The 72089-nt window shown below is 54.0% G+C and overlaps 1 long non-coding RNA gene across 2 annotated transcripts; it reads right to left on the bottom strand.

Annotated features, from left to right (window-relative positions):
• Nucleotides 1-32879: 32879 nt before the first annotated feature.
• On the bottom strand, nucleotides 32880-40434 carry LOC140458610 (uncharacterized). 2 transcript variants are annotated; one of them, XR_011953610.1, is made up of 4 exons: nucleotides 40311-40434; nucleotides 39443-39527; nucleotides 39223-39338; nucleotides 32880-33029 (listed from the first exon to the last, which is right to left on the bottom strand). It is a non-coding gene; the product is annotated as an uncharacterized lncRNA (long non-coding RNA). The 2 variants fall into 2 exon arrangements; XR_011953609.1 differs by lacking the exon at nucleotides 40311-40434 and having other exon boundaries at nucleotides 39443-39666.
• Nucleotides 40435-72089: the final 31655 nt, after the last annotated feature.

Raw genomic sequence — 72089 nt, 5'->3', positions numbered from 1 at the left:
CACACTCACTGCGCGGGGGGGACGCGCACACTCACTGCGCGCGAGGGATGCGCACACTCACTGCGCGCGAGGGACACGCACACTCACAGCAAGGGAGGGATCCACATACACACAGCGAGGGAGGGACACACACAAACACGAGAGAGGGATAAGCACATACAGCGAGGGAGGGACACACGCACACAGCGAGTGAGGGACACACACAAACACGAGGGAGGGACACGAACACACACACAGCATAAGGGACACACACACAGCGAGAGCGACGCGCATGCAATGAGAGAGGGTCACGCGCACACACACACACTCACACTCACAAAGCGAGGGAGGGACACACAGACACACAGTTAGTGAGTGAGTGATACGCATACACACACAAACAGAGCGAGGGGAGGACACCCTCACACACTGCAAGAGGGCCATAAATAATCACAGCAAGAGGAGCACACACACGCACACACAGCGAGGGACGGACACGCACACACACACAGCGAGGGAGGGACATGCACACACACACAGCGAGAGAGAGACACACACACACACATACACACACCGAGGGAGGGATACGCACACACACACAGCGAGAGAGAGAGAGACACACACACACACACCCCGAGGGAGGAAAACGCACGCACACCGAGGGAGGGACACGCACACACACAGCGAGGGAGGGACACACACACACACACAGCGAGGGAGGGACACACACAGCGAGGGAGGGACAAACACACACACACACACACACACACAGTGAGGCGTCACGCACACAGCGAGGGAGGGACATGCACGCACACAGCGAGGGAGGGACACGTACGCACAAACACACTCACTCACGAGGGAGGGGCGCGCACACTCACTGCGCGGGAGGGGCGCGCACACTCACTGCGCGGGAGGGGCGCGCACACTCACTGCGCGGGAGGGGCGCGCACACTCACTGCGCGGGAAGGGCGCGCACACTCACTGCGCGGGAGGGGCGCGCACACTCACTGCGCGGGAGGGGCGCGCACACTCACTGCGCGGGAGGGGCGCGCACACTCACTGCGCGGGAGGGGCGCGCACACTCACTGCGTGGCAGGGGCGCGCACACTCACTGCGCGGGAGGGGCGCGCACACTCACTGCGCGGGAGGGGCGCGCACACTCACTGCGCGGGAGGGGCGCGCACACTCACTGCGCGGGAGGGGCGCGCACACTCACTGCGCGGGAGGGGCGCGCACACTCACTGCGCGGGGGGCGCGCGCACACTCACTGCGCGGGGGCGCGCGCACACTCACTGCGCGGGGGCGCGCGCACACTCACTGCGCGGGGGGACGCGCGCACACTCACTGCGCGGGGGGGACGCGCGCACACTCACTGCGCGGGGGGGCGCGCGCACGCTCGCTGCGCGGGAGGGGCGCGCACGCTCGCTGCGCGGGAGGGGCGCGCACGCTCGCTGCGCGGGAGGGGCGCGCACATTCGCTGCGCGGGAGGGTCGCGCACACTCGCTGCGCGGGAGGGGCGCGCACACTCGCTGCGCGGGGGGACCCGCACACTCGCTGCGCGCGAGGGACGCGCACACTCGCTGCGCGGGAGGGGCGCGCACACTCGCTGCGCGGGAGGGGCGCGCACACTCGCTGCGCGGTGGGACCCGCACACTCGCTGCGCGCGAGGGACGCGCACACTCACTGCGCGGGAGTAACGCGCACACTCACCGCGAGGGAGGGACGCGCACACTCACCGCGAGGGGGGACGCGCACACTCACCGCGAGGGAGGGACACGCACACTCACCGCGCGGGGGGACCCGCACACTCACTGTGCGCGAGGGACGCGCACACTCACTGCGCGCGAGGGACGCGCACACTCTCTGCGCGCGAGGGACGCGCACACTCACTGCGCGCGAGGGATGCGCACACTCACTGCGCGCGAGGGACACGCACACTCACAGCAAGGGAGGGATCCACATACACACAGCGAGGGAGGGACACACACAAACACGAGAGAGGGATAAGCACATACAGCGAGGGAGGGACACACGCACACAGCGAGTGAGGGACACACACAAACACGAGGGAGGGACACGAACACACACACAGCATAAGGGACACACACACAGCGAGAGCGACGCGCATGCAATGAGAGAGGGTCACGCGCACACACACACACTCACACTCACAAAGCGAGGGAGGGACACACAGACACACAGTTAGTGAGTGAGTGATACGCATACACACACAAACAGAGCGAGGGGAGGACACCCTCACACACTGCAAGAGGGCCATAAATAATCACAGCAAGAGGAGCACACACACGCACACACAGCGAGGGACGGACACGCACACACACACAGCGAGGGAGGGACATGCACACACACAGCGAGGGAGGGACACGCACACAAACAGCGAGGGAGAGACACACACACATACACACACCGTGGGAGGGACACGCACACACACACAGCGAGAGAGAGAGACACACACACACATACACACACCGAGGGAGGGATACGCACACACACAGCGAGAGAGAGAGAGAGAGACACACACACACACACCCCGAGGGAGGGACACGCACACACACCGAGGGAGGGACACGCACACACACAGCGAGGGAGGGACACACACACACACACAGCGAGGGAGGGACACACACAGCGAGGGAGGGACAAACACACACACACACACACACACACACAGTGAGGCGTCACGCACACAGCGAGGGAGGGACATGCACGCACACAGCGAGGGAGGGACACGCACACACAAACACACTCACTCACGAGGGAGGGGCACGCACGCACACACACACACACACACACACACACGAGGGAGGGACACGCACAGACACACGAGGGAGGGACAGGCACGCGCACACACACACACGAGGGAGGGACACGCACACACACACACATGAGGGAGGGACACAAACACAGTGAGGGACACACACAGCGAGGGAGGGACACGCACACACACAGCGAGGAAGGGACACGCACACACACACATACACGAGGGAGGGAAACGCACAAACACAGCGAGGGAGGGACACGCACACACACAGCGAGGGAGGGACACGCACACACACAGCGAGGGAGGGACACGCACACACACAGCGAGGGAGGGACATGCACACACACAGCGAGAGAGGGACACGCGCACACACAGCGAGGGAGTGACACACACACACACAGCAAGGGGGACACACACAGCGAGGGAGCAATACGCTCATATAGAGCGAGGGAGGGACACACTCGCAATCATTGAGGGGGGCACGCACACAGCGAGGGAGGGCCACGCACACACAGCGAGGGAGGGCCACGCACACACAGCGAGGGAGGGCCACGCACACACAGCGAGGGAGGGACACGCACACACGAGGGAGGGACACGCACACACACAGCGAGGGAGGGACACGCACACACAACGAGGGAGGGATACACACACACAGCGAGGGAGGGACGCACGCACACTCACTGCGAGGGAGGGACGCACGCGCGCGCACACACTGTGAGGGAGGGACGCGCGCGCACGCACACTGCGAGGGAGGGACGCGCGCGCGCACACTGCGAGGGAGGGACGCGCGCGCGCACACTCTGCGAGGGAGGGACGCGCGCGCGCACACTCACTGCGAGGGAGGGACGCGCGCACACTCACTGCGCGGGGGGGACGCGCGCACACTCACTGCGTGGGGGGGGACGCGCGCACACTCACTGCGCGGGAGGGACGCGCACACTCACTGCGCGGGGGCGCGCGCACACTCACTGCGCGGGGGGGACGCGCGCACACTCACTGCGCGGGGGGGACGCGCACACTCACTGCGCGCGAGGGATGCGCACACTCACTGCGCGCGAGGGACACGCACACTCACAGCAAGGGAGGGATCCACATACACACAGCGAGGGAGGGACACACACAAACACGAGAGAGGGATAAGCACATACAGCGAGGGAGGGACACACGCACACAGCGAGTGAGGGACACACACAAACACGAGGGAGGGACACGAACACACACACAGCATAAGGGACACACACACAGCGAGAGCGACGCGCATGCAATGAGAGAGGGTCACGCGCACACACACACACTCACACTCACAAAGCGAGGGAGGGACACACAGACACACAGTTAGTGAGTGAGTGATACGCATACACACACAAACAGAGCGAGGGGAGGACACCCTCACACACTGCAAGAGGGCCATAAATAATCACAGCAAGAGGAGCACACACACGCACACACAGCGAGGGACGGACACGCACACACACACAGCGAGGGAGGGACATGCACACACACACAGCGAGAGAGAGACACACACACACACATACACACACCGAGGGAGGGATACGCACACACACACAGCGAGAGAGAGAGAGACACACACACACACACCCCGAGGGAGGAAAACGCACGCACACCGAGGGAGGGACACGCACACACACAGCGAGGGAGGGACACACACACACACACAGCGAGGGAGGGACACACACAGCGAGGGAGGGACAAACACACACACACACACACACACACAGTGAGGCGTCACGCACACAGCGAGGGAGGGACATGCACGCACACAGCGAGGGAGGGACACGTACGCACAAACACACTCACTCACGAGGGAGGGGCGCGCACACTCACTGCGCGGGAGGGGCGCGCACACTCACTGCGCGGGAGGGGCGCGCACACTCACTGCGCGGGAGGGGCGCGCACACTCACTGCGCGGGAAGGGCGCGCACACTCACTGCGCGGGAGGGGCGCGCACACTCACTGCGCGGGAGGGGCGCGCACACTCACTGCGCGGGAGGGGCGCGCACACTCACTGCGCGGGAGGGGCGCGCACACTCACTGCGTGGCAGGGGCGCGCACACTCACTGCGCGGGAGGGGCGCGCACACTCACTGCGCGGGAGGGGCGCGCACACTCACTGCGCGGGAGGGGCGCGCACACTCACTGCGCGGGAGGGGCGCGCACACTCACTGCGCGGGAGGGGCGCGCACACTCACTGCGCGGGGGGCGCGCGCACACTCACTGCGCGGGGGCGCGCGCACACTCACTGCGCGGGGGCGCGCGCACACTCACTGCGCGGGGGGACGCGCGCACACTCACTGCGCGGGGGGGACGCGCGCACACTCACTGCGCGGGGGGGCGCGCGCACGCTCGCTGCGCGGGAGGGGCGCGCACGCTCGCTGCGCGGGAGGGGCGCGCACGCTCGCTGCGCGGGAGGGGCGCGCACATTCGCTGCGCGGGAGGGTCGCGCACACTCGCTGCGCGGGAGGGGCGCGCACACTCGCTGCGCGGGGGGACCCGCACACTCGCTGGGCGCGAGGGACGCGCACACTCGCTGCGCGGGAGGGGCGCGCACACTCGCTGCGCGGGAGGGGCGCGCACACTCGCTGCGCGGTGGGACCCGCACACTCGCTGCGCGCGAGGGACGCGCACACTCACTGCGCGGGAGTAACGCGCACACTCACCGCGAGGGAGGGACGCGCACACTCACCGCGAGGGGGGACGCGCACACTCACCGCGAGGGAGGGACACGCACACTCACCGCGCGGGGGGACCCGCACACTCACTGTGCGCGAGGGACGCGCACACTCACTGCGCGCGAGGGACGCGCACACTCTCTGCGCGCGAGGGACGCGCACACTCACTGCGCGCGAGGGATGCGCACACTCACTGCGCGCGAGGGACACGCACACTCACAGCAAGGGAGGGATCCACATACACACAGCGAGGGAGGGACACACACAAACACGAGAGAGGGATAAGCACATACAGCGAGGGAGGGACACACGCACACAGCGAGTGAGGGACACACACAAACACGAGGGAGGGACACGAACACACACACAGCATAAGGGACACACACACAGCGAGAGCGACGCGCATGCAATGAGAGAGGGTCACGCGCACACACACACACTCACACTCACAAAGCGAGGGAGGGACACACAGACACACAGTTAGTGAGTGAGTGATACGCATACACACACAAACAGAGCGAGGGGAGGACACCCTCACACACTGCAAGAGGGCCATAAATAATCACAGCAAGAGGAGCACACACACGCACACACAGCGAGGGACGGACACGCACACACACACAGCGAGGGAGGGACATGCACACACACAGCGAGGGAGGGACACGCACACAAACAGCGAGGGAGAGACACACACACATACACACACCGTGGGAGGGACACGCACACACACACAGCGAGAGAGAGAGACACACACACACATACACACACCGAGGGAGGGATACGCACACACACAGCGAGAGAGAGAGAGAGAGACACACACACACACACCCCGAGGGAGGGACACGCACACACACCGAGGGAGGGACACGCACACACACAGCGAGGGAGGGACACACACACACACACAGCGAGGGAGGGACACACACAGCGAGGGAGGGACAAACACACACACACACACACACACACACAGTGAGGCGTCACGCACACAGCGAGGGAGGGACATGCACGCACACAGCGAGGGAGGGACACGCACACACAAACACACTCACTCACGAGGGAGGGGCACGCACGCACACACACACACACACACACACACACGAGGGAGGGACACGCACAGACACACGAGGGAGGGACAGGCACGCGCACACACACACACGAGGGAGGGACACGCACACACACACACATGAGGGAGGGACACAAACACAGTGAGGGACACACACAGCGAGGGAGGGACACGCACACACACAGCGAGGAAGGGACACGCACACACACACATACACGAGGGAGGGAAACGCACAAACACAGCGAGGGAGGGACACGCACACACACAGCGAGGGAGGGACACGCACACACACAGCGAGGGAGGGACACGCACACACACAGCGAGGGAGGGACATGCACACACACAGCGAGAGAGGGACACGCGCACACACAGCGAGGGAGTGACACACACACACAGCAAGGGGGACACACACAGCGAGGGAGCAATACGCTCATATAGAGCGAGGGAGGGACACACTCGCAATCATTGAGGGGGGCACGCACACAGCGAGGGAGGGCCACGCACACACAGCGAGGGAGGGCCACGCACACACAGCGAGGGAGGGCCACGCACACACAGCGAGGGAGGGACACGCACACACGAGGGAGGGACACGCACACACACAGCGAGGGAGGGACACGCACACACAACGAGGGAGGGATACACACACACAGCGAGGGAGGGACGCACGCACACTCACTGCGAGGGAGGGACGCACGCGCGCGCACACACTGTGAGGGAGGGACGCGCGCGCACGCACACTGCGAGGGAGGGACGCGCGCGCGCACACTGCGAGGGAGGGACGCGCGCGCGCACACTCTGCGAGGGAGGGACGCGCGCGCGCACACTCACTGCGAGGGAGGGACGCGCGCACACTCACTGCGCGGGGGGGACGCGCGCACACTCACTGCGTGGGGGGGGACGCGCGCACACTCACTGCGCGGGGGGACGCGCGCACACTCACTGCGCGGGGGGGACGCGCGCACACTCACTGCGCGGGGGGGACGCGCGCACACTCACTGCGCGGGGGGGACGCGCGCACACTCACTGCGCGGGGGGGACGCGCGCACACTCACTGCGCGGGGGGGACGCGCGCACACTCACTGCGCGGGGGGGACGCGCGCACACTCACTGCGCGGGGGGACGCGCGCACACTCACTGCGCGGGGGGGACGCGCGCACACTCACTGCGAGGGAGGGACGCGCGCACACTCACTGCGCGGGGGGGACGCGCGCACACTCACTGCGCGGGGGGGACGCGCGCACACACACTGCGCGGGGGGGACGCGCGCACACTCACTGCGCAGGAGGGGCGCGCGCACACTCACTGCGCGGGGGGGGCGCGCACACTCACTGCGCGGGAGGGGCGCGCACACTCACTGCGCGGGAGGGGCGCGCACACTCACTGCGCGGGAGGGGCGCGCACACTCACTGCGCGGGAGGGGCGCGCACACTCACTGCGCGGGAGGGGCGCGCACACTCACTGCGCGGGAGGGGCGCGCACACTCACTGCGCGGGAGGGGCGCGCACACTCACTGCGCGGGAGGGGCGCGCACACTCACTGCGCGGGAGGGGAGCGCACACTCACTGCGCGGGAGGGGAGCGCACACTCACTGCGCGGGAGGGGCGCGCACACTCACTGCGCGGGAGGGGCGCGCACACTCACTGCGCGGGAGGGGCGCGCACACTCACTGCGCGGGAGGGGCGCGCACACTCACTGCGCGGGAGGGGCGCGCACACTCACTGCGCGGGAGGGGCGCGCACACTCACTGCGCGGGAGGGGCGCGCACACTCACTGCGCGGGAGGGGCGCGCACACTCACTGCGCGGGGGCGCGCGCACACTCACTGCGCGGGAGGGACGCGCACACTCACTGCGCGGGGGCGCGCGCACACTCACTGCGCGGGGGGGACGCGCGCACACTCACTGCGCGGGGGGGACGCGCGCACACTCACTGCGCGGGGGGGACGCGCGCACACTCACTGCGCGCGAGGGACGCGCACACTCACTGCGCGCGAGGGATGCGCACACTCACTGCGCGCGAGGGACACGCACACTCACAGCAAGGGAGGGATCCACATACACACAGCGAGGGAGGGACACACACAAACACGAGAGAGGGATAAGCACATACAGCGAGGGAGGGACACACGCACACAGCGAGTGAGGGACACACACAAACACGAGGGAGGGACACGAACACACACACAGCATAAGGGACACACACACAGCGAGAGCGACGCGCATGCAATGAGAGAGGGTCACGCGCACACACACACACTCACACTCACAAAGCGAGGGAGGGACACACAGACACACAGTTAGTGAGTGAGTGATACGCATACACACACAAACAGAGCGAGGGGAGGACACCCTCACACACTGCAAGAGGGCCATAAATAATCACAGCAAGAGGAGCACACACACGCACACACAGCGAGGGACGGACACGCACACACACACAGCGAGGGAGGGACATGCACACACACACAGCGAGAGAGAGACACACACACACACATACACACACCGAGGGAGGGATACGCACACACACACAGCGAGAGAGAGAGAGACACACACACACACACCCCGAGGGAGGAAAACGCACACACACCGAGGGAGGGACACGCACACACACAGCGAGGGAGGGACACACACACACACACAGCGAGGGAGGGACACACACAGCGAGGGAGGGACAAACACACACACACACACACACACACAGTGAGGCGTCACGCACACAGCGAGGGAGGGACATGCACGCACACAGCGAGGGAGGGACACGTACGCACAAACACACTCACTCACGAGGGAGGGGCGCGCACACTCACTGCGCGGGTGGGGCGCGCACACTCACTGCGCGGGAGGGGCGCGCACACTCACTGCGCGGGAGGGGCGCGCACACTCACTGCGCGGGAAGGGCGCGCACACTCACTGCGCGGGAGGGGCGCGCACACTCACTGCGCGGGAGGGGCGCGCACACTCACTGCGCGGGAGGGGCGCGCACACTCACTGCGCGGGAGGGGCGCGCACACTCACTGCGTGGCAGGGGCGCGCACACTCACTGCGCGGGAGGGGCGCGCACACTCACTGCGCGGGAGGGGCGCGCACACTCACTGCGCGGGAGGGGCGCGCACACTCACTGCGCGGGAGGGGCGCGCACACTCACTGCGCGGGAGGGGCGCGCACACTCACTGCGCGGGGGGGCGCGCGCACACTCACTGCGCGGGGGCGCGCGCACACTCACTGCGCGGGGGGGACGCGCGCACACTCACTGCGCGGGGGGGACGCGCGCACACTCACTGCGCGGGGGGACGCGCGCACACTCACTGCGCGGGGGGACGCGCGCACGCTCGCTGCGCGGGGGGGACGCGCGCACGCTCGCTGCGCGGGGGGCGCGCGCACGCTCGCTGCGCGGGGGGGCGCGCACGCTCGCTGCGCGGGGGGGCGCGCACGCTCGCTGCGCGGGAGGGGCGCGCACGCTCGCTGCGCGGGAGGGGCGCGCACGCTCGCTGCGCGGGAGGGGCGCGCACATTCGCTGCGCGGGAGGGTCGCGCACACTCGCTGCGCGGGAGGGGCGCGCACACTCGCTGCGCGGGGGGACCCGCACACTCGCTGCGCGCGAGGGACGCGCACACTCGCTGCGCGGGAGGGGCGCGCACACTCGCTGCGCGGGAGGGGCGCGCACACTCGCTGCGCGGTGGGACCCGCACACTCGCTGCGCGCGAGGGACGCGCACACTCACTGCGCGGGAGTAACGCGCACACTCACCGCGAGGGAGGGACGCGCACACTCACCGCGAGGGGGGACGCGCACACTCACCGCGAGGGAGGGACACGCACACTCACCGCGCGGGGGGACCCGCACACTCACTGTGCGCGAGGGACGCGCACACTCACTGCGCGCGAGGGACGCGCACACTCTCTGCGCGCGAGGGACGCGCACACTCACTGCGCGCGAGGGATGCGCACACTCACTGCGCGCGAGGGACACGCACACTCACAGCAAGGGAGGGATCCACATACACACAGCGAGGGAGGGACACACACAAACACGAGAGAGGGATAAGCACATACAGCGAGGGAGGGACACACGCACACAGCGAGTGAGGGACACACACAAACACGAGGGAGGGACACGAACACACACACAGCATAAGGGACACACACACAGCGAGAGCGACGCGCATGCAATGAGAGAGGGTCACGCGCACACACACACACTCACACTCACAAAGCGAGGGAGGGACACACAGACACACAGTTAGTGAGTGAGTGATACGCATACACACACAAACAGAGCGAGGGGAGGACACCCTCACACACTGCAAGAGGGCCATAAATAATCACAGCAAGAGGAGCACACACACGCACACACAGCGAGGGACGGACACGCACACACACACAGCGAGGGAGGGACATGCACACACACAGCGAGGGAGGGACACGCACACAAACAGCGAGGGAGAGACACACACACATACACACACCGTGGGAGGGACACGCACACACACACAGCGAGAGAGAGAGACACACACACACATACACACACCGAGGGAGGGATACGCACACACACAGCGAGAGAGAGAGAGAGAGACACACACACACACACCCCGAGGGAGGGACACGCACACACACCGAGGGAGGGACACGCACACACACAGCGAGGGAGGGACACACACACACACACAGCGAGGGAGGGACACACACAGCGAGGGAGGGACAAACACACACACACACACACACACACACAGTGAGGCGTCACGCACACAGCGAGGGAGGGACATGCACGCACACAGCGAGGGAGGGACACGCACACACAAACACACTCACTCACGAGGGAGGGGCACGCACGCACACACACACACACACACACACACACGAGGGAGGGACACGCACAGACACACGAGGGAGGGACAGGCACGCGCACACACACACACGAGGGAGGGACACGCACACACACACACATGAGGGAGGGACACAAACACAGTGAGGGACACACACAGCGAGGGAGGGACACGCACACACACAGCGAGGAAGGGACACGCACACACACACATACACGAGGGAGGGAAACGCACAAACACAGCGAGGGAGGGACACGCACACACACAGCGAGGGAGGGACACGCACACACACAGCGAGGGAGGGACACGCACACACACAGCGAGGGAGGGACATGCACACACACAGCGAGAGAGGGACACGCGCACACACAGCGAGGGAGTGACACACACACACACAGCAAGGGGGACACACACAGCGAGGGAGCAATACGCTCATATAGAGCGAGGGAGGGACACACTCGCAATCATTGAGGGGGGCACGCACACAGCGAGGGAGGGCCACGCACACACAGCGAGGGAGGGCCACGCACACACAGCGAGGGAGGGCCACGCACACACAGCGAGGGAGGGACACGCACACACGAGGGAGGGACACGCACACACACAGCGAGGGAGGGACACGCACACACAACGAGGGAGGGATACACACACACAGCGAGGGAGGGACGCACGCACACTCACTGCGAGGGAGGGACGCACGCGCGCGCACACACTGTGAGGGAGGGACGCGCGCGCACGCACACTGCGAGGGAGGGACGCGCGCGCGCACACTGCGAGGGAGGGACGCGCGCGCGCACACTCTGCGAGGGAGGGACGCGCGCGCGCACACTCACTGCGAGGGAGGGACGCGCGCACACTCACTGCGCGGGGGGGACGCGCGCACACTCACTGCGTGGGGGGGGACGCGCGCACACTCACTGCGCGGGAGGGACGCGCACACTCACTGCGCGGGGGCGCGCGCACACTCACTGCGCGGGGGGGACGCGCGCACACTCACTGCGCGGGGGGGACGCGCACACTCACTGCGCGCGAGGGATGCGCACACTCACTGCGCGCGAGGGACACGCACACTCACAGCAAGGGAGGGATCCACATACACACAGCGAGGGAGGGACACACACAAACACGAGAGAGGGATAAGCACATACAGCGAGGGAGGGACACACGCACACAGCGAGTGAGGGACACACACAAACACGAGGGAGGGACACGAACACACACACAGCATAAGGGACACACACACAGCGAGAGCGACGCGCATGCAATGAGAGAGGGTCACGCGCACACACACACACTCACACTCACAAAGCGAGGGAGGGACACACAGACACACAGTTAGTGAGTGAGTGATACGCATACACACACAAACAGAGCGAGGGGAGGACACCCTCACACACTGCAAGAGGGCCATAAATAATCACAGCAAGAGGAGCACACACACGCACACACAGCGAGGGACGGACACGCACACACACACAGCGAGGGAGGGACATGCACACACACACAGCGAGAGAGAGACACACACACACACATACACACACCGAGGGAGGGATACGCACACACACACAGCGAGAGAGAGAGAGACACACACACACACACCCCGAGGGAGGAAAACGCACGCACACCGAGGGAGGGACACGCACACACACAGCGAGGGAGGGACACACACACACACACAGCGAGGGAGGGACACACACAGCGAGGGAGGGACAAACACACACACACACACACACACACAGTGAGGCGTCACGCACACAGCGAGGGAGGGACATGCACGCACACAGCGAGGGAGGGACACGTACGCACAAACACACTCACTCACGAGGGAGGGGCGCGCACACTCACTGCGCGGGAGGGGCGCGCACACTCACTGCGCGGGAGGGGCGCGCACACTCACTGCGCGGGAGGGGCGCGCACACTCACTGCGCGGGAAGGGCGCGCACACTCACTGCGCGGGAGGGGCGCGCACACTCACTGCGCGGGAGGGGCGCGCACACTCACTGCGCGGGAGGGGCGCGCACACTCACTGCGCGGGAGGGGCGCGCACACTCACTGCGTGGCAGGGGCGCGCACACTCACTGCGCGGGAGGGGCGCGCACACTCACTGCGCGGGAGGGGCGCGCACACTCACTGCGCGGGAGGGGCGCGCACACTCACTGCGCGGGAGGGGCGCGCACACTCACTGCGCGGGAGGGGCGCGCACACTCACTGCGCGGGGGGCGCGCGCACACTCACTGCGCGGGGGCGCGCGCACACTCACTGCGCGGGGGCGCGCGCACACTCACTGCGCGGGGGGACGCGCGCACACTCACTGCGCGGGGGGGACGCGCGCACACTCACTGCGCGGGGGGGCGCGCGCACGCTCGCTGCGCGGGAGGGGCGCGCACGCTCGCTGCGCGGGAGGGGCGCGCACGCTCGCTGCGCGGGAGGGGCGCGCACATTCGCTGCGCGGGAGGGTCGCGCACACTCGCTGCGCGGGAGGGGCGCGCACACTCGCTGCGCGGGGGGACCCGCACACTCGCTGCGCGCGAGGGACGCGCACACTCGCTGCGCGGGAGGGGCGCGCACACTCGCTGCGCGGGAGGGGCGCGCACACTCGCTGCGCGGTGGGACCCGCACACTCGCTGCGCGCGAGGGACGCGCACACTCACTGCGCGGGAGTAACGCGCACACTCACCGCGAGGGAGGGACGCGCACACTCACCGCGAGGGGGGACGCGCACACTCACCGCGAGGGAGGGACACGCACACTCACCGCGCGGGGGGACCCGCACACTCACTGTGCGCGAGGGACGCGCACACTCACTGCGCGCGAGGGACGCGCACACTCTCTGCGCGCGAGGGACGCGCACACTCACTGCGCGCGAGGGATGCGCACACTCACTGCGCGCGAGGGACACGCACACTCACAGCAAGGGAGGGATCCACATACACACAGCGAGGGAGGGACACACACAAACACGAGAGAGGGATAAGCACATACAGCGAGGGAGGGACACACGCACACAGCGAGTGAGGGACACACACAAACACGAGGGAGGGACACGAACACACACACAGCATAAGGGACACACACACAGCGAGAGCGACGCGCATGCAATGAGAGAGGGTCACGCGCACACACACACACTCACACTCACAAAGCGAGGGAGGGACACACAGACACACAGTTAGTGAGTGAGTGATACGCATACACACACAAACAGAGCGAGGGGAGGACACCCTCACACACTGCAAGAGGGCCATAAATAATCACAGCAAGAGGAGCACACACACGCACACACAGCGAGGGACGGACACGCACACACACACAGCGAGGGAGGGACATGCACACACACAGCGAGGGAGGGACACGCACACAAACAGCGAGGGAGAGACACACACACATACACACACCGTGGGAGGGACACGCACACACACACAGCGAGAGAGAGAGACACACACACACATACACACACCGAGGGAGGGATACGCACACACACAGCGAGAGAGAGAGAGAGAGACACACACACACACACCCCGAGGGAGGGACACGCACACACACCGAGGGAGGGACACGCACACACACAGCGAGGGAGGGACACACACACACACACAGCGAGGGAGGGACACACACAGCGAGGGAGGGACAAACACACACACACACACACACACACACAGTGAGGCGTCACGCACACAGCGAGGGAGGGACATGCACGCACACAGCGAGGGAGGGACACGCACACACAAACACACTCACTCACGAGGGAGGGGCACGCACGCACACACACACACACACACACACACACGAGGGAGGGACACGCACAGACACACGAGGGAGGGACAGGCACGCGCACACACACACACGAGGGAGGGACACGCACACACACACACATGAGGGAGGGACACAAACACAGTGAGGGACACACACAGCGAGGGAGGGACACGCACACACACAGCGAGGAAGGGACACGCACACACACACATACACGAGGGAGGGAAACGCACAAACACAGCGAGGGAGGGACACGCACACACACAGCGAGGGAGGGACACGCACACACACAGCGAGGGAGGGACACGCACACACACAGCGAGGGAGGGACATGCACACACACAGCGAGAGAGGGACACGCGCACACACAGCGAGGGAGTGACACACACACACACAGCAAGGGGGACACACACAGCGAGGGAGCAATACGCTCATATAGAGCGAGGGAGGGACACACTCGCAATCATTGAGGGGGGCACGCACACAGCGAGGGAGGGCCACGCACACACAGCGAGGGAGGGCCACGCACACACAGCGAGGGAGGGCCACGCACACACAGCGAGGGAGGGACACGCACACACGAGGGAGGGACACGCACACACACAGCGAGGGAGGGACACGCACACACAACGAGGGAGGGATACACACACACAGCGAGGGAGGGACGCACGCACACTCACTGCGAGGGAGGGACGCACGCGCGCGCACACACTGTGAGGGAGGGACGCGCGCGCACGCACACTGCGAGGGAGGGACGCGCGCGCGCACACTGCGAGGGAGGGACGCGCGCGCGCACACTCTGCGAGGGAGGGACGCGCGCGCGCACACTCACTGCGAGGGAGGGACGCGCGCACACTCACTGCGCGGGGGGGACGCGCGCACACTCACTGCGTGGGGGGGGACGCGCGCACACTCACTGCGCGGGGGGACGCGCGCACACTCACTGCGCGGGGGGGACGCGCGCACACTCACTGCGCGGGGGGGACGCGCGCACACTCACTGCGCGGGGGGGACGCGCGCACACTCACTGCGCGGGGGGGACGCGCGCACACTCACTGCGCGGGGGGGACGCGCGCACACTCACTGCGCGGGGGGGACGCGCGCACACTCACTGCGCGGGGGGACGCGCGCACACTCACTGCGCGGGAGGGGCGCGCACACTCACTGCGCGGGAGGGGCGCGCACACTCACTGCGCGGGAGGGGCGCGCACACTCACTGCGCGGGAGGGGCGCGCACACTCACTGCGCGGGAGGGGCGCGCACACTCACTGCGCGGGAGGGGCGCGCACACTCACTGCGCGGGAGGGGCGCGCACACTCACTGCGCGGGAGGGGAGCGCACACTCACTGCGCGGGAGGGGCGCGCACACTCACTGCGCGGGAGGGGCGCGCACACTCACTGCGCGGGAGGGGCGCGCACACTCACTGCGCGGGAGGGGCGCGCACACTCACTGCGCGGGAGGGGCGCGCACACTCACTGCGCGGGAGGGGCGCGCACACTCACTGCGCGGGAGGGGCGCGCACACTCACTGCGCGGGAGGGGCGCGCACACTCACTGCGCGGGAGGGGCGCGCACACTCACTGCGCGGGGGCGCGCGCACACTCACTGCGCGGGAGGGACGCGCACACTCACTGCGCGGGGGCGCGCGCACACTCACTGCGCGGGGGGGACGCGCGCACACTCACTGCGCGGGGGGGACGCGCGCACACTCACTGCGCGGGGGGGACGCGCGCACACTCACTGCGCGCGAGGGACGCGCACACTCACTGCGCGCGAGGGATGCGCACACTCACTGCGCGCGAGGGACACGCACACTCACAGCAAGGGAGGGATCCACATACACACAGCGAGGGAGGGACACACACAAACACGAGAGAGGGATAAGCACATACAGCGAGGGAGGGACACACGCACACAGCGAGTGAGGGACACACACAAACACGAGGGAGGGACACGAACACACACACAGCATAAGGGACACACACACAGCGAGAGCGACGCGCATGCAATGAGAGAGGGTCACGCGCACACACACACACTCACACTCACAAAGCGAGGGAGGGACACACAGACACACAGTTAGTGAGTGAGTGATACGCATACACACACAAACAGAGCGAGGGGAGGACACCCTCACACACTGCAAGAGGGCCATAAATAATCACAGCAAGAGGAGCACACACACGCACACACAGCGAGGGACGGACACGCACACACACACAGCGAGGGAGGGACATGCACACACACACAGCGAGAGAGAGACACACACACACACATACACACACCGAGGGAGGGATACGCACACACACACAGCGAGAGAGAGAGAGACACACACACACACACCCCGAGGGAGGAAAACGCACACACACCGAGGGAGGGACACGCACACACACAGCGAGGGAGGGACACACACACACACACAGCGAGGGAGGGACACACACAGCGAGGGAGGGACAAACACACACACACACACACACACACAGTGAGGCGTCACGCACACAGCGAGGGAGGGACATGCACGCACACAGCGAGGGAGGGACACGTACGCACAAACACACTCACTCACGAGGGAGGGGCGCGCACACTCACTGCGCGGGTGGGGCGCGCACACTCACTGCGCGGGAGGGGCGCGCACACTCACTGCGCGGGAGGGGCGCGCACACTCACTGCGCGGGAAGGGCGCGCACACTCACTGCGCGGGAGGGGCGCGCACACTCACTGCGCGGGAGGGGCGCGCACACTCACTGCGCGGGAGGGGCGCGCACACTCACTGCGCGGGAGGGGCGCGCACACTCACTGCGTGGCAGGGGCGCGCACACTCACTGCGCGGGAGGGGCGCGCACACTCACTGCGCGGGAGGGGCGCGCACACTCACTGCGCGGGAGGGGCGCGCACACTCACTGCGCGGGAGGGGCGCGCACACTCACTGCGCGGGAGGGGCGCGCACACTCACTGCGCGGGGGGGCGCGCGCACACTCACTGCGCGGGGGCGCGCGCACACTCACTGCGCGGGGGGGACGCGCGCACACTCACTGCGCGGGGGGGACGCGCGCACACTCACTGCGCGGGGGGACGCGCGCACACTCACTGCGCGGGGGGACGCGCGCACGCTCGCTGCGCGGGGGGGACGCGCGCACGCTCGCTGCGCGGGGGGCGCGCGCACGCTCGCTGCGCGTGGGGGCGCGCACGCTCGCTGCGCGGGGGGGCGCGCACGCTCGCTGCGCGGGAGGGGCGCGCACGCTCGCTGCGCGGGAGGGGCGCGCACGCTCGCTGCGCGGGAGGGGCGCGCACATTCGCTGCGCGGGAGGGTCGCGCACACTCGCTGCGCGGGAGGGGCGCGCACACTCGCTGCGCGGGGGGACCCGCACACTCGCTGCGCGCGAGGGACGCGCACACTCGCTGCGCGGGAGGGGCGCGCACACTCGCTGCGCGGGAGGGGCGCGCACACTCGCTGCGCGGTGGGACCCGCACACTCGCTGCGCGCGAGGGACGCGCACACTCACTGCGCGGGAGTAACGCGCACACTCACCGCGAGGGAGGGACGCGCACACTCACCGCGAGGGGGGACGCGCACACTCACCGCGAGGGAGGGACACGCACACTCACCGCGCGGGGGGACCCGCACACTCACTGTGCGCGAGGGACGCGCACACTCACTGCGCGCGAGGGACGCGCACACTCTCTGCGCGCGAGGGACGCGCACACTCACTGCGCGCGAGGGATGCGCACACTCACTGCGCGCGAGGGACACGCACACTCACAACAAGGGAGGGATCCACATACACACAGCGAGGGAGGGACACACACAAACACGAGAGAGGGATAAGCACATACAGCGAGGGAGGGACACACGCACACAGCGAGTGAGGGACACACACAAACACGAGGGAGGGACACGAACACACACACAGCATAAGGGACACACACACAGCGAGAGCGACGCGCATGCAATGAGAGAGGGTCACGCGCACACACACACACTCACACTCACAAAGCGAGGGAGGGACACACAGACACACAGTTAGTGAGTGAGTGATACGCATACACACACAAACAGAGCGAGGGGAGGACACCCTCACACACTGCAAGAGGGCCATAAATAATCACAGCAAGAGGAGCACACACACGCACACACAGCGAGGGACGGACACGCACACACACACAGCGAGGGAGGGACATGCACACACACAGCGAGGGAGGGACACGCACACAAACAGCGAGGGAGAGACACACACACATACACACACCGTGGGAGGGACACGCACACACACACAGCGAGAGAGAGAGACACACACACACATACACACACCGAGGGAGGGATACGCACACACACAGCGAGAGAGAGAGAGAGAGACACACACACACACACCCCGAGGGAGGGACACGCACACACACCGAGGGAGGGACACGCACACACACAGCGAGGGAGGGACACACACACACACACAGCGAGGGAGGGACACACACAGCGAGGGAGGGACAAACACACACACACACACACACACACACAGTGAGGCGTCACGCACACAGCGAGGGAGGGACATGCACGCACACAGCGAGGGAGGGACACGCACACACAAACACACTCACTCACGAGGGAGGGGCACGCACGCACACACACACACACACACACACGAGGGAGGGACACGCACACACACACGAGGGAGGGACAGGCACGCGCACACACACACACGAGGGAGGGACACGCACACACACACACATGAGGGAGGGACACAAACACAGTGAGGGACACACACAGCGAGGGAGGGACACGCACACACACAGCGAGGAAGGGACACGCACACACACACATACACGAGGGAGGGAAACGCACAAACACAGCGAGGGAGGGACACGCACACACACAGCGAGGGAGGGACACGCACACACACAGCGAGGGAGGGACACGCACACACACAGCGAGGGAGGGACATGCACACACACAGCGAGAGAGGGACACGCGCACACACAGCGAGGGAGTGACACACACACACACAGCAAGGGGGACACACACAGCGAGGGAGCAATACGCTCATATAGAGCGAGGGAGGGACACACTCGCAATCATTGAGGGGGGCACGCACACAGCGAGGGAGGGCCACGCACACACAGCGAGGGAGGGCCACGCACACACAGCGAGGGAGGGCCACGCACACACAGCGAGGGAGGGACACGCACACACGAGGGAGGGACACGCACACACACAGCGAGGGAGGGACACGCACACACAACGAGGGAGGGATACACACACACAGCGAGGGAGGGACGCACGCACACTCACTGCGAGGGAGGGACGCACGCGCGCGCACACACTGTGAGGGAGGGACGCGCGCGCACGCACACTGCGAGGGAGGGACGCGCGCGCGTGCACACACTGCGAGGGAGGGACGCGCGCGCGTGCACACACTGCGAGGGAGGGACGCGCGCGCGCACACTGCGAGGGAGGGACGCGCGCGCGCACACTCTGCGAGGGAGGGACGCGCGCGCGCACACTCACTGCGAGGGAGGGACGCGCGCACACTCACTGCGCGGGGTGGACGCGCGCACACTCACTGCGTGGGGGGGGACGCGCGCACACTCACTGCGCGGGGGGACGCGCGCACACTCACTGCGCGGGGGGGACGCGCGCACACTCACTGCGCGGGGGGGACGCGCGCACACTCACTGCGCGGGGGGGACGCGCGCACACTCACTGCGCGGGGGGGGACGCGCGCACACTCACTGCGCGGGGGGGACGCGCGCACACTCACTGCGCGGGGGGACGCGCGCACACTCACTGCGCGGGGGGGACGCGCGCACACTCACTGCGCAGGAGGGGCGCGCGCACACTCACTGCGCGGGGGGGCGCGCACACTCACTGCGCGGGAGGGGCGCGCACACTCACTGCGCGGGAGGGGCGCGCACACTCACTGCGCGGGAGGGGCGCGCACACTCGCTGCGCGTGGGGGCGCGCGCACGCTCGCTGCGCGTGGGGGCGCGCGCACGCTCGCTGCGCGGGAGGGGCACGCACGCTCGCTGCGCGGGAGGGGCGCGCACATTCGCTGCGCGGGAGGGGCGCGCACACTCGCTGCGCGGGAGGGGCGCGCACACTCGCTGCGCGGGGGGACCCGCACACTCGCTGCGCGCGAGGGACGCGCACACTCGCTGCGCGGGAGGGGCGCGCACACTCGCTGCGCGGGGGGACCCACACACTCGCTGCGTGCGAGGGACGCGCACACTCACTGCGCGGGAGGGACGCGCACACTCACCGCGAGGGAGGGACGCGTACACTCACCGCGAGTGGGGACGCGCACACTCACTGCGAGGGGGGACGCGCACACTCACCGCGAGGGAGGGACGCGCACACTCACCGCGCGGGGGGACCCGCACACTCACTGTGCGCGAGGGACGCGCACACTCACTGCGCGCGAGGGACGCGCACACTCACTGCGCGCGAGGGACGCGCACACTCACTGCGCGCGAGGGATGCGCACACTCACTGCGCGCGAGGGACACGCACACTCACAGCAAGGGAGGGATCCACATACACACAGCGAGGGAGGGACACACACAAACACGAGAGAGGGATAAGCACATACAGCGAGGGAGGGACACACGCACACAGCGAGTGAGGGACACACACAAACACGAGGGAGGGACACGAACACACACACAGCATAAGGGACACACACACAGCGAGAGCGACGCGCATGCAATGAGAGAGGGTCACGCGCACACACACACACTCACACTCACAAAGCGAGGGAGGGACACACAGACACACAGTTAGTGAGTGAGTGATACGCATACACACACAAACAGAGCGAGGGGAGGACACCCTCACACACTGCAAGAGGGCCATAAATAATCACAGCAAGAGGAGCACACACACGCACACACAGCGAGGGACGGACACGCACACACACACAGCGTGGGAGGGACATGCACGCACACAGCGAGGGAGGGACACGCACGCACAAACACACTCACTCACGAGGGAGGGGCGCGCACACTCACTGCGCGGGAGGGGCGCGCACACTCACTGCGCGGGAGGGGCGCGCACACTCACTGCGCGGGAGGGGCGCGGACACTCACTGCGCGGGAGGGGCGCGCACACTCACTGCGCGGGAGGGGCGCGCACACTCACTGCGCGGCAGGGGCGCGCACACTCACTGCGCGGCAGGGGCGCGCACACTCACTGCGCGGCAGGGGCGCGCACACTCACTGCGCGGGAGGGGCGCGCACACTCACTGCGCGGGAGGGGCGCGCACACTCACTGCGCGGGAGGGGCGCGCACACTCACTGCGCGGGAGGGGCGCGCACACTCACTGCGCGGGAGGGGCGCGCACACTCACTGCGCGGGGGGGGGCGCGCGCACACTCACTGCGCGGGGGGACCCGCACACTCGCTGCGCGGGAGGGGCGCGCACACTCGCTGCGCGGGAGGGGCGCGCACACTCGCTGCGCGGGGGGACCCGCACACTCGCTGCGCGCGAGGGACGCGCACACTCACTGCGCGGGAGGAACGCGCACACTCACCGCGAGGGAGGGACGCGCACACTCACCGCGAGGGGGGACGCGCACACTCACCGCGAGGGGGGACGCGCACACTCACCGCGAGGGAGGGACACGCACACTCACCGCGCGGGGGGACCCGCACACTCACTGTGCGCGAGGGACGCGCACACTCACTGCGCGCGAGGGACGCGCACACTCACTGCGCGCGAGGGACGCGCACACTCACTGCGCGCGAGGGACGCGCACACTCACTGCGCGCGAAGGATGCGCACACTCACTGCGCGCGAGGGACACGCACACTCACAGCAAGGGAGGGATCCACATACACACAGCGAGGGAGGGACACACACAAACACGAGAGAGGGATAAGCACATACAGCGAGGGAGGGACACACGCACATAGCGAGTGAGGGACACACACAAACACGAGGGAGGGACACGAACACACACACAGCATAAGGGACACACACACAGCGAGAGCGACGCGCATGCAATGAGAGAGGGTCACGCGCACACACACACACTCACACTCACAAAGCGAGGGAGGGACACACAGACACACAGTTAGTGAGTGAGTGATACGCATACACACACAAACAGAGCGAGGGGAGGACACCCTCACACACTGCAAGAGGGCCATAAATAATCACAGCAAGAGGAGCACACACACGCACACACAGCGAGGGACGGACACGCACACACACACAGCGAGGGAGGGACATGCACACACACAGCGAGGGAGGGACACGCACACAAACAGCGAGGGAGAGACACACACACATACACACACCGTGGGAGGGACACGCACACACACACAGCGAGAGAGTGAGACACACACACACATACACACACCGAGGGAGGGATACGCACACACACAGCGAGAGAGAGAGAGAGAGAGACACACACACACACCCCGAGGGAGGGACACGCACACACACCGAGGGAGGGACACGCACACACACAGCGAGGGAGGGACACACACACACACACAGCGAGGGAGGGACACACACAGCGAGGGAGGGACAAACACACACACACACACACACACACACACACAGAGTGAGGCGTCACGCACACAGCGAGGGAGGGACATGCACGCACACAGCGAGGGAGGGACACGCACACACAAACACACTCACTCACGAGGGAGGGGCACGCACACACACACACACACGAGGGAGGGACACGCACACACACACGACGGAGGGACAGGCACACGCACACACACACACGAGGGAGGGACACGCACACACACACACATGAGGGAGGGACACAAACACAGTGAGGGACACACACAGCGAGGGAGGGACACGCACACACACAGCGAGGAAGGGACACGCACACACACACATACACGAGGGAGGGAAACGCACAAACACAGCGAGGGAGGGACACGCACACACACAGCGAGGGAGGGACACGCACACACACAGCGAGGGAGGGACACGCACACACACAGCGAGGGAGGGACATGCACACACACAGCGAGAGAGGGACACGCGCACACACAGCGAGGGAGTGACACACACACACACAGCAAGGGGGACACACACAGCGAGGGAGCAATACGCTCATATAGAGCGAGGGAGGGACACACTCGCAATCATTGAGGGGGGCACGCACACAGCGAGGGAGGGCCACGCACACACAGCGAGGGAGGGCCACGCACACACAGCGAGGGAGGGACACGCACACACAGCGAGGGAGGGACACGCACACACGAGGGAGGGACACGCACACACACAGCGAGGGAGGGACATGCACACACAACGAGGGAGGGATACACACACACAGCGACGGAGGGACGCACGCACACTCACTGCGAGGGAGGGACGCACGCGCGCGCACACACTGCGAGGGAGGGACGCGCGCGCACGCACACTGCGAGGGAGGGACGCGCGCGCGTGCACACACTGCGAGGGAGGGACGCGCGCGCGCGCACACTGCGAGGGAGGGACGCGCGCGCGCACACTCTGCGAGGGAGGGACGCGCGCGCGCACACTCACTGCGAGGGAGGGACGCGCGCTCACTCACTGCGAGGGAGGGACGCGCGCACACTCACTGCGAGGGAGGGACGCGCGCACACTCACTGCGAGGGAGGGACGCGCGCACACTCACTGCGAGGGAGGGACGCGCGCACACTCACTGCGAGGGAGGGACGCGCGCACACTCACTGCGAGGGAGGGACGCGCGCACACTCACTGCGAGGGAGGGACGCGCGCACACTCACTGCGAGGGAGGGACGCGCGCACACTCACTGCGAGGCAGGGACGCGCGCACACTCACTGCGAGGCAGGGACGCGCGCACACTCAATGCGAGGGAGGGACGCGCGCACACTCACTGCGAAGGAAGGGACGCGCGCACACTCACTGCGAGGGAGGGACACACACACACACACACACAGTGAGGGAGGGAAACACACACACACACACACACACACAGTGAGGGAGAGACACACACACACACACACACACAGCGAGGGAGGGAAACACACACACACACAGACAGCGAGGGAGGGACACGCACACACACACACACATGAGGGAGGGACACGCACACAGTGAGGGACACACACAGCGAGGGAGGGACACGCACACACACAGCGAGGAAGGGACACGCACACACACAGCGAGGAAGGGACACGCACACACACATACACGAGGGAGGGACACACACACACACACACACACACACACACACATCCAAGAGGGATGGACACGAACACACACACACACACACACACACTGAAAAGGGACACGCACGCACACAGCGATGGAGGGACACGCACACACACAGGGAGGGAGGGACACGCACGCACACACACACACACATACACGAGGGAGGGACACGCACACACACACACACATGAGGGAGGGACACGCACACAGTGAGGGACACACACAGCGAGGGAGGGACACGCACACACACAGCGAGGAAGGGACACGCACACACACAGCGAGGAAGGGACACGCACACACACATACACGAGGGAGGGACACACACACACACACACACACACACACACACATCCAAGAGGGATGGACACAAACACACACACACACACACACACACTGAAAAGGGACACGCACGCACACAGCGATGGAGGGACACGCACACACACAGGGAGGGAGGGACACGCACGCACACACACACACACATACACGAGGGAGGGACACGCACGCACACACACACACATACACGAGGGAGGGACACGCACGCACACACAAACACATACACGAGGGAGGGACACGCACGAACACAGCAAGGAAGGGACACGCACGCACGCGCACACACTGCGAGGGAGGGACGCGCGCGCGCACACACTGCGAGGGAGGGACGCGCGCGCGCACACACACTGCGAGGGAGGGACGCGCGCGCGCACACTCACTGCGAGGGAGGGACGCGCGCGCGCACACTCACTGCGAGGGAGGGACGCGCACACTCACTGCGAGGGAGGGACGCGCGCGCGCACACTCACTGCGAGGGAGGGACGCGCGCGCGCACACTCACTGCGAGGGAGGGTCGCGCGCGCGCACACTCACTGCGAGGGAGGGACGCGCGCGCGCACACTCACTGCGAGGGAGGGACGCGCGCGCGCACACTCACTGCGAGGGAGGGACGCGCGCGCGCACACTCACTGCGAGGGAGGGACGCGCGCGCGCACACTCACTGCGAGGGAGGGACGCGCGCGCGCACACTCACTGCGAGGGAGGGACGCGCGCGCGCACACTCACTGCGAGGGAGGGACGCGCGCGCGCACACTCACTGCGAGGGAGGGACGCGCGCGCGCACACTCACTGCGAGGGAGGGACGCGCGCGCACACACTCACTGCGAGGGAGGGAAGTGCGCGCGCACAAAATGCGAGGGAGGGACGCGCGCGTGCGCACACACTGCGAGGGAGGGACGCGCGCGCGCGCCCACACTGCGAGGGAGGGACGCGCGCGCGCGCACACACTGCGAGGGAGGGACGCGCGCGCGCGCGCACACTGCGAGGGAGGGACGCGCACACTCACTGCGCGGGAGGGACGCGCGCACACTCACTGCGCGGGAGGGACGCGCGCACACTCACTGCGAGGGAGGGACGCGCGCACACTCACTGCGAGGGAGGGACGCGCGCGCGCACACACTGCGAGGGAGGGACGCGCGCGTGCGCACTCACTGCGAGGGAGGGACGCGCGCGTGCGCACTCACTGCGAGGGAGGGACGCGCGCGCGCACACACTGCGAGGGAGGGACGCGCGCGTGCGCACACACTGCGAGGGAGGGACGCGCGCGCACACACACACTGCGAGGGAGGGACGCGCGCGCGCGCACACTCTGCGAGGGAGGGACGCGCGCGCGCGCACTCTGCGATGGAGGGACGCGCGCGCGCGCACACACGGCGAGGGAGGAACGCGCGCGCGCACACACACTGCGCGGGAGGGACGCGCACACTCACTGCGCGGGAGGGACGCGCACACTCACCGCGCGGCAGGGACGCGCACACTCACCGCGCGGGAGGGACGCGCACACTCACCGCGCGGGAGGGACGCGCACACTCACCGCGCGGGAGGGACGCGCACACTCACCGCGCGGGAGGGACGCGCACACTCACTCCGAGGGGGGACGCGCACACTCACCGCGAGGGAGGGACGCGCACACTCACCGCGCGGGGGGACCCGCACACTCACTGCGCGCGAGGGACGCGCACACTCACTGCGCGCGAGGGACGCGCACACTCACTGCGCGTGAGGGACGCGCACACTCGCTGCGCGCGAGGGACGCGCACACTCACTGCGCGCGAGGGATGCGCACACTCTCTGCGCGCGAGGGACACGCACACTCACAGCAAGGGAGGGATCCACATACACACAGCGAGGGAGGGACACACACAAACACGAGAGAGGGATAAGCACATACAGCGAGGGAGGGACACGCGCACACAGCGAGTGAGGGACACACACAAACACGAGGGAAGGACACGAACACACACACAGCATAAGGGACACACACACAGCGAGAGCGACGCGCATGCAATGAGAGAGGGTCACGCGCACACACACACACTCACACTCACAAAGCGAGGGAGGGACACACAGACACACAGTTAGTGAGTGAGTGATACGCATACACACACAAACAGAGCGAGGGGAGGACACCCTCACACACTGCAAGAGGGCCATAAATAATCACAGCAAGAGGAGCACACACACGCACACACAGCGAGGGACGGACACGCACACACACACAGCGAGGGAGGGACATGCACACACACAGCGAGGGAGGGACACGCACACAAACAGCGAGGGAGAGACACACACACATACACACACCGTGGGAGGGACACGCACACACACACAGCGAGAGAGAGAGACACACACACACATACACACACCGAGGGAGGGATACGCACACACACACAGCGAGAGAGAGAGAGAGAGACACACACACACACACCCCGAGGGAGGGACACGCACACACACCGAGGGAGGGACACGCACACACACAGCGAGGGAGGGAGATGCATACACACTGCAAGTGGGAGACACGCACAAACTGCAAGGGAGGGACACACACGCTCACTGCAAGGGAGAGACACGCACACACACACACACACACACACAACGAAGGAGGGACACGCACTCACACAGCGAGGGAGGGACACACACACACACAGCGAGGGAGGGACACACACACACACAGCGAGGGAGGGACACACACACACACAGCGAGGGAGGGACACACACACACACACACACACAAACACACACACACACACACACACAGCGAGGGAGGGACACACACACACGCAGCGAGGGAGGGACACACACACACACAGCGAGGGAGGGACACACACACACACACACACACACAAACACACACACACACAGCGAGGGAGGGACACACACACACAGCGAGGGAGGGTCTCACACACACACACACACACACACACACACACACAGCGAGGGAGGGACACACACACACACACACACACACACACAGCGAGGGAGGGACACACACACACACAGCGAGGGAGGGACACACACACACACAGCGAGGGAGGGACATACACACACACACACAGCGAGGGAGGGACACACACACAGCGAGGGAGGGACACACACACAGCGAGGGAGGGACACACACACACACACACACACACAGTGAGGGGTCACGCACACAGTGAGGGAGGGACGCGCACACTCGCTGCGCGGGAGGGACGCGCACACTCGCTGCGCGGGAGGGACGCGCACACTCGCTGCGCGGGAGGGACGCGCACACTCGCCGCGCGGGAGGGACGCGCACACTCGCCGCGCGGGAGGGACGCGCACAGTCGCCGCGCGGGAGGGACGCGCACACTCACCGCGCGGGAGGGACGCGCACACTCACCGCGCGGGAGGGACGCGCACACTCACCGCGCGGGAGGGACGCGCACACTCACCGCGCGGGAGTGACACGCACACTCACCGCGCGGGAGGGACGCGCACACTCACCGCGCGGGAGGGACGCGCACACTCACCGCGCGGGAGGGACGCGCACACTCACCGCGCGGGAGGGACGCGCACACTCACCGCGCGGGAGGGACGCGCACACTCACCGCGCGGGAGGGACGCGCACACTCACCGCGCGGGAGGGACGCGCACACTCACCGCGCGGGAGGGACGCGCACACTCACCGCGCGGGAGGGACGCGACACTCACCGCGCGGGAGGGACGCGCACACTCACCGCGCGGGAGGGACGCGCACACTCACCGCGCGGGAGGGACGCGCACACTCACCGCGCGGGAGGGACGCGCACACTCACCGCGCGGGAGGGACGCGCACACTCACCGCGCGGGAGGGACGCGCACACTCACCGCGCGGGAGGGACGCGCACACTCACCGCGCGGGAGGGACGCGCACACTCACCGCGAGGGAGCGACGCGCACACTCACCGCGAGGGAGGGACGCGCACACTCACCGCGAGGGAGGGACGTGCACACTCACCGCGAGGGAGGGACGCGCACACTCACCGCGAGGGAGGGACGCGCACACTCACCGCGAGGGGGGACGCGCACACTCACCGCGAGGGAGGGACGCGCACACTCACTGCGAGGGAGGGACGCGCACACTCACTGCGCGGGGGGACGCGCACACTCACTGCGCGCGAGGGACGCGCACACTCACTGCGCGCGAGGGTCGCGCACACTCACTGCGCGCGAGGGACGCGCACACTCACTGCGCGCGAGGGACACGCACACTCACAGCAAGGGAGGGATCCACATACACACAGCGAGGGAGGGACACACACAAACACGAGAGAGGGATAAGCACATACAGCGAGGGAGGGACACACGCACACAGCGAGTGAGGGACACACACAAACACGAGGGAGGGACACGAACACACACACAGCATAAGGGACACACACACAGCGAGAGCAACGCGCATGCAATGAGAGAGGGTCACGCGCACACACACACACTCACACTCACAAAGCGAGGGAGGGACACACAGACACACAGTTTTTGAGTGAGTGATACGCATACACACACAAACAGAGCGAGGGGAGGACACCCTCACACACTGCAAGAGGGCCATAAATAATCACAGCAAGAGGAGCACACACACGCACACACAGCGAGGGACGGACACGCACACACACACAGCGAGGGAGGGACATGCACACACACAGCGAGGGAGGGACACGCACACACACAGCGAGGGAGAGACACACACACATACACACACACACCGAGGGAGGGATACGCACACACACACAGCGAGAGAGAGAGAGAGAGACACACACACACACACCCCGAGGGAGGGACACGCACACACACCGAGGGAGGGACACGCACACACACAGCGAGGGAGGGAGATGCATACACACTGCAAGTGGGAGACACGCACAAACTGCAAGGGAGGGACACACACGCTCACTGCAAGGGAGGGACACACACACACACACACACACACACACACACACACACAGCGAGGGAGGGACACACACACACAGCGAGGGAGGGACACACACACACACACAGCGAGGGAGGGACACACACACACACACACACACACACACACACACAGCGAGGGAGGGACGGACACACACACAGCGAGGGAGGGACACACACACACACACACACACACACACAGCGAGGGAGGGACACACACACAGCGAGGGAGGGACACACACACACACACACACACACACACACACAGTGAGGGGTCACGCACACAGTGAGGGAGGGACGCGCACGCACACACACACACACATACACGAGGGAGGGACGCACACACTCACTGCGAGGGAGGGACGCGCACACTCACTGCGAGGGAGGGACGCGCACACTCACTGCGAGGGAGGGACGCGCACACTCACTGCGAGGGAGGGACGCGCACACTCACTGCGAGGGAGGGACGCGCGCAAACACGAGAGAGGGATAAGCACATACAGCGAGGGAGGGACACACGCACACAGCAAGTGAGGGACACGGACACACGCACAGCATAAGGGACACACACACAGCGAGAGCGACGCGCACACAATGAGAGAGGGTCACGCGCACACACACACACTCACAAAGCGAGGGAGGGACACACAGACACACAGTTAGTGAGTGAGTTATACGCATACACACACAAAAAGAGCGAGGGGAGGACACCCTCACACACTGCAAGAGGGCCATTAATAATCACAGCAAGAGGAGCACACACACACACACACACACACACACACACAGCGTGGGTGGGACACGCACACACACAGCGAGGTTGAGACACGCACACACACAGCGAGGTTGAGACACGCAGACACAGCGAGGGTGGGACATGTGCTCAGAAAGCGAGAGGGGACACACACAGACAGTGAGGGAGGGAGACATGCAGACATATGCACACACAAACACACACACACACACACAGAGTGAGGGAGGGATGCGCACGCGCACACAGTGAGGGAGGGACACGCTCACACACACAGTGAGGAGAGTTACACTCACACAGCGAGGGAAGGGGATACACACGCATACACACACACACACAGAACAATGGAGGGACACGTGCACACACAGTGATGTGTCTCCTCGGACGTGTAATCGTCCAGCTCTCACTCCAGTCTGCTCCCTCACAGGGTCACCGTCTCTGTGACTCCCAGGTACAACTAGGCCTCGATCCTCAGTGCTGATTTCGATTCTCCCAGGTGTGAGTCAGCTTCAAGCCCCTGCTCCAGGTTGCTCCCTCACACGGTCCCTCCCTCTGTGACTTGGTGCTGATTTCGAGCCTCCTGCTCTGCTTTTTATCCAAATCCAAGTCCCAGTCGGCCTTGACCCTTGCTGCTGATTTATATTCTCCCGCTCTGTGCTGCTCTCTCTCAGGTTCCCTCCCCTTGTGATTCCCAGGTAATGGTAGGCCTCAAGCCTCAGCTGAGATTTATAACATCCCATTCCACACTGCTCTCTAACAGGATCGCCGTTGTACCTGGAAGACAGTGGGAAAGAGGAGCATTAGACAGAGTAGAGGGTGTTACAGTGATTGAGGGAGCTGTAGGGGATGAAACAGGTTATCTGGGGAGCTAGGCTGACCTGCAGTAACTAAAGAACGTTACTGGAAGATACAGCGAGAGTTTGAGACACTGAAGAAGGCAAAGGAAATAGAGAGATGGTGGCTTGTTCATGACGGAGCTTTGTAGAGTCGAAAGGGCTTCAAAGTTTGTGAGAAGATTTGTAGCTCAGGAGCTCGTTGTTGTGGTTCTGTTCGCCGAGTTGGGAATTTGTGTTGCAGACGTTTCGTCCCCTGTCTAGGTGACATCCTCAGTGCTTGGGAGCCTCCCGTGAAGCGCTTCTGTGATGTTTCCTCCAGCATTTATAGTGGTTTGAATCTGCTGCTTCCGGTTGTCACTTCCAGCTGTCCACTGCAGTGGCCGGTATATTGGGTCCAGGTCGATGTGCTTATTGATTGAATCTGTGGATGAGTGCCATGCCTCTAGGAATTCCCTGGCTGTTCTCTGTTTGGCTTGTCCTATAATACTAGTTTTGTACCAGTCGAATTCATGTTGCTTGTCACCTGCGTGTGTGGCTACGAAGGATAGCTGGTCGTGTCGTTTCATAGCTAGTTGGTGTTCATGGATACAGATCGTTAGCTGTCTTCCTGTTTGTCCTATGTAGTGTTTTGTGCAGTCCTTGCATGGGATTTTGTACACTACATTGGTTTTGCTCATGTTGGGTATTGGGTCCTTCGTCCTGGTGAGTTGTTGTCTGAGAGTGGCTGTTGGTTTGTGTGCTGTTATCAGTCCTAGTGGTCGCAGTAGTCTGGCTGTCAGTTCCGAAATGTTCTTGATGTATGGTAGTGTGGCTAGTCCTTTGGGTCGTGGCATGTCCTCGTTCCATTGTCTTTCCCTGAGGCATCTGTGGATGAAATTGTGTGGAGTTTGACCCCACCCCGCAGCTCACCAATAGGATAAACAACACACTGAGAAACCTACAAAAACAAAACGGACAGATAACCAGATTTGACCTACACAGAATGAGACCTGAAAGCAACAACACCCTCAGATTCTATGGACTACATAAAGTGCACAAACCAGCCATCCCACTCAGACCCATAGTATCACTCCCAGGGACACCATCACACAAACTGGTTAAAGAACTACAGCAGAAACTGAAACACCTGATCAGCGGATCCAGACAATCTGTACAATCAACACAGGAATTCTTGGACATCATCAGAAATATACACATCGACAAGGAAGAAACCATGGTCTCATTCGATGTAACGGCACTGTTCACCTCTATCGACAAAACCCTAGCCAGGGAAACAATAGCCAACCTGCTGGACATACAGAACAGACAACAGGACGTTGAACCTATCAACAAAGACGGCATACTTAAACTACTGGACTTGTGCCTCACAACACACTTCACATTCAACAACCAAATATACGAACAAATCAACGGCACACCCATGGGCTCACCGATCTCTGGACTCATAGCAGAAGCGGCAATGCAAAGATTAGAACAAACAGTCTTACCGCAAATTCAACCCAAACTCTGGGTCAGATATGTAGATGACACCTTTGTAATCATTAAAAACACAGAAATATAGAACACACACCGGATCATCAACGCCACACTCACAGGAATCCAATTCACTAGAGAGGAAGAAAAGGACAACCAACTCCCATTCCTAGACGTGACTGTACAGAGAACACCGAACGGAGAATTCACCACAAAGGTATACACGAAAGCCACAAACACACAGACCGAGTCCTGAACTATGAAAGCAATCACCCCAACAAACACAAAGGTAGTTGCATCAAGACATTGTTCAAAAGGGCCACAACACACTGCAGTACATCAGAACTGCAAAAAGAGGAAGAAGAACACCTATACAATGTATTCACCAAAAACGGATACCCCCACAATTTCATTAGGGATTGTCTGTATGGATTTGCTACACGACTGTCCTCTGATATTGATGAGGGCAGTGCAGATGATGTGGTTTATATGGAGTTCATTAAGGTCTTTGACAAGGTCCCACACGGAAGGCTGGTCCAAAAGGGAAGATCCCATGGGATCCAAGGTAAGTTGGTAAATTGGGTCCACAATTGGTGGAGGGTTGGTTTTGTGATTGAAAGCCTTTGCCCAGCGGGTGTACCACAGGGATCTGTGCAGGAACCATTGCTGTTCATTATGGACATTAATCACTCGGATGTGAAAGCAGAAGGTAACATTAGTAGGTTTGCAGATGACATGACAGGTGAGGGTGTTGTCCACAGTGAGGGGGATGGACTCAGGCTGCAGTCTGATATCGATCAGATGATAAACTGAGCAGAGTAATGGCAGACGGAGTTTACTTCTGATCACTGTGAGGTAATGCACAGTGGGAAGTCTCATAAGCGAAGGGTATACATCATGAATGGTAGGTCCTCCTGGAGAACTGAGGAATACAGGGACCTTGGTGGGCAAGTCCCTGGATGTCTGAAGGTGTCAGCACAGGTAGACAGGATGGGGAATACACCTGAACTGGGAACAGGAGGGGGACCCACATCCTGGTGGGGAACGTTGCTGGAGCTGCTCGAGAGGATTTAAACTCGTCTGGCAGGGCTGGGTGACCCCAAAGAGTCGTAAGGTCAGAAAGAAAGTTGAGGCTGGTACAAATGTTGAAGAGAGGAATATAAGGAGACAAGGGAGGGCAAGGACATAGCAGACAATGAGGGAAAACTGGGGGATTAAACTGCAGTTATTTCAATACAAAGGGCCAGACAGATAAGGCAGATGAACCCAGAACATGGATGGGAACATGGGATTGGGATCCCATAGATATTACAGAAACACAGCTGAGGGAGCAACAGGAGCAGCAGCTCAATGTTCCGGAGACAGATACTTCAGGAAGGATAGAACAGGAGGGAAAACAGGAGGAGAGCGGGTGGGTTTGATTGGGGGAAACATCCCAGCAGTACCTAGAGGGAGGATTCATGTAGGATCGCCCAGTTAAACGATATTAGTGGAACCGAGAAATAAAAATTGGTCATTAGTTTTCTACGGTCAGACTACAGCGATAGGCAACGGGAGATGGAGGAGCAAATATGTCAGGAGATTTCAGATATCTCTTAGAATAATAGGGTTGTAATGATAGGGGATCTTAACCGTTCCAAACCTGGACTGGGATTGCTACTAAGTTAAGCATTTGGATGGAAGGAATTTGTTTAGTGTGTTCCGAAAACTCCCAGTCATTATGTAAATGGCCCAACTGGAGAATGGGGATAAACCTGACCTCCCCTTGGGAAACAAGGTCGGGAACAGGACTGAGGTGTTAGTGGGGGAGCACTTTGGAAAGTTACCACAATTGTATTAGCTGGAAAATAGCGATGGAAAAGGACAGGCCTGGTCCACAAGTTAAAGTTATTCAATGGAGCAAGATAGTATTAGACAGGAATTTTTAAAGTAGATCTGGGAAGGCTATTTGCAGATAAAGGGAAGTCTGGCAAGTAGGAATATTTTAAAACCGAGATAAAAGGAGCGTTCAGCGCCAGCATGTTCCTGTTAGTGTGCAGCTCAATGCTGACTGAATTAGGAAACACTGGCTGAGTTTCGAGGCTGTGGTCAAGGAAAAAAAGGGGTCACATGTCAGATATAACTGGCTGACTCAAGGGAATCCCTTCAGGAGCATTGGGACTGTAGAAATACACTTAGGATGGAAATCAGGAATGTAAAAAGGGGACACGAGATCGCTTTGGCAGAGAAAGTTAAGGAGAATCCAAAGAGACTCTACAAGTGTATTAAGAGCAAAAGAAGAGCTCGGGACAAACCCGGTCTCCTTAATGATCAATGAAGGCAACGATGTGTGAAACGACAAGATCCAAAACAAATATTTCACTTTGGAACTTACTGTGGATAAAGACTGGGGGGCTCGGGGAACTAAACAGTGTTTGGCCTGACCACTATTGGAATACTGTGTGTAATTCTGGTCTCAATGCCACAGGAAGGATATCGTGGAACATGAAAGGGTTCAGAAGAAATGACCAAAGATGTTGCCTGGGTTGGAGGGTTTGTGCTTCAGGGAAAAGCCTGAATAGGCTGGGGCTGTTTTCAGTTGAACATGGGAGGCTGAGGAGTTAACCGATAAAGGGTGTTTAAAATCATGGTGGGCATCGACAGGGTCAATAGACAAGGTCATTTCCCCAGGCGAGGGAAACTTTCAAAGGGGTCTAAAGGACAACTGGCTCTCACAGAGTGGATGGAATAAGCTGCCAGAGCAAATAGTGGAGGCTGATAGAAATACATTTAAAAGGCATGTGGATGGGTGTATGAATAGCAAAGGTTTATGGGGATATTGGGAAAATTGTGGCAAATGTGACTAGAAATGTCATGCAGGAGTTGGTCCGAAGGGCCTGTTTCGTGCTGTACATCTCTATGACTCAATGTCTTGAAATGAGTCCACATTATAGAAAAGGAGGTGCTCAAGGTTTTAAAACACAAAGGTAGATAAATCCCCAGGACCTGATCAAATGGATCTCAGGACATTGTGGGAAGCTGGTGAAGAAATTGTAGGCCCCCTAGCAGATATATTTGTACCATAGAGAGCTATGTGTGATAGGCAGGTAGACTGGAGGGTGGCATTGTGGACAGTGAAGGTTTTCTGAGATTACAAAGGGATCCTGATGAAATGTGTGAATGGCTGAAAAACTGTAGATGGAGTTCAATCTGAATAAATGCGAGGAAATGCATTTGGTACAACAAACACATGCAGGACTTATACAATTAATGGCAAAACCTTCGGTAGTGTTGTAGAACAGAGAGAACTCAGGGTTCAGCTACATAATTCTTTGAAGTTTGCAACATGGAGAGACAGGATAGTTTAAAAAAAGGTGCTGGCCTCACTTGCTTTCATTGCTCAGTCCTTTGGATATCGGAGTTGGGAAGTCGCATTGAGATTATACAGGCCATTGGTGAGTCCTCTTCTGGAATACTGTGTCCAGTTCTGGTCGCCCAGTTATAGGAAGGATATTATTAAGTTGGAAAGGGTTGAGAGGAGGTTTACTGGGATGTGGCTGGGTACAAAAGGCTTCAGTATAAAGAAAGGCTGAATAGGTTGGTATTTTTCACTGAAACCTGAATGTTGACAGATGACCTCATAGAAGTTTATAAAATCATGAGGGGGATAGAGTTAATGGGAGTTATATTTCCCCTTGGACAGGGGAGTTTCAAGACAAGGCACTACATTTTTAAGTTTAGAGGAGAGACATTTTAAAAAAAGACATGAGGCACATTGTTACACAGAGGGTGGGTTGTGTGTGAAATGAACTTCCTAAGGAAGGGGTGAACATGGGGACAATTACAATGTTCAAAAGACATTTGGATTAGTACAGGAATAGGAAAGGTTTGAAGGGATATGACCCAGGAACAGGCAGGTGGGATGAGATCCGTTTTAGAGTATGGTTAGCGTTAACTGAACAGTGCGGTATGACTCCGACTATGAATATAATCTTTTGTCATTAATTAAGAAAGGCTACAAGAGAAAGCCAGGGAACTACAGACTGATGAGCGAGACATCAGGGTGGGTCAGTTGTTCGAGGTCATTCTGAGAGGTAGGCCTTGGAAAGACAAGGCCTAATTACAGACAGCCAGCATGGCTTTGTGCGTGGGATAACATGTCCCACAAACTTGACTGGAGTTTGCTCAAGATGTGACCAAAAAGATAGATGAAGGCAGAGCAACAGACGTTGTTTCTGGCTTCTGCAAACCCTTGTTCAGGGTGTAACATGATACATTGGTTAGTAAGGTTAGATCACAAGGGATCAGGGAGAGCTAGCCAACTGGATACAAAATGGGATGACAGTGGGAGACAGAGGGTGGGGGGAGAGGGTTGTTGTTCAGACTGGGGCCTCTGACCAGCGGTGTGCTGTAAGGACTGGTGCTGGGACCACTGTTGTGCACCACTTACATAAACAACTAGAGTGAAAATATAGGTGTCCCTGTTAGTATGTTTATGGATACCAAGATTAGTGGAAGAGTGGGCAGAGAATATAGTTATCGAAGGGGATGTTAATCAACTGGGCCAAGGAATGAAAGATGGAATTTAATTCAGGTATTGGATTTAGTTCAGACAAACCAGGGAGGACTAACACGGGTAATGGTTGGGCCCTGGGCAGTATTTTAGAAAAAAAGAGACACCAGGGGGTGCAGTTACATTGTTCCTTGGACTGGCATCACAGGGCGACAGGGTGTTGAAAGCGGCAATTGGCACACTTGTCTTCATTGGTCAGAGCATTGAGAACATGAGTTGGAGATATTGGTAACACTGTCGTCAATATTTCTCCTGGGCAGAGGAGGCCACGGGGTGACCTTATAAAGGTTTATGAAACTATGTATAGTCTAAGTAAGGTAAATTGCCAAGGGTAGGTGAGTCCAAAGCTAGAGGCATAAACGTGAGGTAAGAGAACAAGGATTTAAAGAGGGAGCTGAGGGGCAACATTATCCACAGAGGATGGTGCATGGATGGAATGGACTGCCAGAGGAAATGGTGAAAATAAGTACAATTACAACACGGAAAAGACACTCGGGCAGGTACATGGAGAGGAGAAGGTTTGAAGGGATATGGGCCAAACACAGGCAATTCCGACTCATTCCATTTAGGAAATCTCAGCCGAAAAGTCATGCAGCACAGAAACAGACCCGATGTCTCCAGTTCATGGAGGAGGAGACTATCGAGACAAGGCATGTTGTAGAGACTGAAGCAAGTTACAGCGATACGAATGGTCATCTGGACTGGAGGTTTCAAATATGTGAAATAATTGGTGAGAGGGGAGGAGATGACAGAGATAGGAACTGCTATAGAAGTTAGAATGATTAAAGGCACTGGTCATCAATACAAGCCATAGATACAGTGTTGGAGAGGGAATAGGGAACAGAAAGATCCCAGGCAGCATTACCACCCTCTCGTGGGAGGCCTGCTTTCCCCTCAGTTGTTCTGATGCTCCCTAAGAAAGCACAGGCCTGGACTGATAACTGGGAACTCTCGATGCTGTCTCATTACAACAAAACTTGCAGCAGGCGTGGTGATTGAGCCTGGGGTGTGTCTGTACTGTGCTCCCCCTGCAGCACTTTCTCTATGTCATGTCTTGTTAGCTGATGTTTGGATCCCTCTGCTCTGTGCACTGGAATGATCTTACCTGGCAGCAGGATTTATTGAAGACTCCCGACCTCCCTGACTTTGTCTTTCTGGCTGACCAACCATCGTCCCAACCAGTCGTTGGCCAGTCTATTGAGTCAAGAACACCATGGGTACCTGTAGAAGACACAGAAATAGGCAAAATGGGAAATTAGACGAATGCTTTGAAGGTTACACATACAGAATGGCACTGAGCCCACAGAGATCTGGAAAATCCTGACCTGTGTTGCCTCATCTCTCTGGAGTGGAGAATTCTGTTGGCTTATGATCTGGAGTAGCTTCAAAAGTGAGAGACGCTGACAGAGGCTGCAATTAGACACACACAGTGAGGGATACCACATGGAGAGGTACTGAGTCACATCACCAGAGTGCCGGCTCAAACAATTGTGCAGGAAGAAAGAGTTTTGATTCATGTTGCACTGTGATATACAAACTGTGAGCAGGTGAAGTGATGGCCTAGTGGCATTATTGTGTGAGAATTTATCCAGAAACTCAGCAAGTGTTCTCTGGACACAGGTTCAAATCCCACCATTGCAAATGATTGAGTGTGAAGTAAATGCTTCAAAAATGATGTAATTAAAAACCTGTAAGTGAGTATTAAACAATTGCTGATGTTAATAAAAATCCATCGGGTGCATTCCTGTCTTTAGTGAAGTAATCTGAGATGGGACTGGGATATCACAGGGATTACAGAAACAACAGCTGAGGGAGGGACAGGACAGGCAGCTCAATGTTCCAGGGGACAGATGCTGCAGGAAGGACAGAAGGGGAGCTGAGAGAGGAGGAGAGCTGCTGGTTCTGATGGGGTGAAACATCCCAGCAGGACTGAGAGAGGATATTCCTGCAGGACCGCCCAGTGACGCTGTGTTCGTGGAATTAATCAATAACAATGGGGCTTCCCTTTCCTCTGATTGTTCTACAGACCCCGAGAGCCCCGCCCTCCTGCACCTTGACCTTCTCAAGATGGCGGCCATTAGCGCTCACTCTTCCCTCAAACAAATGGCGGCCGTGACTCTGGGCCCCTTCCCTGATCAGAGACCGCCGCCTCCTGACCCAGGCCTGGAGGGTCTTTTTCGAGTTATTTTTAACCTGATTCCAGGACTTGTGAAATCTCTCCGCTCCTTTCTCCCAGCTTGGCTCCCACACAACAACTCTGAGCGCCGCTCTCTGAAGCTGATCGCAGCCGCTGCCGGAGAAAGCAGCTCCATGTCTATCTTTCTCAGTGACCTGATCAATGTGACAGTGCGCATGCTCTGTATGGAAACCAAACTGCGCGTGCGTCTGAGATTGCCAGTGAGTTTATCGACAATATTCATAACTGCACAGGATCATGGGTGAAATAATAGTCATTAACAAATGCTCTGTCGAGTTGCAATCATTGAGTGGTTTATATGCAAATAGATTGATCGATCCAATTTAACCATGCTAGCCAGATATGTAAATTACCAATTGTTCTGGGAGTTTCAAAATAAGTTTCTTACTCGACTTGTGTAAACCGACCTGTGAATTATTCTCAGCTCGTCCCCCTACACTATTTCAAAATCACCCATGTGTTTCTCTCAGGATTGTTTAAATCTCCCTAATGTACGTTATCAGATTCACATCTCAACTATTTCTTAAAAATCTCACATTGATTCATGGGAGAGGTGTCATGCTCCACTGTGTCGTGAGGATGATCAATTCTGCAAAATAGTTTGCTTTCTGACCAATCCTGAAGCGTTCAACCCCGAGAATGCTTTGGTCCCGCTCCTCACTCACTCTGGTTGGCGGACCGGCCGCTGCTCGGTCCTCCAGTCCAGCCCCTTCCTCCCAATTGCAGAGTTGATTCAGGCGTGACTCAGCAGGCTCAGGGACAAGGGAAGTTAGAGTCGATGCCTTGTGATATCTTGAAACTATCCCGAATCTTGGATCGAGAGGCCTGAGAGGTGCAGGTGTCCCGAAGATATTCCCTAAAGTGCTCTGCTCGGAGGTGTCCAGTCTCCCCAATGTAGAGGAGACCGCATCGGGAGCAACGGATACAATAAATGATATTACTGGATGTGCAGGCAAAACTTTGAGGTAATTGGAAGGCTCCTTTAGGGCCTTGGATAGAGGTGAGGGAGGTAGTGTGGGCGCAGGTTTTGCAATTCCTGCAGTGGCAGGGGAAGGTGCCAGATTGGGAGTGTGGGTAGTGGGGGGGCGTGGACCTGACCAGGTAGTCATGGAGGGAACGGTCTTTGCGGAAGTCAGAAAGGGGTGGGGAGGGAAATATATCCCTGGTGGTGGAGTCTGTTTTGAGGTGGCAGAAATGTCGGCGGATGATTTCGTTTATGCGAAGGTTGGTAGGGTGGAAGGTGAGCACCAGGGGCGTTTTGTCCTTGTTATGTTTGAAGGGGTGGGGTCTGAGTGCAGAGGTGTGGGTTGTGGACGAGATGCATTGGAGGGCATCTTTAACCATGTGGGAAGGGAAATTGTGGTCTCTAAAGAAGGAGGCCACCTGGTGTGTTGTGTGGTGAAACTGATCCTCCTGGGAGCAGATACAGCAGAGGCGGAGGAATTGGGAATACCGGATGGCATTTTTGCAAGAGGTAGGGTGGGAACAGGTGTAATCCAGGTAGCTGTGGGAGTCGGTGGGTTTGTAAAAAATATCAGTGTCAAGTCGATCATTATTAATGGAGATGGAGAGGTGTAGGAAGGGGAGGGTGGTGTCAGAGATGGTCCAGGTAAATTTAAGGTCAGGGTGGAATGTGTTGGTGAAGTTGATGAATTGCTCAACCTCCTCGCAGGAACACGAGGTGGCACCAATGCGGTCATCAATGTAGCGGAGGAAGAGGTGGGGAGTGGTGCTGGTGTAACTATGGAAGATCAACTGTTCTACATAGCCAACAAAGAGACAGGCATAGCTGGGGACCTTACGTGTTCCAATGGCTACCCTCTTGTTCTGGATGAAGTGAGAGAATTCAAAGGAGAACTTGTTAAGGGTGAGGACCAGTTCAGCCAAATGAATGAGAGTGTTGGTGTAAGGGTACTGTTGGGGAAGTCGGGAGAGGAAAAAATGGAGGGCTTGGAGGCCCTGGTCATGGCGGATCGAGGTGTAGAGGGACTGAATATCCATGGTGAAGATGAGGCATTAGGGGCCGGGGGAACTGAAGTCTTGGAGGAGGTGGAGGGCGTGGGTGGTGTCTCGAACGTATGTGGGGAGTTCCTAGACTAGGGGGGATAGGACAGTGTCGTGGTAGGTAGAGATGAGTTCAGTGGGGCAGGAGCATGTTGAGACAATGGGTCGGCCAGGGTGGTCAGGCTTGTGGATCTTGGGAAGGAGGTGGAACCGGGCAGTGCGGGGTTCCCGGACTGTGAGGTTGGAAGCTGTGGCTGGGAGATTTCCTGAGGCGATAAGGTTCTGCATGGTCTGGGAGATGATGGTTTGGTGATGGGGGTGTGGGGTCATGGTCGAGGGGGCAGGAGGAAGAGGTGTCCTCGAGTTGGCGTTTGGTTCAGCGGTGTAAAGGTTAGTGTGCCAGACTACCACTGCGCCCCCTTTATCTGCTGGCTTGATGGTGAGGTTGGGATTAGAGCAAAAGGATTGGAGGGCTGCGCGTTGTGAGAGTGAGAGGTTTTAGTGGGGGAGGGGGGATGACAGGTTGAGGCGGTTAATGTCCCGGCGGCAGTTGGAAATGAAGAGGTCGAGGGCAGGTAATAGGCCAGCGCGAGGTGTCCAGGTGGATGCAGTGTGTTGGACATGGGCAAAGGGGTCCTCGGAAGGTGGGCCGGAGTCTTGATTGTGAAAGTAAGCTCGGAGACGGAGGCGACGGAAGAATTGTTCGATGTCACGGCATGTATTAAATTCATTGATGAGTGGACGGAGGGGGATGAAGATGAGTCCTTTGCTAAGATCTGATCGTTCGTCCCCAGTGAGGGGAAGGTCTGGAGGGATGGTGAAAACTCGGCAGGTCTGGGAGCTGGGATCTGGTGTGAGTGTGGAGCTGGGAGTAGGGGCGGAGCCTGTAAATGGAGTGGGGGAAATGGAGGTGGAGTCATGAGCAGGGTTCCACCCCCATTCCCCCCATGCTGACGTCATCATCCTAGGAAAAATACCTCCATTGTCTACCTTTCTAATCCTCTGATCATCTTGTATATCTCTATCAAATCCCCTCTCGCCTTGTTCTTGCCAATGAGAAGAGTTTCAAGTCTCTCAGCCTTTCCTCACAAGACCTTCTCTCCAGACCAGGCAATGTTCTGGTAAATCTCCTCTGCACATTTTCTAATGTTTCCAGATCCTTCCCGAAATATGGGCACCAGAACTGAACACAATATTCCAAGTGTAGCTGCACCAGCATTTTGTATACTTGCAGTATGGTATTTCAATCCCTCCATGAATGAAGCCGAACACACCGTTTACCGCCTTAACAGCGCTATCAACCTGGGTGGCAACTTTCAGGGATCTATGTACATGGACTCAAAGATCCCTCTGCACACCACACTACCAAGATTTTTTCCATTGACCCAGTATTCAGCCTTCCTGATATTCTTCTCAAAGTGCATCACCTCACATTTAGTTGCATTGAACTCTATATTTGCCACCTCTCAGCCCAATTCTGCAGTTTATCCAAGTCCGCTTGCAACCTGTAACATTCTTCCACATTGTCCACTACTACACTGACTTTAGTGTCATCTGCAAATTTCCTAATCCATTCACCTATACCTGCAGTGGTCCCAAAACAGATCCTGGTGGCACATGACCAGTAACTGGACTCATCACGTTTGCCTCATACGCGAAAGGTCCCCAGTTTGAAACTGGGCAGAAACTGCTTTGTTATTCAACTGCAGAATTTTACATGGACAAGAACGGAGCTTTCTTGCTTGCTTTCCCATCTGCAAACCTGCCTTCGAATTTGCTTGAACAAATCTGCTCTCGTAGTGAGACTTGTTTCTATGCCTCTGCATTTTCTCCAACAGCCTACCATGTGGAACCTTGTCAAAGGCTTTACTTTTGTCCATGTATACCACGTCAAATGCCCTACCCTTATCTACAAGCTTGGTGACCGTCTCAAAAAACTCAGAGGTTTGTGAGACATGACCTGCCCTTGACAAAACCAAGTTGACTATCTGAAATCAAATTGATGTTTGCCAGATGATTTTAAATCTTATAATCCTTTCCTAAACCTTTCCTACAACAGAAGTAAGGCTCACTGGTCTATAATTACCTGGATCATCTCTCCTGACCTTCTTGAACAAGGACACAACATTTGCAATCTTCCACTGCTCTGGTACGAAATCTGCAGACAATGACAACTCAAATATCAAAGCCAAAGGCTATGCTACCTTCTCCCTAGCTTTTCAGAGAATCGTCGGATAAATCCCATCCAGCCCAGAGGACTTGTCTATTTTCACTCCTTCCATCATTGATAACACCTGTTCGTAACTAACCTTGATGATTTCTAGTCTAATATCTCACACCTCATTCTCCTCCTCTACAATATTCTCCTTTTCCTGAGTGAAAACTGATGAGAAATGTTCATTTAGCATCTCTCCGATCTCCACAGGGTCAACACTCACCTTCCCATTCTGTCTGTGATTGGCCCTATTCCTACCCTAATTATCTTTTTATTCCTCACATACCTATAGAAAGCTCTAGGGTTCTCCTTTATTCTATGTGTTAAAGACTGGTCGTGTCCTCTCTTTGCTCTTTTTAACTCTCTCTTTAAATCCTTCTCAGCTGATCTGTAATTCTCCATCTCCTCATCTGAACCATCTTGCCTCATCAACACTTAAAAGCTTCCTTCTTCTTCGTAACAAGAGATGCAGTTTCCACAGTAAACCAAGGTTCCCTTACCTCATCACTTCCTCCTGCCTGACAGGGACATACCTATCAAGGACATGCAATATCTGTTCCTTAAACCAACTCCACATTTCCATTGTCTGAATTCCCTGCATTTTGCTACCCCATTCTGTGCATCTAATTCTTGCCTAATAGCATTATAATTGCCCTTGCCCGATCAATAACTCTTGACCTGTGGCATGTACTAATTCCTTTCCATCACTAAACTAAACTTAACTGAATTATGGTCACTCTTTCCAAAGTGCTCACCTACAACTAAATCAAACACCTAGTCTGGTTCATTACCAAGGACCAGATCCAATGTGGCCTCCCCTCTTGTCGGCCCTTCAACATACTGTGTCAGGAAACCCTCCTGTACACATTAGATAAAAACCGATCCATCCAACGTATTAGATTAATAACATGTCCAGTCAATTTTGGGGAAGTTAAAGTCCCTCATGTTGACCACCCTGTTACTTTCACTCCTATCCAGAATAATTTTGCTAATCCTCTCTTCCACCTCCCTGGAACTCTGCAGAGGCCTATATATAAAATAAATTCCAAGCAGTGTGACCTCTCCTCTTCTGTTTCTAACCTCAGCCCACACTACCTCAGGAGACTAATCCTCATCAAAAGTTCTCTCAGCCACCGTTATACACTCCTCGACTAACGTGACATGCATGGACCCATTGCAGAGCTTCAAACTCCATGAGGCAGCCATACTCTCTGACAGACAGACTCAGTCTGGAATCTCCTCTGTCCTTAAGACATTATGCTCTGTCTGTGCTCCTCCATTTCCCCTTTGCACATTCCGTTTCCAACCCATCCCACTTGCATCACTCCACGAATGGTGCTGTCAAGGGCAGAAGTCTATGGAATACCCTCCCTCACCTTCTCTATCCTCCTTTTAAGATGTATTTTAAAATCATTCTCTTTAATCAATATTTTGATCATCCATGAAGCACCTTAGGAGATTTGCCATTGTAAAAGATTCCATTCAATGCAAATAGTTGTTGTTATTGCTGTACATTCAGAGAAACTGGAATGATGCATTCAAAATTCCAACAAGAAAGTCACTGACAGATGTTGTGTGCAGGCCACCAAATAATAACATCACATTGGGATGGGCAATAAACAAAGAAATAACTATTGCCGGTAAAATGGTACAGCTATTATCATGGGTGATTTTAATCTACATGTAGTTTGGTCGAACCAGCTCAGTCAGGGTAGCCTTGAGTTTATTAAGTGTATCCATGATAGTTTTCTTGAACAGTATGAAATAGAACTGACAAGGGAGCAATCTATCCAGTATCTGGCCCTGTGCAATGAGACAGGAATAATTAATGACCTCAGAGTTAGGGATCCTCTTGAAAGAAGTGATCACTGTATGGTTGAATTTAGAATACATATGGAGAGTGTGAAGATAAAATCTAACACCTGGGTCCTGTGCTTCAAAACAGGGAACTACAATAGAATGAGGGAGAACCTGGATAAAGTAGACTGGAAACAAAGATTTTATGGTGGGACAGTTGATGAGCAGTGGAAGATTTTCAGAGGCACTTTACAAAGTGCTTAGCAATGATATATTTCAGTGAAAAGGAAGGACTGTAAGAAAAGGCATACTCTGTGATGGGTATCTACGGAAAGCAATCAAATTGAAAGAGAAGGCATGCAAAGTGGCCAAAAACAGCCTGAAACTAGAACTGGGAAAACTATAAAGGTCAACAGAAAGCCACAGAAGAGCTATAAAGAAAAGTAAGATAGAACATGAGAAAAAAAACTAGCACAGACTATAAAGACAGAAAACAAAATTTTATATTGAATGAGAAAAGAGTGGCTAAAGTAAATGTTGGTCCTTTGGAAAATGAGAAGGAACATTTAATTATGGGATATCACAGTGGAGGACACTAATATCTTGCCAATAATTAGCAAAGAGACAAAGATAGGTGAGGATTTGGAAACTGTCATTATTACGGAACAGCTAGTGTTGGACTGTTGGAGTTAATTGAGCTAATGACAGAAAAGTCTTCTGACCCTGATGGAATGCATCCCAGGGTACTAAAGGAGATGCCAGGAGAAATAGCAAATGCACTGGCAGTAATTTTCCAAAATTGACTGGACTCTGTGGCAGTCCCAGCAGATTGGAAAGCAGCAAAAGTGACGGCACGTTTTTAAAAAGGAGGTGGACAAAAGGTGGGGAATTATACACAAGTTAGCTTATTCTCTGTAGTGGGAAAGATGCTTGGGTCTATTATCAAGGAAGAAATAACAGGGAATCTTAATAGCAATTGTCCCATTGGACAACAGAGCGTGGGTTCATGTAGGGCAGGTCATGCTTCACAAATCTTTTGGAATTCTATGAAGACATTTCGAGCAAGGTGGACAACAAGGACCCAGTGGATGCGGTGTACCCAGATTTCCAAAAGGCCTTCAACAAGGTGCTGTGCAAGAGGCAGTTGCATAATATAAAGGTGCATGGTGTTAGGAGTAGAGTATTAGCATGGATAGAAGATTGGTTGACTAACAGGAAGCAAAGTGTGGGGATAAATGAGTACTATTCTGGCTGGCAATCAGTGACTAATAGTGTGCCTCAGGGATCAGTGTTGGGACTGCGATTATTTAGAATTGATACAGATGATTTGGAGTTGGCGACCACATGTAGGGTGTCAACGTTTGCATATGACACTAAGATGAGTAGCAGGACAAAGTGTGCGGAGGACTGGGAAACTTTGCAGAGGAACAGAGATACATTGAGTGAGTGGGCAATGGTCGGGCAGTTGGAATAGAATGTTCATAAATGTAAAGTCATACTGTTTGGTTGGAGTAACATTAAAAAAGAGATTATTACTTGATGTTTAAAAAGTTGCAACATTTGCTATGCAGGGGCACCTGAGTATCCTTCTGCATGAAGGTTGGTCACCAGGTACAACAATCAATTCAGAAAGCAAATGGAATTTTGGCCTTCATTGCTGAAGGGATTGTGTTTAAAAGCAGAGGTTGTGTTCCAGCTGTATTGGGTGCTGGTGAGGCCACACCTGGAGTATTGCATGCAGTTTCTGTCTCCTTACTTGCTCAAGGATGTACCGGCACTAGAGGGGGTGCAGAGGAGGTAAACTCGGTTGATTCCAGAATTGAGGGGGTTGTCTTAACAGAGACTGAGTAGATTGGGATTATATTCTTTGGAAATCAGAAGAATGGGAAACATATAAAATAATGAATGGAATGGATAAAATAGAAGTAGAGAGAATGTTACCACTGGCAGACGAAGCCAGGACAAGAGAGCATCACCTCAAGATTAGAGGCAGCAAATTTCGGACTGAATTGAGAAGGGGCTTCTTGACCTCGATGGAATTCATTGCCCAGGGAAGTCGTTGATGCTAGTTCAGTAAACATTTTTACAGCTAAGGTAACTTATTTTAAAAGAAATAACTAATTAATTAATGGACACGGTGAGAACGTTGGTAAATGGTTCTGCGTCCACGAAATGATCAGCCATGATCTTAATGAATGGCAGAGCAAGCTCAAAGGGCAGGACGGCCTTCTCCTGTTCCTAGTTCTTTTGTTGTTATATTTTGTATTCCTCCCTCACTCTTGACTTTCAGGTGCTGGTGATGGATTAAGATGGACAAAATTAAAATTCACAGAACACCAGGTTATAGTCCAACAGGTTTATTTGGAAGCACTCGCTTTGCAGCTTCTTCATCAGATGGTTGTGTGATTTTTAACTTTGTGTCTCACTCTTGTAACTAATAAACAGCAACAAAAGCCACGAAGCAGTGCGCATGCTCCAGGCAACAATGGGCCCCTGGTGGTTGATGTCAGCGGAAGACCAATGGAAAGGCAGGGGCACCGCTGGAGGACCTGGCGGGGCCAATCAGAGTAAATGAGGGACGGGACTAGACTATACCACGTGATCATCCTTGCGGTGGGCGCGGATGTGCGGGATGTGTGGATGGAGAGCTGTTGGTAAGGAAAGAAATAAACAGCAGGATGTTGGACGGAAATGGTGTTGGTATGGGCTGAGAGGTTTTACAAACATTTGGTGCACATCAGAAAATACAAATTTGAAACTTACAGTCCCGTTTTGCAGTAAACTGGAAAATAACCTCATCGTGTGATCGCCGCCATCTTTATTCGGGGCAAAGATTCACTAGACACGTGCGCGGCCGCCAGCTTTGTTGGGGGCAAGGTTCAGAGTTATGTATGTGCAGCCCTCCCTGGTCGAGATTCAGAGGGCAGGATTTACACAGACCACATTCAAACCCAGAGAAATGGATGTTTTGTTTTCTTGGATTTGTTTCTTCATCCATTTAAATGATTTGGATGTGAATAGAGCCGGTACTGTTCGTACGTTTGCAGATGACACCAAAATTGGAGGTATTGTGGACAGTGATAAAGGTTGTCTCAGAATACAATGGGATATTGATCAGATGGGCCAATGGGCTGCGGAGTTGCAGATAGGGTTTAATTTAGGTAAATGTGAGGTGCTGCATTTTAGTAAAGCAAATCAGAGCAGGACTCCCACTGAATTGTCAGGTCTTGGAGAGTCTTGCTGAACAAAGAGACCTTGGAGTGCATGTTCGTAGTTCCTTGAAAGTAGAGTCACAGGCAGATAGGATAGTGAAGAAATTATCTGGGATTCTTCCCTTCGTTGGTCAGAGCATTGAGTAAAGGAGCTGTACAGGACATTGGTTCGGCCACTTTTGGAATATTGTGTGCAATTCTGGTCTCCCTCTTATCAGAATGAGGCACTGAAACATGGAAAGTTTGAGAATTGATTTTTTTTAAGGATGTTGCCAGGGTTGGAGGATTTGAGTTGCAGGGAGAGGCATAATAGGCTGGGGCCATTTTCCCTGGAGTGTCACAGGCTGAGGTGTGATGTTGAAGAGGTTTATAAAATCAGGAGGGGCATGGATCGCATAAATAGACAAGGTGTTTACCCTGGGGAGGTGGAGCCCAGAACTAGAGGATATAGGTTTAGGGTGAGATGGGAAAATTCAAAAGGAGCCAAAAGGGCAACCAAAATTGTAACATTTAAAAGGCATTTGAATAGGAAGGGTTCAGAGGGATGTCGGTCAAGTGCTGGCAAATGGGAATAGTTTAGGTTAGAATATCTGGTTTGCATAAATGGGTTGGACTGAAGAGTCTGTTTCGGTGCTAGACATCTCTGACTGTGGGATCATAAAAGTGAACACTGCCCTGATTCACCTCTTGGCTCCTTGATGTCCACTTGTTTGTTATCTAGCTTCCTCAGTCTCACATGAGTGTATTTTTGCCTTGTTTAGTATTTTACTACTACGTTCACAGACCTTTTTGTAAATGGATTGTCCACTGCTGCCCGACTCCTGACAGTATCCTGTTCCATTATCAGGTTATTTTTTTCCACAATATTTTTGACAGTCAAGAATTCTTTTTTCCAATAGTGAGTGGATTTTTCTTCCATTTCTGACAGTCAAATTCTGCACCATTTTCATTCCCTATAATTCATATTGTACTCCCTGAAACATCATGTGTATTTCACCTTCCACAGATACCAGTGATCATTGGCAAAGCTCTGTTGCCTGTGGAGAGGGTGATGTTTGACTTCCTTGTACAGCTGCAGTTTGAATGGTGAAGGTGCTCCCACAACGTGGTTGGGTAAGAGACATTACAGATTATTCACTCAGCGATAGTGAGAAGTAGAAGATATCTGTAAAAATCAACATGTTTTTAATTTCACAAAAATATTGGGAACTTTTGACATAAGGCCACAGCTGGAGAATATTATGTCCGGTGACCAAACCCATTGCCAAATAAGCAATTTTTCAGGAATGCCTTAAAGGAAGAAAGCAGATCTTAGAGGGTGGGAATTCCTGACCATGTTGCCTTGGAATCTATAGAAACAGTCACACAGCTGAACTCAAAGATAAACACATCATTGGGAGTCTAAACTAAAATGAGTTATTGAGATATGAAAGGGTCTGTGGTGCAGGAAGATAGGAATGATTACAGACAGGAATTAAGTCAAGGGTGTGAAAGTAAATTGTTGTTGCTTGTAAATGGGAGCCTTTTGATGGATCAGCAAGTTCTGGTACAAGTGAGCACTTGGGCGGTAGAGTTTTCAATATTCTGAAGATTATAGGGAGGGTGATTGCAGGATGCTGGCCAGGAGTGGGTTTAAATATTGAAATCTAGAGTTAACAAAAGATAGGAATGAGAGTTTCAGTAAATGAGCCTAGACTGTGGTGAGGTCAGGTGATATCACTGAAGTCGAAATAGTGGTCTTGGAGTGGGACTGCGCTGTCACCCTCCCTTCACCTCTGGAATACAGCTGTTTGTCAGTTTGTGAATCAAGTCTGTAACAAGATCAGGAACTGAGTGGTCCTGGCAGAACCCAAACTGGGTGTCACAGAAGGTTATTGCTGAGCAGCTGCTTGACAGCACTGTTGATGACACCTTCCATCACTTCACTGCTGAGCGAGTGTCGACTGATGGAGGGAAATTGGCTGGGTTGGTTCTGTCCTGCGTTTTTGTGTTGAACATCCCTGGGAAATGTTCCACAATGTCAGTCGGTGCCAGTGCTGGACTTGTCTTGGTGGGCAGCAATTTCTGGAGCACAGCCATCAGTCTTATTGACACAATGATGGTAGGGCCGACAGCCTTTACACTACTTCTCCATTTCTTGATCTGATTTGAAATAAGTTTTCAACCAAGTTGATTCATGTCTGTGATGTTAGGGACCAATGGAGAAGGCTCATCCACTTGGCACTGCTGGCTGAAGATTGCTGCAAATGCTGTTGTCTTGTCTGTTGCATGGGTGTGTGAGACCCCTCCATCAGTAAGGGTGGGGATATCTGTGATGCTTCCTGCAGTGAGTTGTTTAATTGTCCATCACCATTCCTGACTAGGTGTGGCAGAACTGCAGAGCTCAGATCTTATCCATTGGTTGTTGGATCACATAGTTCTATTTGGTGTTGTTTGTGCTGTTTGGCATGCAGGTTGGGTAGCTTCACCAGGTTGGCACTACATTTTTAGGTATGCCTGGTATTGCTCCTGGCATACCCTGTGCAACTCTCCATTGAACTAGGGTTGATCCCCTGGCTTGATGTTAATGGTTGAATGGGGAATATACCAGGCCATGAGATTTTTACGATTGGGCTGGAGTACAGTTCTGCTGCTGTTTTGGCCCACAGTGAGACAGAAGTTGCAGGATCAAGAGGACTGATTGTGTTGTGTTTTCCAATGCATTGGTAGATGTAATGTGGTCCATCCAGTTTCATTCCTTTGTTGAGACTGTGCAGTGATTAATACAATGAGTGATTTGATGGGCCACTGTCAGGAATGCAACTTTTAAAAAAAGGTTTTGTGATTGACACATGAAAGAAGTGAAACTATCATGGTATTCGAACAGATGAAAGACTCAACAGACAATCAAGATATTTTTCAATGGATAATTTCAGTTACATCACGCTAATTTTTTGCTATAAATTCCGTGCCTTAGAATCACCTGATGAAGGAGCGGTGCTCCGAAATCTAGTGTGCTTCTAATTAAACCTGTTGGACTATAACCTGGTATCGTGTGATTATTAACTGAGAATATTACAGCACTTCTAACAGGGCTGCATGTAACCAGGCTCAGTCCGGTTAATCAATACATTCAGAAGGATTTCCTCCAAGTTTGTTGATGCAATATTAGTCGAAACCGTCAACTTCAACCTGCAATCTTTCTCTTAACAAAAACTTCAGGCTGACACAAAGCTCCCCACCCCACTGCAATGTGGCAACTGGGCCCGGCCCAGGAATTGGAACTGGGACATTTGTGGACTGTGATCTCAAAGGAAGGGAGCAAACACAATTCTGACAGATTAGTCCTCAAAGATGAGTAGCAAGTTTGAGACAAGGCAGGTGATATGTCATCTTGCACTTAGCTTAATTGCATTTCTTATTTACAGTAGTATATTGCAAAGTATAAAACTCCATTCCATGGTTGGGGAGTTTTACCCTAGTTGATCACAGTTGCTGCCTCTTGCTCCCAAAGTCAAATCATCAGATCTGTAACAAAACAATAAACTGCAGATACTGGAGACATAAACCCCAGAATCAAAGTGCTGGAGAAACCTAGCAGTTCTGAGGGCATCGGTGAAGAGAAAAAAATGTTACATTTCAAGTTCACTGACTCTTCATCTGAACGGACAAAAGGTCATGAGACTTTGAACTTAGAATGTTTTTTTTCCCCTCAGAGATGCTGCTGGACCTGCGGTTCTCCAGCTCTGTGCTTTCTATATTGAACTTTATTTACAAAACAGGTCGGAAAATACTAATCTGCAAAAGTGAAAGGTTCATTGCAAACATGAGCATAGTTTCCACACTTGAGTTACACAAGCACGTCTCAGTTTAAAAACAAGATTTAACTCAGTAACATTCCATCTCAAAATTAGCCAAGTTACACCAGTAATAAAGCTCCTCCACCCAATGAGGCACTTCAGTACAACATCCTGCAGTGTTACACACAGCCATCTTTACCAAAGAATGATCACATGTCACAAAATTAAAGGCCAAGAGCATGTCTCTTTAAAGGAGCTGAAGTCAAACTCTCAATTTTTTTGCAAGGATTTTTATTAAAACTGATTGAAAATTTAAATCTCAGAGCATAATCTTTGCGTTTTTAAACAAAGTTTGTGAGAAAGATCCCACATCTTGCTAAAGGTTCAGTTCAGTCTGATAGAAAGAGCTAAAGGTCAAGCAAACATCACACTTTCCATTCACTTCTACAAAGGGCTGACGTCACATTTCTTCAGGATTTAAAGAATTTTATAAATTGTTTGTAAAATCATTTGTCAATTTAAAGAACTGGACAATAAATGTCATTGTATGCAATAAGAGTGAAGCCTGTGACAGAAGATTTAGCTTTGGGGGGCAGTGTATGTGCTTTCTAAATTCTGGGAGCATTCTGGGAGACTGCTCCCAGATGGTGATAGTGAGCATATCTGGAATGCACTGTTTAGATTTGGGAATCCATGGCAGACAATCTGTGATTTCAATAGTACTTGGCTTGTGTTGTTGGTGTACAGTAAGCAAATCATAAATTTACTTATGTATTGTTGTTGACTACCTGAATGCCAGGTTGCCTTCAATAGTGTGAATGCATCTATTGTAAATATTTGGAATATTCCAGAACTGCCCAGTGCTTGGCAAATTCATGGGGGACAAAAAAATCACATTGAGTAATTTGAAATTCATAATCCAAGAGGACTTAACCACTGAAGTATTCAATTCAAATAGTTAAATGGAGTGCTCACATTTAAAATACCTCTTATCCATAGGAATGGATGGACTGACAGAATTGGGACCAAATTCCTGGCTGGGGAGTGTGAAGTGTGCTTTGATAAAGTCACCTGCATTTACCAATAATAATTTGGCAAGCTCGGAAATTTAAATAAAACAATACGAGCTTCACTGCTGCTCCAGTCGGGACATAAGCTCTGTGTGAAAAAATAACAATGTTCAGGTTTATTGCATACACTCTGAAACACGTGTTTCTTCTACAGATCCTGCAAGTTTCCCCAATGAACATAGTCCATCCAAATGGTGTTGTTAACTTTGGCCAGCTCATTTATTTCCTAGCTTCTATTTCCTGAAGAGTGACCAGAAGCAATTACTCTACATATGTGGGAACATTACCAACAAGGAGTTTTTCCTTCAGAATTGACTTCCATATATTCAGTGTCCAGAAAAGATAAAAAGCTTGTTACCTTTTATAGAGCAATGATTCAGTGGGAGTAAAATGCTAACCTTTTAATAATCAAGCAGCCTAAATTTTAAAAATGAACACTTCTTAATAGTTCACTAGATCCTAACGAAATATTTTGAGCAAAACAAATCACATGATACATAGTTATTCAGAGAACAAAACAAGTTTGTTCATTGAAGAACCTAGAGGAAAAGGTACTGAAATAATGTGAGTTTGATACACCTCAATCATCATTTCAAATGCATTCTCTGCATAAATTCTCCTTTTACTCCTCGAAGTTTTAAACTTCTTGAATAATTGAGAGAATGAAGTCACAGTTGTACAACACAAAATCAGACCCTTCAGTCCAACTTGCCCATGCTGACCAGATATCCAAAATTAATCTACACCCATTTGCCAGCATTTGTTCCATATCCATCTTAAACCCTTTTCTACTGATTTATCAGTTCATTTTACTTTATCAGCACTTGAAATACTGACTCTTTTTTTCTCCCAACATTGGTTAAAGAAATCATAACTTCATTCATCCAAGTTAATTTTGTAATCTTTCACCAAGAAACAAGTGAGAGCAACATATAGCTGAGTGCAAAACAAAATACTGCAGCTGTGCGATATCTGGGAACTTTCTAAAGGTGAGGCACTGATACTTTGGTGTAACCTGCAGTCTGGCCAAATTGCAGCAAAAAGCTGTTCAATTTTATCTGCAAACTATTGAATGCAAAATCTTCCTTGCGCAATAATGAGGCAGCATTTGGGATGTCATTTTTAAAATATATTATTTTCAAAGTTACTCACAATTAAGAGTGATCACTTGTTGCTGTCTGCATAACACAGTACGAAAAGGAATTAACAGAAAATAAAACAGTTTTTTCTGAGTCACGAATTCATTGATATTGCATGGGTCCAGCATTTATAAGTAATATATATTTTTAAAATAAATGCAGATACATTTACTAACTATGTTGGAGTACAGTCAAGTTTCTTACTGAACAGTGACAGGATTGGACAGAGTCCACATGGATTTAAGAGAGGGGAATCATACTTAGCAAATCTACTGAAAGAATCTACAGAGTCGAATATTAAAGTAAGAAATTGCAGGATATTTAGAAAAGCTTATCATTAAACATGGTCGACTGGGTTTTGTGAAAGAGAAACTATATTTGACAAATTTGCGACGGTTCATGGAGGAGATAACAAGCAGGGCTGATAAAGGGCAATCCAGTGATGTTCTGTATTTGGATTTTAAAAATGCAAATGATAAGGTGCTACATAAAAGTTAATTGCACAATTTAGGAGCTCATGGTATCGGGGTAATGAATTAGAATGGATTGAGGATTGGTTAACCACACTGGCTGTTGCTGAGTCCTCACTTGGAGTACTGTATACAATGTTAGCTCCCATATTTGATAAAGGAGACCATTCAAAAAAGATTCACTTAGCTGCTTCGAGGACGAAAGGATTGACCAATCAAGAATAGATAAGTGGGATGATCTTATGTAAACAAGATTCTGACGAGCTTGACAGGGTGGATGTTGACTAGATCTTCTAGCACTAGTGAAGTCTCAAACCAGGGGACACTACAGAAGGGAACATTCATTTTGGAAAAAGTAAAGAATTTTTTTCTCTGTGAATGGCTAGAATTTTCTCGCCCAAACTTTTGTGAAAGTTAAATGGGGGAGTGGAATGGTTGGGTTACTCTTCAGAGGGTTGTTCCGGCTTGTTGGGCCGAATGGTCTGTTTCCACATAGTAGGGAATCTATGATTCTATCTCAAATTATTTTAAAAGAGGGTAGTAGATTTTTTAAATATTGAGCAGTTTTGGGCTATGCGAATCAAGCATAAAAGAGGTGTTGAGGTCTGGGTTGACCCAGCCATGATCTGATAGAATGGGGGAACAAGCTGAAAGGGATGAATTGTCTCCGCCTGCTCCGATTCCTTGAGGCTCCGTTTCATGTTTTTTTGACTCCAAAGAAGAGTGTGATACAATGTGCTAAAGATCTCAGATGTTGTGAAAATGGGGTGTTTATGTACTGGTTCAGATGGGATTGACTCATCAATCACAGCGATACAGTCATGAGTAGGAAGGGAATCCCCTCCATAAATACAGGAAATCTACTGCAGAGCTCACACAAAGGGAATTCTTCCCTTCAGTAAACTGTCCCATCACATTACCGCACGGTGGCACAGTGGTTAGCACTGCTGCCTCACAGCGCCAGAGACCTGGGTTCAATTCCCGCCTCACGCGACTAACTGTGTGGAGTTTGCACATTCTCCCCGTGTCTGCGTGGGTTTCCTCCGGGTGCTCCAAAGCTGTGCAGGTCAGGTGAATTGGCCATGCTAAGTTGCCCGTAGTGTTAGGTAAGGGGTAAATGTAGGGGTATGGGTGGGTTACGCTTCGGCGGGGTGGTGTGGACTTGTTTCTTCACTGTAAGTAATCTAATCTAATTGGTTGGTCCTCCAACCAATCAAAGTGAATGAAGGGCGGGGCTAAGGTAAACCATGTAATGAACACTCGGAAGTAATGGAGAGAAAGGATTCGGTAAGGAAAGAAATAAACAGGGAAACGGGAGAAAAACTGTATTGCTATGAGCGGAGAGGTTTTACAAACAAATTGTGCACGTCGGAAAACACAAATTTGAATGCCCCAGTACCGTGTTTGCAGTAAACGAGGAATTGTCTCAGCGGCTGCAGGCCTGAGTGAGCGCCGCCATCTTTATTCGGGGCAACGATTCACTGGACACGTGCGGAGCCACCATCTTTGTAGTGGGCAAGGTGCAGCCAGGCGCATGTGCAGCCTTTCTCGAGTTCAGAGTCATTGGGGTCAGAGCAGCCAATACTGCTCTGATTCACCTCTGGGCTCACTCATGACCACTTTGTCACTATCTATCTTCCTCAGTCTCGAATTTTTGGTCTGTTTACTATTGTATTATTACTTTTATAGACAAAGGGTATTTCACTGACCATGTGCTGCATTATTATCAGATTACTTTTTTCTTGAATATTTTTGACAGTCAAGAATTCTTTTTTCCAACAAGTGTATTTTCCTTCCATTTCTGACTATCAAATTCTGCACCATTTTCATTCCCTGTCATCTGTTTTGCACTCCTGAAACATCAACTGTGTTTCTCCTTCCACAGATACCAGTGATTAATGCCAAAGCCCTGTTGCCTGTGGAGAGGGTGATGTTTGACTTTCTTGTACAGCTGCAGTTTGTGTGGTGGAGGTGCTCCTACAATGTGATTGGGTAAGTGGCATTATAGATTATTCATTCAGCAACAGTGATGATTTGAAAATAATGTCCAAATCAACAACAGTTTGTATTTTTATTATCATGCTTATAGTTTCACAAAAATACTATTGAGAACTTTAGACATAAGGCCAGAGATGGAGATATTAGGTCAGGTGACCAAAAGCATTGCCAAAAAGCAGGTTTTGATGGATGTCTTAAAGGTGGGAAGCAGACTTGTGATATTTTGGCTGCGAATTTCAGACCATGCTGCTTCAGCAACTGTAGAAACAGCCAAACAGGTGAAGTAATGAATTAACAAATGGTTGGGAGTCTCGAAGAAAATGGGTTGTCGAGGTCTCAAACTGTGTATGGTGCACGGAGCTAGGGATTATCACAGCCAGGAATTAAATCAAATATGTGAATTTTAAATTGAGGGATATTGGCCAGGTGCTGGCAGGTGAGACTAGATTGGGTTGGGGTATCTGGTCGGCATGGACGGGTTGGACTGAAGGGTCTGTTTCATGGCTGTACATCTCCATGACTGTATGCTGTTGATTATAATTAGGAGCCTTTTGATGAATCAACAAGCAGAGATTTAGACTTTCTTGAGATTACAGGGAGGTTGAATGTGGGAAGCTGGCCCTGAATGTGTTTGGAAAATGAAGTCTGGAGATAACACACGATGGATGAGAATTTTAGTATATGAGCTGAGATGAGGGTGGAATCAGCTAGAATTAGTGATCTTGGAGTCCACCTCCACCACACAAACTGGGCTGTCACCCTCACCTCACCTCTGGGATTCAGCTGGTTGTTAGGTTGTGAATCAGGGCGGTAACACAATCGGGAGCTGAGTCGCCCTGGTGGAGCCTAAAATGAGTGTCACTCAGCTGACTGTTGCTGAGCAGCTGCTGCTTGGTAGCCCAGTTGATGACATCTTCCATCACTTTACTGCTGATCGAGTGTGGACTGATAGATGGAACTTGCCTGGGTTGGATTGCCCTGTGTTTTTGTATTGAACATCCCTGGGCAATGTTCCACATTGTCGGTAGATGCCAGTGCTGGAGCGGGACTTGGCTTGGTGAGTGGCAAGTTCTGGAGCACAAGATATCAGTATTATTGCCAGAATATTGGCAGGGCACGTAGCCTTTGCATTACTTAACCATTTCTTGATGTTATTCAAACTGAATCAAACTGGCTTAAAACTCACATCTGTGATGTTGGAAACCACTGGAGAAGGCTGAGATGGATCATACCACTTTGCACGTCTGACTGCAGATTGCTGCAAATGCTGTCATCTTATCTGGTGCATGGGTGTGTGAGGCCCCTCCATCAGTAATGGTGGGGATATCTGTGATGCTTCCTCCAGTGAGTTGTTTAATTGTCCATCACCGTTCACAACTGGGTGTGGCAGAACTGCAGAGCTCCAATCTGTTCCATTGGATGTATGATCACTTAGCTCTGTTGCCTGCTGCTGATGCTGTTTGATATGCAGGTAGTTCTGTTTGGTAGCTTCACCAGGTTGGCACTTCATTTTTAAGTCTGCCTGGTGCTGCTCATGGCATGCCCTCCTTTCCTGTCCATTGTGATGGGTGAGAGCGGGATTTACAAACCCATGAGATTACAGATTGTGCTGGAGTACAGTTCTGCTGCTGTTGATGTCCCACAGTCCCTCAGAGATACCCAGTTTGAGATGCTACATCTCTTCGAAGTCTATCCCAATTAGAATGGTGATAGTGTCACTCAACATGATGGAGCTTTTTCTCAACTTTAAGGCAAGACTTTGTCTCCAAAAAAAATGTGTGATGGTCGCTCGTACTGATACTGTCATGTACAGATGTATCTGCCGCTGGTCAATTCATAACAATGACATCAAGTATGTTTTACACTCTTGTTGGTTCCCTCACCACCTGCTGCAGACTCAGTTGAGCAGCTATGTCCTTTAGGACCTGACCAGCTCAGTCAGTAATTCTGTTTCAGAGTTAGTCTCGATAGTGGACATTGAAATCCTGTACCCAGAGTATGTTTGACACCATTGTACTTCCTCAGTGCTTCCTCCAAGTGTTGTTCAATATGAAGGAGAACTGATCCATCCTCCAAGGGAGGACGGCACGTGGTAATCAGCAGGAGCCATGAGACTTCCTGGTCTCTGGAGCCAATGCTGTGTACTCCCAGGGCAAATCCTCCCTGTCTGTACACCACTGTGCCACCACCTCTGCCTGGTCTGTCCTGCCGGTGGGACAGGACATATCCAGACATTTCAGGAGAAAGTGAAGACTGCAGATGCTGGAGATCAGAGTCAAGGGTCTGGTGCTGGAAAAGCACTGCAGGTCAGGCTGATGAAGGGCTTAGTCTTGAAACATCGATTCTCCTGCTCCTCGGATGCTGCCTGACCTGTTGTGCTTTTCCAGCACCACACTCTCGATATCTTGGGATGGTGATGGTGGTGTCTGGTAATTGTTTGTAAGGGATGATTCCGTGAGTATGACTATGTCAGGCTGTTCCTTGACTAGTCTGTGAGACAGCTCTGCACATTTTGGCACCAAAAACCCTATGTTAGTGAGGAGGACGTTGCACCATTGAGAGGGCTGATTCTGTGGTTGTATTTTCTGGTGCCGTGTTACTTGCCAACTGGTCCATCCAGTTTCATTCCTGTGTTGAGACTTTGCAGTGATTAGTACAGTGAGTAGCTGGCTGGGCCGCTATCAGGTTGGCAGGATTTTTTTCACCATTGACCATGGTTTCATGGAGATCAGGAGATTCCTAATACGTTGTTTTTTTTTCTTGAATTCAGATTCCACCATCTGCCAAGATGGGATTCGAACCAGGACTTCAGTCGTTTGTTTTAATATTCTGGATAAAAGCTAAGTACATCAGGTTTGTTCACTCATTTTAAATACCACTAACCCTGGTTTTGTTTCTTTGTAAAACACTGCCCATCATCCTGTGTCCTCCATCCTCCCCTCCAACAACGAGTGAGGAGCACATGGAGTTTCTCTGTCACTAAGACTGAGATAATCCGATCTGCTGTTTCTCTCCCTCCCACTAGCCCACTGAGCCAAACTGCCTCCCGTGGTGTTCCTGGTTTTTGTCCTAAACCTACATCTTGCTCCAGTCTCTTGTCAAGCTTTATCAGAGCTCACCTTGACCCTTTACCCTAATTTCGTTAAACTCACTTTCCAACTCTCTTTCCTCCGCTGCCGCCTCATCACTCCCCCTCGCCAATTCATAGATATTGTTCCTTGTTCTGTCTGTTAGTCTTTTTCTGGTTATGTCCTTCTCTCCCATTCTGTGAAAAACTAATATTTGACCTTACCATTGTTGGAAAATCCTGCTCCATCTCCACTCTCCCTTTCCTTTCTGAATTTTTTGCATTTGGTGTCCCTCAACGATCTATCCTTGGTCTCTCCTGTATCTCACGTACATAGTGCCAGGAGGTGATATCATCCAAAAACACTGTGTTAGGTTTGACATGTACACTGACGATGCCCAGCTCTCCCTCCCCACCGTCCCTCTCCATTACTCCACTGTTACTCAGTTATCAAAGAGTTTATCACATTCCCACTACTCGATTAGCTGCAGTTTCCTCCAACGAAACATTGGCATGATAAAACCCATTACCTTACGTTTACCTTTCTGTTGAGCCCTCCCTCTCACTGGGAGCGAGGAATGGCAGACTGGGTTCAATTTAGACAAATGTAAGCTGTTGGATTTTGGAAAGGCAAATCAGAGCAGGACTTGTACACTTAATGGTACAGTCCTTGGGAATGTTGCTGAACATAGAGACCATGGAGTGCAGGTTCATTGTTCCTTGAAAGTAGAGTCGCAGGTAGGCAGACTAGTGAAGGTGGTGTTTGGTATGCTTATATTTATTGGTCAATGCATTGAGTACAGAAGCTGGGACGTCAAATTGTGGTTGGACAGGACATTGATTAAGCCACTTCAGGAATTATGTTTTAAGTTTGAAATTCCCTGTTCTGGAAAGGATGTTGTGAATCTTGAAAGAGTTCAGACAAGATTTACAAAGACTTTGCTAATGTTGGAGGATTTGGGCTACAGGGAGAGGCTGAATAGGCCAGGGTTAATTTCCCTGGAGAGTCAAAGACTGAGAGGTGACTTCATGGAGATTTATAAAATCATGAAGGGCATGGATAAGGTGAACAGCCAGGGTCTTTTCCCCCCAATTAGGTGGGTTCAAAATAAGATCACATGGGCTTACGTTGAGAGGGCAAAGATTAAAAATGGATCTAAGGATCAAAGTTTTCAAGCTGTGTGTGGTGTATGTGTCGACTGAGCTGCCAGATGAAGTAGTGGAGGCTGATACAATTACAACATTTGAAAGGCATCCGATTGGGTACGTGAATAGGAAGGGTTTCCAATGATACGGACCAATAGCTGGCAAATGGGGCACCGTTTGTTGAGGATTCCTAGTTGGCATGGACAAATTGGACCAAAGGACTGTTTCTGTGCTGTACATCTCTATGACACTAATAAATGAAAATAAGATGTGTTCCTCTTTTGTGGAGAGCTAGCAGAAGCACAGATAATTGTCCTTGGAGCTGAGAAGGTTAAGCAGTGAATTTGACCAGGTGCAAATTTGTTTCTAGGATATCTAATCTGCAGAGAGAGGGGAATTGTTAACAATGTCACAATTTTAGTAGCTATTTTCAGGTAATTGGCAAATAATGTGAATATGTGAACATTATTTTATTCAGTAAGTTCTGAGTATCTGGAACAGTCTGAATGGCAGCTGGACACAGACTCAGCAGTTATTCATAAACAGATTTAGAATTTTACTTTTTAAGGGAAGATTTGGGGGGGCAATGGGCAAATGGGAAGGGAATTGGGACAGATTTGCAGTATCTCCAGAGGGAGAGGGTACATCCCAAATGGGCTGAATAGCCCCAGCCCCTGTGCTCTGTGATACTGCCCTATTGACTGTGAATGTTGAAGCTCATCCCAGGGCAGAGAGAGGGAGGATCCCACCACTCACCTCACAATGGGCCCCGAATGATTGATGTCAGCGCAGGCCAGTAGGGGGCAGAGAGCAGTACTGGAGGACCAGGTTGTACCAGTTTGTCCTCCAACCAATCGGAGTGAATGAGGGCATCCTCAAGGCTGGAACTAAAGAAAGGCACATATCACAGAGATCTGAGAAACTGGAGGACATGAGATAGGGAGCGTTCTGTGGCTGGTGAGGAATTATCTAAATATGGATGAGTTGTGAGGCTGGATGAGGTGACAGTGATCGGGAGAGTTGAGGATGGAGGAATTTAGAGTTAGTGAGGATTAGAGTCATAACGTTATACAGCAAGGAAACAGGCCCTGTGGTCCAACCAGTCCATGCCAACCATAATTCCAAACTGAACTAATTGTACCTGCTTCTGCTTAGTCCATATCCATCCAAATATTTCCTAGTTATGTACTTATCTGAAGGTCTTAAATATTGTGATTATATTCACAGCTACCACTTCCTCTGGAAGTTCATTTCACACGTATTTTTTTTTTTAAAACCCTAATGTCTTTTCTGAAATCTTTCTCATTTCTTCTCAAAATGAATGCACCCGAGTTTTGAATCTCCCTCTCCCCCGGCTATTCACCTTATCTACACTCTTTCTGATTTTGTAAACCTCTAATAAGGTCACCCCTCAACCTTGTGCACGCCAGTGAAAAAAAATTCCCAGCCTATCCAGCCTCTCCTTAGAACACAATCCCTCCATTCATGGCAACATCCTGGTAAATCTCTTCTGAACCTGCTCCAATTTAATATCCTTCCTATAACAGCACAACCTGAACTGGACAGAGTATTCCAGAAGAGGCCTCCCCAACGTCCTGTACATCCTCAACATATCGTCCCATCTCCTGGACTCAAAGGTCTGAACGATGAAGGTAAGTGTGCTAAGCACCTTCTTAACCATTCTGTCTACATGTAACACACACTTCAGAGATCTGAAGCCCTCGGTCTCTCTTTGTTCCCATATCACTACTCAAGGCCCTACTTCTATTGAGTGTAAGTCCTACCCTCGTTTGTTTTGTCAGGATGTTATATTTTGCATTTATTCCAATCCAAAAAACTTTTGAGTATAAAGGCAGTAGGAGTATAATTAAGAGGGAAATCAGGAGGCAAAAAAGGGGCGTGAGATAGCTTTGGCAAATAGGGTTAAGGATAATCCAAAGGGCTTTTGTAAATACATGAGGAACAAAAGGCTAACTAGGGAGAAAATAGAGACCCTCAAAGATCAGCAAGGCAGCCATTGTGTGGAGCTGCAGGCGATGGGCGAGATAGGAAACAAGTAATTTGCATTAGTGTTTACTGTGAAGAAGTACATGGGAGGTATAGAATGTGGGGAAATAAATGGTGACATCTTGAAAAATGTCCATATTACAGAGGAGGAGGAGGAGGTGCTCAATGAGTGGCTAAGGAGCTGGTGCAGGGGAAAAGGATTCACGTTTTTTGGGTCGTTGTGATCTCCTCTGGAGTAGAGTTGACCTGCATAAGAAGGATGGATTGTACCTGAATTGGAAGGGAGGGAGACTTGCTGGTGATACTCGGGGGGCATAAAACCAGTGAGGGAGTGGGTGTAAACCCAAGAAGATAGTGAGAATAGAGGTATGTCTGAGGCTGGTACAGTTCAGAAGTCAAATAGTCAAGGCAGGCAAGGGCAAGGCACAGAATGAAGTCGGACTGAGCAGTTGCACTGCATTTACTTCAATAGAAGAGGCCTGACAGGGAAGGCAGATGAGCTCAGGGTGTGGTTTTGAACATGGCACTGGGATATTATAGCAATTACAGAGGCATCACTCAGGGATGGATAGGACTGGCAGCTTAATGTTCCAGGGTATAGAAGCTATAGGAAGAATAGAAAGGGGGACAAGAGAGGAGGGGAGTGGCATTTTTGATTTGGGATAGCATTATGTTTTTCCTTAGGGAAGATATTCCTGGGAGTACGCCCAGTGAAGTTATTTAGGTGGAACTGGGAAATAAGAAAGGGATAATCACCTTTTTGGAATTTTCTGCAAGGATTTCATCTGGGTCCTCTGGTTTCCTCCCACAGTCCAAAGATGTGCAGGTTGGGTGGATTGTCCAGGTTGAATTGCCCACAGTGTCAGGGATGTGCTGGTTTGGTAGATTATCCAGTCTGAATTGCCCATAATGTTCAGGGATGTGCAGGTCGGGTGGCTCTGGGAAATACAATGTTACAGGGGGAGGTTAGGAGGCTCTCCAGGTCATTATCAATGTGATGGGCTGAATGACCTGCTTCCACACTGTTGGGAGTCTCTGATAATTCTACTAGTTTTAAAATAGTTACAGAAAATAATATACCAGATCTAAACGTTAAGGTTCTGAATTGGACAAAGGCCAATTTTGATGGCACAAGGCAAGAACTTCCATCTGGCCCCTCAAACCTGCTCTGCCATTCAATAAGATCAGGGCTGATCTTTTCATGGCCTCAGCTCCACATTCCTGCTCTCTCACCATAACCCTTAATTCCTTTCCTGTTCACAAATCTACATTTTGCCTTAAAGGCGTTCAAGTTGATAACGTCAAATGATGCACTCGGCAGGGAATTCCACAGATTCACAACCCTTTAGCTGAAGAAGCTCCTCCTGAACTCAGTCCTAAACCTGCTCCCCCTTATTTTGAGGTAATGTTCTGTAGTTTGACCCGCCCCCAGTGGAAATAGCCTCCCTGCTTCTGTCTTATCTACTCCCTTCATAATTTTATTGTTTCCTATCCAACTTCCCATTCTTCTAAATTACAATGATTGAGAAAACTGGTTCTGTAATCTCTCCACATACACCAACCCTCAACTCCCAACTCAAACTAGTGACCCTCCTCTGTACTCCCTCCAGTGCCAGTACATCTTTGCTAATGTAAAGAGACCAAACCTGTACACAGTACTCCAGTACTACAGGTCCTCCCCAGCACCCTGTAGAGCTGCAGCATAACCATCCCTCTCGCAAAGAAGGACAATATTCCCTTCACTGCCTTAATTACCTGCTGCACCTGCAAACCAACTTCCTGTGATTTATGCACAAGGACACCCAGCTCCCTCTGTACAGCAGAATGCTGCAAGTTTTCACCATTTCATCATCAGTTTGCTGTTAGTCCAACCAAAATGGATGACCTCACATATCCCAACATTGAACTCCATCTGCCAGATCCTTACCCACTCGCTTAACTGATCTGTATCCCTCTGCAGACTGACAGTGGCCTCTGCAGACATTGCTCTACCTCATCTTTGTATCAAATATGAACTCTGACACCGTACACTTGGTCCTCAACTCCAAAACATTTGTGTAAATTGCAAACAGTTGTAGCGCCAACACGAATCCAAACACCCGTTTATCCCCATTCATTATTTTTTGCTGGTTAACCGATCCTGTATCAATGATAATACATTACCCATAATGCTGTGCATCTTTACCTTATTCAGCAGCCTTTTGTGTGGCAACTTGTCGAATACCTTCTGGAAATCCATGTACACCACATCCACCGAGTCTGCCTTGTCCAACGCACTCGTCGTATCCTCAAATAATTCCAGTAAATGCGTTAAACGTGACCTGCCTTTCATGAATCCATGCTGTGTCTGCTCAATGAGACAATTTCTACCCAGATATCTCACCACTACTTCCTTGAGAGATTCAAGCATTTTCTCCACTACAGAAGTTAAGCTAACGCGTCCTTTTTGAAAAATAGCGGCACCACATTTGCAGCTTCCAGTCTGTCAAAACCATCCCAGAATCCAACAAATGGTAGTGAATTATCACGAGGTCTATTTGTTACTGACCCCCCCCCCCCCCACCCCGACCATCTCTTTTAGTCCCTGGGATGCATTCCATCAGAGCCTGGATACCCATCTACCTTTAGGCTGTTATCTTTCCCAACATTACCTCTTTACTGAGAATGATTGCTTCTCTATCCTCATCTGCCATTGCCTCCATAGGCCTGCGACAATGAGAGTACACAGACAGTATGTTCCTGTTATGGCCAAGGCTGGTAGGTGTAAAGAATGCTGCCTGACGAAAGATATTGTGGGCCTGGTCAAGAAAATGAAGGAGGCATATGGCAGGTACAGGGAGCTATGTTAGTGTGAATCCCTAGAGGAGGATAGGGGCAGTAGGAGTATACTCGAGGTAAACCAGGAGGGCAAAAAGGGGACATGAGATAGCTTTAGGAAATAGGCTTAAGGAGAATCCAGAGTGATTGTACAAATACACTAAGGACAAACGAGTAACCAGGCAGAGAATAGGTACCCACAAAAATTATCAAGGCTGTCTGTGGAACAGCAGGAGGTGCGAGCGATTCTGTGTGAGCGGAGAGGATTTACAAACAAAATGTGCACGTCGGAAAACACAAATTTGAACGTCCCAGTCTCATGTTTTCAGTAAACGGGGAATTGCCTCAGTGTGGCTGCAGGCATGAGTGTGTGCCGGCATCTTTTTTCGGGGCAAGAATTCACTGGACACGTGCGGAGCCACCAGCTTTGTGGGGGGCAAGGTGCAGCCAGGCGCATGTGCAGCCTTTCTCTGGTACAGAGTCATTGGGCAGGATTTACACAGAGCACGTTCAAACTCAGAGTAATGGATGTTTATTTCTGGATTTGTTTCGTCATTCATTTAAATAATTTGGTATCGTCAATGAGTTTACAGGTCATACAAAATTGGAGGGGTGTGGATAATAAAGAAGGTTATCTCAGATTACAATAAGATATTGTTCAGATGGGGTTTAATTTAGGTAAATGTGATGTGCTGCATTTAGGAAAAGCAAATCAGGGCAGGACTTATACACTGAATGGCAAGGCCCTGAAGACGTTTGCGCAACAGAGACCTCAGACTGCAGGTTCATAGTCCTTGCAAGTCAAGTTGCAGGCAGATAGGATGATGAAGAAGGTGTTCAGTATGTTTTCCTTTATTGGTTTGAGCATTGAGTATCGGATGTGGGAGGTCATGTTGCTGTACACGACATTCGTTAGGCCACTTTTGGAATATTGTGTGCAATTCCGGCCTGCCTCCTATCAGAAGGGTGCTGTGAAACTTGAAAGGTTTCAAAAAAGACTTAGAAGGATGTTGTTAGGGTTGGAGGATTTGAGTTGTAGGGTGAGCCATAAAAGGCAAAGGTGCTCCGGTGTTAGAATCATGTAAGTGTTGACCCCTTAACAGCGCATCAATGAATATTCATGGGCTATGCATACACCTACGTGAACACAGGCCACTCACAATATGAACACCTATCTCCCACTCTGTGCCTACATTCCTTGTCTATGTGCCCTTTCCTGCTTCCCTTGTAACATTGTGGGTCTGATTACCCTCCCTGTACTGCAGCTATTCCCCTGTGTTTCTCTGTTTGCCTCAGCTCTCATGGCCCAATTCAGAATGTGGTTAGAATTATCTCCCACTGGGAGTCCCATGTTTATAATTACAGTTAAATAGTGTCCCATGTCATCTTTTAAATACATCAAACCGATTTCATCATCACAGGTTGGGGTTTGGTAATCCCCCGTGGTCCTTACACACCTCAGGCTTCCTCTCTGTATGATCCTCGATATTACCCTTGGCTCCCTGAGTCACCAAGGTTATTTTAGCCCATTCAGCCTGTCCCCTCCCCAGTGTGTCCCTATAATATCTGTAAATGCCTGTAGCCACTGATCGGCTGTCCATTGGGGGAACCGACTCTCACCCTCACCCTCTCATTGCAGGGACAGATTCTGCTGTACACGTCAGGGCATCTTGGCCCGAGGGAGGGTCCGTACATCATTTTCGGTGAGACTGTGTACCTCTACTAATTCATCCATATTGTCCCAATAAGGCCCATTATTACCATTTCTCTATCAGGCTGGGTGTTCAATCACCAACATCTGTCGTTCAGCTGGATAAACGGTTCAGGTTTCGTTTCTGTCAGTTCCCCTTGTTGCTCCCTACTGTCTGTCCAAGTTTGAGCTTTGATGCCCAGTGGAGCCATAGACAGGGCCTTCTGGACCTTATAGGGCGGTGGGTCATCCTACCCATTGTCGTCCCTCTGTCCATACGTGGGCGCTTCACCATCTAACCCGTTCCAGTCAGTGTCACCATCCTCACTGCCTTCTGAGGAGAGCGGGGCACTAGGTACCTCCCCCACTGTAACTACCTCCTGGCCCTTTGGCTTTAAGGCCTCACGTCTGAGAGCCACCACCTTCACTTGTTCCTGTTTCCCATAATAATTCAACATATCCTGTCATTCCTGGATTCAAACAGAACATAATGTGAATTTGGTTTGACTTGAAATATTAATAATTTGACATTCACTTTGACATATCTATAGAGGTAAGAATTGTACTGTGATTATTTAAGTGAATTTAACGTGATCATACAATGCATATAACTCTGATAATCAACGACAATGAATGAACTGAATAATATGTGATTATTTGTACCAGTTCTTGCATTGAAAATTCAATTTTATTTTAATGCTTGTCACCCATTACACCGTGGGCATTGTTATTAGGGAATAAAGTAATGAAAGGACATCAGAGAAAATAAATAGACTTTCATTTTAGCTTCACTGCAATAATGAACCAAAACAATATTTGGAAATATGGTTAAACTACATAACAAAGTTTCCAGTGTCATTATTGACATAAACTATTTTAGTTTGCATGTTGTTTTGCTCTAAGAATAATTGTAAATAAATTGTGATTATGAATTGACCATTTAAAATATATTTTGAAGAGAATAGTCAGATATATTTTTTTGGAGGAAACTTAGGAAAGGAAATAAATATGTATGCATTGGTATTAATAGTTTTAAAATGTTTGGAAGTTGACTAGAATTATTTGATCGAGAGAGGCTGCATGATTATTAAGACTAATTCACCTTTTTCATTTCATTGTTGGTTTCCCTAGAATCTGTTGTGGTCTAAACTCTTGTTGTGTGCAATGGACTGTCACTAATAGCTTAATTAACCGCCGATTCCCTGATCAGGTTTCCTTTGTCTGTAAGTCAGTCTGTCAGTGCGCGACACACCTGCTTTTCTGAGGGGAAACAGAGATTCCTTTCAAAGGAAATAAGTATCAATTCTCACTGAGAATGTTTTCTCTCACACACCATAAACAGGGAAGTGTTTTTCTGAAGAATTTCATTGTCTATCTATAAACTGATGGTACCTGTGTTTGTCAGTTTGTGGAGGATTCAGCACCTTTGTTTTCAGCTGGTTTTATACAAGCAGTTGGTTCATTCTGTCTTTGCCAAGAATGTTGTTTACTTTCCCCTTTTACTGTGATTCTGCAGGTTAGAATATTCTGAGAGTCAGTAATATTCAATAACTGAACGTTGAATGATTTTGACTCTAACAGAGCAGTGGCTTTGTTTTCAGCTAATTATTCACTTTCCATTTCCTGGTTGTGTTGAATGTTACAGAAACAGGCTCTGAGCAATGTTTCCATTCACTTGTGTTGGAGTCACTGACAGCCACGTGGTCAGTCAGTTTCAGGCTGATGGATCAGTTTCTCTGTCCTATTAGATGGTGGTCACTTGCTCAGTTTCCGATGGCTTACCTGAGCGACAGTCCATCAGCTGCTGAAACCCTGCATCCAGTATTTGTTCCCTCTCTCAGTGACTAATCCAATACAGTCCCAGCTTGTCTCCCACATTCACCTCCACATACTCATGATCACCTCAGATTCTACTGTCTGTGTTCTTGCTGCAAGTTGTGTAAGACACCGACTTCAGTTTTAACCTGATCTATATTATGTTCAGAAAGATCATTTCAAAATGTGGTTCACTGCTTTTAAACCTACCCGTGACTTCACCCTGTCCTCCCAGCGTAGTTCCACACCTCCCTGAGGTATCTGCATTTATCCAATTCCAGTTGTGTCAGTGTTTCTTCTTTTATTCTCCTCCCTGTTGGTGGCTTTAGTTTCTGCTGCCTTGAACCTAAACTTGGTCATTCTCTTCCCCCATTTCCTTCAATTCTCCTCCATTCTATCAGCTCTCCTTAATTTCTACCTGTTTGATCAAGGATTTGGTTTCCACCCTTAAAACTGTCCCTTTGTAGATCGGTAACAGCCCCGTGGTATCGTTGCCGAACTGTTAATCCAGAGACCCAGGTAATATTCTGGGAACCCTGATTCGAATCCCATCACAGCAGATGTGGAGTTTGATTTCAATACAAATCTAGAATTATAAGCCTATTGATGAAATTATTCTGAATTGTGGGGCTGTATCTGCGTAGGACTTTAAACTTTCCTTACCCACTTCTGCAGTTACTGCCACTGCCACTTCCCCAAATGTCTGCACTGTTTCAGTCAGTATTTCACTCGCATTACCTGATCCTATATTCTGTTTAATATCTGGATATGTTCTTTCTCACCAACTGAGGTAATGAGGTGTTGGTAAGATCAATGTGACTAACTCCATCAGCCATATATCAGTGGGATATACTGGAATATTGTGGGATCCCTGAGGTAACTGGATCCAGGTGTGCTGTTTTCCTCAGCCAGTAAACGCCAGCTTATTCTGGGATTCCAGGTGCACAGTTATGGACCAGAATCCATTCACAATATCAAGGGCTGAGACTATATCCTGTTGCGATTTCAATCCATTAAATACAGTGGTATGGTTCACTAATGTTGGATACTCTTTAGTGGTGGATTTACCGAGGGAGGCATACTCAATAGTGAGGTGGGATGAGCCGTCCAACGTTGGTCTGGGATACTATCGGTCTGACTATCCCCTGGTTCTGTCAATCTGTTACTGTCAGAATTACTGCCTCCTCAGCTTTAATGGGATCCTGTTTGTGTGGGGAGTGAGAGGGGCCTCAATCTTTACAGGATCTACAGGTAATAACCCACATTCCTGTTTGAGTTACCAACACTGCTGTTTGGGTCCTAGCTATAACTCCCCAGATTCCCTGACTGTTCCAGTCTCCCTGCAAGGTAACTACTCTGGAGATGTCGCCTCTTCTTTGCTTCCTGTCCCGGGCCTGTCCAGGTTGTTCCCATATTACAGTTTGTGTCTCTACACCAATAGTTGCTCGAAACTGTTCTAAACTGACAACTCCCAGAGTGGTCCCTTCCTCAGTTTCCCACACCCATATCTGAATATATTTTGCCATATCCGTGATCTGCGTCTGGAGAG

Source organism: Chiloscyllium punctatum, chromosome 33 (assembly GCF_047496795.1).
Source record: "Chiloscyllium punctatum isolate Juve2018m chromosome 33, sChiPun1.3, whole genome shotgun sequence".
In the NCBI taxonomy this organism is placed as follows: domain Eukaryota; kingdom Metazoa; phylum Chordata; class Chondrichthyes; order Orectolobiformes; family Hemiscylliidae; genus Chiloscyllium; species Chiloscyllium punctatum.
This window is presented reverse-complemented; position numbering and strand designations above follow the sequence as displayed.